General features: G+C 38.0%; 4 protein-coding genes and 1 pseudogene across 6 annotated transcripts in view; 2 read left to right on the top strand and 3 right to left on the bottom strand.

Moving 5' to 3' along the window:
- LOC149814257 (large ribosomal subunit protein uL5-like) overlaps positions 1 to 1872 on the top strand; it is a 5306-nt gene extending 3434 nt beyond the window's left edge. The window contains exon 5 of the mRNA XM_089989008.1: positions 1452 to 1872. Coding sequence (XP_089845134.1) covers positions 1452 to 1650 — 199 coding nt within the window. The 3' untranslated portion in view covers positions 1651 to 1872. The remainder of the gene's footprint in view (positions 1 to 1451) is intronic.
- A 17101-nt stretch (positions 1873 to 18973) lies between these two features.
- LOC149814258 (aspartate aminotransferase, mitochondrial-like) lies at positions 18974 to 37342 on the top strand. Its single transcript, XM_089989009.1, has 10 exons — positions 18974 to 19241; positions 19514 to 19599; positions 34041 to 34247; positions 34608 to 34713; positions 34865 to 34969; positions 35061 to 35233; positions 35852 to 36011; positions 36094 to 36189; positions 36805 to 36899; positions 36999 to 37342. The coding sequence occupies exons 1-10, from the start codon at positions 19068 to 19070 to the stop codon at positions 37069 to 37071; spliced, it is 1275 nt and encodes a 424-aa protein (XP_089845135.1). The 5' UTR covers positions 18974 to 19067; the 3' UTR covers positions 37072 to 37342.
- A 264-nt stretch (positions 37343 to 37606) lies between these two features.
- On the bottom strand, positions 37607 to 39913 carry LOC149814259 (pentatricopeptide repeat-containing protein At5g16860 pseudogene; annotated as a pseudogene).
- Positions 39914 to 41224: 1311 nt separating this feature from the next.
- Positions 41225 to 49663, bottom strand: LOC149814260 (Leucine-rich repeat protein kinase family protein). Its single transcript, XM_089988553.1, has 11 exons — positions 49313 to 49663; positions 48271 to 48403; positions 47969 to 48040; positions 45632 to 45775; positions 45469 to 45540; positions 45330 to 45389; positions 44251 to 44324; positions 44015 to 44164; positions 43485 to 43823; positions 42670 to 43061; positions 41225 to 41918 (listed from the first exon to the last, which is right to left on the bottom strand). Exons 1-11 carry the CDS (start codon positions 49419 to 49421, stop codon positions 41604 to 41606), a joined length of 1860 nt encoding a protein of 619 aa, XP_089844679.1. The 5' UTR covers positions 49422 to 49663; the 3' UTR covers positions 41225 to 41603.
- A 16650-nt stretch (positions 49664 to 66313) lies between these two features.
- LOC149814261 (shaggy-related protein kinase eta) overlaps positions 66314 to 72089 on the bottom strand; it is a 6932-nt gene continuing 1156 nt past the window's right edge. The window contains exons 2-13 of one of the 3 annotated variants that reach the window (XR_016427913.1): positions 71441 to 71539; positions 70657 to 70716; positions 70306 to 70578; positions 70147 to 70221; positions 69992 to 70048; positions 68963 to 69103; positions 68816 to 68866; positions 68654 to 68749; positions 67855 to 67938; positions 67127 to 67228; positions 66774 to 66986; positions 66314 to 66665 (exon numbers count right to left, since the gene is read on the bottom strand). Coding sequence is in view for 2 of the 3 variants with exons in the window: in XM_089989010.1 (XP_089845136.1) it covers positions 66891 to 66986; positions 67127 to 67228; positions 67855 to 67938; positions 68654 to 68749; positions 68816 to 68866; positions 68963 to 69103; positions 69992 to 70048; positions 70147 to 70221; positions 70306 to 70578; positions 70657 to 70716; positions 71441 to 71539 (1134 nt within the window). In the remaining variant the exon portion in view is untranslated. Of the gene's footprint in view, positions 66987 to 67126; positions 67229 to 67854; positions 67939 to 68653; positions 68750 to 68815; positions 68867 to 68962; positions 69104 to 69991; positions 70049 to 70146; positions 70222 to 70305; positions 70579 to 70656; positions 70751 to 71440; positions 71540 to 72089 lie in introns of those variants that run through there. The other 2 variants (XM_089989010.1, XM_089989011.1) reach the window with 2 other exon arrangements.

A 72089-nucleotide genomic window follows, 5' to 3' on the forward strand; every position in this document is an offset into this window, starting at 1 on the left:
TGTATTATAATATAACCAGAGCATATCTTAAAACTATAATCCAACAGACTTAGGTCTGTCCTTTATATGAGGTGGAATTTTCTCTTCAGCATAGCAACTAAGGGGATTTCTGTTTTTCTGGCCCAAGTACGACTGCAAATCAGATGTGGTTTGGAGTCTTATGAATCAAAATCTCAGCTTCCCCTTGCAATTCTGATTCTCACCCAAATGAGAAAACAACGCTCATTTACTTTTGCAAATGAGTCATTTTCTCGAGACCCATTTTCTCATGTTTGTCTTGATGCGAGAGAATGAGGCCAATGAATATCATTCTCTCATTTGCATGAGAAATGAGGGTCTGATTCTCATGAGGCATAAACAAGCATCACCTAAGGGTACGCTTGGTTGCATCTCATGTGATTTGGAATTACATGAGATTTAGAAATTGAATCTCATTTGAACTGTACCCCAAAGCAACCAAACATGAAACTTTTTTGGCACATAACCCCAAAAGCAAGTTTTTAAAAAGTGAGTTGGCATGAAGCCCCAAAAGTTAGATTTAGAAAGTAAATCTCATTTGTGTGGGATTCACTTTCTCATGAGATTTTGAAAGCGAATCTCTTTTGGGCTATGTCACATGGGTGGGGGTGCGGCGAAATTTCAAAAATTTTGGACACGGGGACACGGCTATATATATATATATATATCCAGTGTGTGCATATATGTGGATATTGTCCTCTAAAGTTTGGCACCAACACGAGTGTTTTTACAAACTTTGCAAATTGTACTTTTGCCCTTGCAGAAAGGGCAGTCCGGGGGCTCCCCCCGGCGTGGGTCCAAAACGAGGACGGACTCGGCCTTGATTCGTTGACCGAGTCCGGGCCGTGTCCTAAGCCGCACCCGTGTCGGGGCGTGTCGACTCGGGTGCGGCGCCTCCCTAGCCGAGTCTGTGTGACTTAGCTTTTGAACAGTATTTTCACTTTTCAAAAACACAACCAAACATACCTTAGGAGTACCAAAGATTTATTTTTACAAAACCAAGTTGGGTGTGCCCTTGGTGGGCACCTGAATCTTAATCCTTCAGCCAATATGTTATGAATTCGCCATTCAGCCATTAATTTTGGTTCCCATCAAGAAACACCTACCGCAGATCAAAAAATGCCGGTCCAGCTTCTGAAACTAAAAAATTGTGAGCTTCACACATGCTTCAGGGCTGTTCAAGTCAAAGGCATAGTAACTAGAATTGGGAGCTCAAGTATGTTATTGGGGTAAACCTGGTAGCTTACATTGCAGTTAGCTTGTGTCCATGCTTAAGAAAAGAAAACGGTTTCTGTTTTGTTAATACATGGTTCTCCCTTCATTGTGAACTACTCTTAATTTGTACTACGGTGTTTCTTCTGCTCTTTTATCAATTTTTGGCATTTTACACTTTATCTGATGCTTGCCAATTGCCATTGTTTCTCCCTTGTAAGGTACGATCCCTCAACTGGGATTTACGGTATGGACTTCTATGTGGTTTTGGAACGTGCTGGATACCGTGTGAGCCGTCGCCGCCGATGCAAGTCACGACTTGGCATTCATCATAGGGTAACAAAAGAGGATGCCATGAAGTGGTTTCAAGTTAAATATGAGGGTGTCATCCTTAACAAGTCTCAAACTACTGCTTCCTAGTTTTCTTCTGTTTCTGTTCTAAGGATTTCAGATTCAATTATGCTTTTGTTGAGTTTCTGTCTACCGATAGGAATTAACACTTGTTGCTTTTTATGGAAAGAATAGTCCTAAGTTGTATTGGGAAAGACATTTTGTTCTTAGTTTGTCAGTATTTTTGGAAGGTGACACTTTCTTGTTATGCCCAGCGCAGTTTTTCAAGAGGTTGAGGTTTGTTCTCATTAACCTTTCAGATTTGTTCACCATTTAGTGGTTACCTCTAGGATAATATCCACTCATGATTTTTGATGCGCACTATGTCTAGGATCATATGCAGGTATGCAGTAATAATTTTGGATGCACACTATTATTTCTGGGTTACACACGCCTGTGTGCACGCATGCATGTAAATAGTGTACTGCATCTTGACAATGTAGAGCCATCATTTTGATCATTTGTGAATATATTGATCTCTGCAGTGTCTCAGTTTTTTCTTCATCTTCATCTTCATACTCAAACTTTTCATATGAACTTTAATGAAGCTGGTAGATGGAATGAGTTGGGAGTTTATAAATACTCTCCCGTCACCTTATGTCCCTTTCTACCCATCCTCTTGACTGAAGAAATTGTGGGAACTGATATTTCACAATTCCTTTATGCTGTGTTTGGGAGGAGGCATTTGGAAGAATATTCAAAGGGAGTTGAGGGAGATGCAAATACTGGAACCCAGTGGAAGTGTATTTGAATGAAAATATCAACTTCCATGATTGTTTGGAAATGCCAGTTACTCCCTCCAGTATTTGGCTTGCAAGTCCACCTGATTCCTTGATCTTGTTTGGATAACTTTGATTTAGAGTGTGACTTACAGGTATCCAAAATAAAGTGACAGATTTGGATAAGAAAGATTTTACCAAATAGATAAAATATAGACTATTGATTATGGGTCTGGTCTGAGTCCCATGTGTAACTGTTATTACCATTATGTTGTATTTGGTTTACTTAGAACTAGAACAGATATAAAATATTGGATTTGGTTTTGATTCGACGTGCAATTATTATGTTGGATTTAGTCTACCTAGAACTAGACTAAATATAAACTGTTAGTTTTTGTTTTGGAGTCCCATGCCTGACTCATGCTTATTTGTTTTGCCTAAATCCAAACCAAATATACACCAAGGGATGTTGCCTAGATCTGAGAGAGAGAGAGAGAGAGAGAGAGAGAGAGAGAGAGAGAGAGAGAGAGAGAGAGAGAGAGAGAGAGAGAGAGAGAGAGAGAGAGAGAGAGAGACTATCCACCTGAACAGCACCAGAATCCTTTCAGAATAAGGGGTTGCAAATACATCCCCAATCGTGAAGGAGTTGAAAGGGGGGAAAGCAGGGATTTGAAGCCTCCTTTATACCTGTTTGCCTTTACGATTCTCAGACCTATTAAATTTTCTTCACCGGGATTTTGTAACCACCTCAGATGCCCTCCTATTGTTCTGGCAACAACCTCCAAACACAGCCTTATTCTTTTCTAACTCGCATAGGCTCCTAATTGATTAAATGATGGCTACACTGAACTTTCACTAGGGTTGATTATGGACTTGGTTGGCCTGGTTTGAAGATCATAGGGCATCTTAGATTGGATCAGTGTAAATTCTTGCCCCAGCGTATACATCCAAATTCACATGATTGGTACACCAAGCTTTTTTCACAAGGAGCAGGGATGACTCTTGCAATCATTCATGTTCACGATTTCCAAACAAATGTCTTACACAATAAAGGCAGGAATGGTCCTTACCTACCTTGGATCCAGACATGACTAAGCCTAGACCTATCAGCCTTGGATCCAGACTCAGATGAGTCAAGCCAAGACCTACCCTTTAATGGGCATCATTCCTAAGCCATGCTGCAGCTGTCTTACACAGTGTAACAAGTTATCAGGGTGAACCATCATTCTCCAGGGATTTATATTATCTGGGGCCTAGCATCATGGGTCGTGTTCAGCCCATTTAGGGAAATGTCCCGGTGCAGGCATATGCCCCTCTGCTAACAGCCTGTTTATGCCCATCTTTATTTGTTCTGTGGGAAATCGGTCTGGGTGCAGCATCGCAGGGCTTAGGGTCAGGCCTAGGAGCCTGTTTCAGCGTGCCCTGGTCTGAAGGGCCATGTATACTTAACCTAGCTTAGGCCCAAGTTCCATGATAACTAGCTTTGAACCACGATTGTGTCCCAAGTGTTTTCTATATATTTGAATTAACAATGGAGAATTCAGTATTTACGGAAAATGCCATATGCCATGGAGCATAGTCAATAATTTTTATTAAAGCGTGCTTATCGTTTGCACTTAATATGGTGAATTTGCCGTCTTAAATAGCTTTCATGATCATTAAGCAGAGCTCCGAAAAATTATAGAATGATATGTAAGGATATATATTTTCTACAATCGATTGTACCTAGAGTTGGGATCTCGTGATGGAAGTTGTTTTGTTTCATTCTTACCTCATAGATTTATTATTCTTCATGCTTGATTTAGTAGGAATCAATCCTTGGATCATTTTTTTTGACAAAAAACTATGTTTTCATAAATCAATGGATTCATAGCTGTTGATATTTAGATCACCGGAAAAACCTGTATACAGGTTGGATTTCGGTAACACAAATGCTTGTTCCAATAATAAAAACATGTAGATCGCATTTATAGTGTTAGATGTGAGGTGAAAAAACAAGGGCTGTTTGTAATGGCTAAACCTGATTATGAGAGGCTTGTGGAGCTTATACGGTGCGAGTAACAATGCCCTTATCCCATGAACTTGCATGAATGTCGTTAAGACTTATCCTTAAAGAGAGTTTTTTTTTTCATTTTTTTTTTGTTTATTACATGGGGAAACTGATGCTGGACCGGCAGACTACAGATTAACCTAACGGTAGCCGGCAGTCTATGTGACTTTTTATTTCCAAGTTAGAAAATCAATATGGAAACAGAGGCCACATGTTAGATTTAACCTCAGATGTGTTTACAAAATTTTATTAATTATCTTAATAAGTTCAATCATTGCAAATATATCATAAGATTTAATTTTGAATATAATAAAAGTCAATTTCTCTCAAATGATGAACAAAAGGGTGGTTTAAAAATGACCTGACATTATGTTTGAGCCAACTTATCACAAACACAAAAAAGTAAAACATAAAATGCCAAATATGATTTAAAGGCTTGCTTTTTGGAGATTAGATTATGTAAATTAAGGGAGTACAACCGCAAGGCATCAAGGGACTCGCTATTTGTTGAAATTGTTTAGTTTTCAAAGCAGTGTCAATGGCATCATATGAGCTTGCTGCCATCTATAGAAACAGACTTTCCCATGTACCAGAACAAGGGAATACAGAAATTTGCAAGGTCAATGGAAAGGATGATTGAACAAGTTTCCCATGAAAAACTGTTCTACATTATCTATTTTAATGTGAAGGTCGACTTTCTCAATGGAAGTCATGTCTTCAAGTATATGTTGGTAGGGTGGTGCCTAGGCGGCCAGATGGGTGGTCCAGGTTTGATTGGTGCGAGCGCCACTACCTCGTGCAAGCCAAAGTCCAGCTAGGACCTGGGGGTCAGGGTCCTAGCCTCAGAGACAAGGACAGACTTGTTCTTGTCCAGGACACTCTGTCCCAATGGACATGGACAAGAACAATTTTTTTTAAACCGTGTCGGAACGAAAAATCCACATCCTGCATGCAGAACAGCGCATCTGTGCATTTCACCGTGCATGCATCCCAAGCGATGTGCGGGACGCGCATTCAAACGCCCCCTAAGAACCATGCTTTTTATTCCTTCATTGGGTGGGTGCATATCAGTTCCAGTTTTAATGTGATATTTCTAAGAATCGATACAGATTTCAATTGGACAACATAATTTAACTTCAGCCTAATGCAAGTGTTAACCTTATCATCTCAGGTTCAACTCCCATCAGGTATATGGGTGCCTTTAACTGGTGAGTTCCGTAAGGGCTTGAGTGTCGGTGACCCCACCCGGGGTTTACTTTTCAAAGGGGGCGGGCCCATTAAGTAACCCGGTTCTCGGCGATGGTTCCTCGTTATAAGAAAAAAAAAACACTTCAAGCTAATGCAAATTGGCCTTCAATTCCATATAATTCTTGGTTTAAGTACGCAGTATAAGAAATTAATTGGTTTTGTTAATGGATTACGTTAAAAATTGGTTTTTGAGTGCAATATGGGCTTTGGGCTAACTTGAGGTGTTAAATTAACCAACCAAAGCCGGCTCAATTTTCAGCCGGAACTGTGTTCAACTTAAACAGTATGAAAGATTTATAAAAGATAAGATTTAAATATATTTTGGGTCGAGTATGCTGAGAGAGAGAGAGAGAGAGAGAGAGAGAGAGAGAGAGAGAGAGAGAGAGAGAGAGAGAGAGAGAGGTTATAACTGGGTCAGGTATATCAGACCTGAACCAATTAGACTGGATCCAACATGAATTTGATAGAGCCATGTGTTTGGACCCAGTCTAAAATCTAGACCCATGCAAGAGAAATATAAACCTAAACCTGCTTTACCCAACTCGTTTTTGTGTTCAATCCAAAATATTTTGTGTAATTTGTGGCCCAACAGATCCGATGAACCAGATTTGTACGCAAACCTACTTCTGTATTTGATGCTCAGCCCAAACCCGAACCTAGTTTGCTCCCAACCTGACTAGTTTATTTTTTGGACCGTTTCATATAACAGGTTATAAACCCCAATGCAAACTCGAGCAAACCCACCCAGTACAACCTTATTCGACATTAGGGATGTAAACGGTCCGGGTTTGGGTGGAATACCAAATATCGAAATTAGGGTTCAGATTTGGATGAGGAAAAACTAATACCGAATCCGAAAAAAATACATGTGAACGGATTTGAAAATCTGTAGGAATCAGATATCTGTTGGATTCAGCCATGAAATCCTTAGATGTAATCTTAATTCAGTTACTAATCAGATTCATTTTTTTTAACTGAATCTGACTAATCAGATTTGGAATCGGATTGGATACATCTGATCCGCTGATAACCCTACTTGGCATATGAGAGAGAGAGAGAGAAAGATCATTCCACCAACTCGAAACGGTGCCCTAAAGTGAGAAAATAAGCGCATGCTTTTGGTTAACAATGTTTTTGTTTGTATGCAACAGCATACTTCTTCCTGTTGTGATCTGAAACTTAATCCTACCGTACATGTTTTGAATTATTTGCTGTTCAAAGCAAATTCAAACATGCCCCAAAGGGGTTGTGGCGTAGTGGGATGAGGCCTAGGCATCTAGGCAGGCCGTTTAGTTTCAAATCTCACAGGAGTTAGCTGAAGCGTAGGGCCTCTTGGGGGTCAAGAGGTAAGCTTAAGCTCACCGGGTTTTACTCTGCCAGGACAGTGATCATAAGTGTGGCAGGCAGAGCCAGTGCGGCTAGGTCTGTTGATGCCGAGGGCAGTTTCTCCCTGTAAATAAAATAAAAAAAAATAGTAAATTCAAACCCTTTGCTTTTCTTACACAGATATTAATATATCAGTCAAAAGCCAAAATCGTCATCTCGATTGCCCACAAATACTAGATGACTGACTATTAAAACTGATAAATGCTTCCATTTAATGTGGTTAACTGCTCACTGTCGGTCGGTCAAAGCATGGAGCCTATTTTCATCCTGGATCCATTGATCAGACCCAGGCCTCTGGTAAGCTTCAGGAAGGCGGCCTTCTGGATCTAGGCGTAGAAGTTCCCATCCTAATTGCTTCCGGTGAGGTCCTCTAACATCTCATCGAAATCCGCCACTCTGAGGTGGACGATCCCGACGTTTGCGGCCTCTTGAGCGATAAATTGCTGCACCCTAAGCACAACGTCACGAACGGGAGCACCGTCATGTAGTCAGCGAACGGGAGCACCGTCATGTAGTCAGCGAACGGGAGGCCGTGGTCGAGTTCGCTCATGTAGAGGAATCTACGATCTCTTTATTTGATCCTGGTACCGATCCAATGTAGTTATTGGATCAAGGTTAAATTCTAGTAGTGGATCTGAAATATGAATTTAGGTATTAGACTTAATGATCCAGAACAGTGAGACATGAATCCAATAACTTATTTACCTAATGAGTCATTGAATTAGAACCAGGAGGATAAGTATCCTAACCCCTGCCTCTGCAACAATATAGAAACCTCAATTATTCTATCAAGAAATCCCTCCCCCCGAAGCAGGCTGTTGATCTCAACTCTATTTTCTTCTCCTCTATCACCTGTATCTCGCCTTCATTGCTCAAACCACGATCCAAATAATAGCTCGAATTCGTTGATCAGGGCAACCCTATGAAAAAGTTGCAGACATTGATGCCGACATCGGGGCAAATGGTAGTCGGGCTTTAGCGATATCTGTTGTCAATGATAGAGGAGAAGGAAAATACCCATTGCAGCAGTGTTGCTACCAGAGTTGAGATCGGCCTGGACAACTAAAAAAAAAATTTTGTGACCAGCCACCCACGGACGGGTAGAGATCAGGGCTCATTTTCAGAGGCCGAAGTGAGGAGCCGGTTAATCCTAGCGGAGCAACCAGAGTATGGGGATACAAAAAAAGTGAGCTACAAAGAGTAGCAGAGCTGTCAGAGGGAACAACCTGTGAAAAAAAAAAGGATATGATCCAGCATGATCCTCTCATGTTAGATGTCAACGGAGGAGTGGAAGGCGGTGGTCTCGTGATGCTGCGCCACTCCGATGCGGTTTATGATAGTAGAGGCAGTTGCAACAGAGTGGATCTTGGACGACGCAAGATTGGTGGTGGAAGGTAGGCGTCTTCTACGGGTTCTTCTGGCAACTCTGAGACGAGGGGCTCATGAGGAACGAGTTGGGTTGCCTCTGTATCGGTGCTCGAGTCGAGCAAGAGGTCCAGGCGTTGTGGGAGATCAGGGTAAACAACTTAGTGGGGATCGACCTCGCGTCATTCCCGCTGCTGGTGGTGAGTGGTGAATTCCACGACCACCCCTTCAGGAACGAGACGTTGGACTTTGAGATCTCGAATGTCTTCAACCATGCCCTATACCCAAATCGGTTCGTCGGGGAGATCAAGTTGTGAATAGATGGGAGAATTGGGCAATCTTTTGGTGTAGCCATGACACTTCATCTCTGACGACCAATTGGGGATAGACAACTACTGTTGAACGTCCTTGGGATGTCGACAAGGACGAAACCGATGGATCTATTGGAGGTAGAGGAGAGACTATGACAGAGAGGGCTTTCATAGGTAGGATGGTCAAGAAAGATCGTGGTTGCCGACGTCAAGGGCGAAGCAGACTCGCCACACAATGGTGGTGCTCTGATCAGAGGGTGGAGGTGTTGTCAGAGGACGGTCGAACAACAGAGCATCGACGAGGAGCTCCACCTACTGGTGTTCTACACGAGGGGGTGGATTTAGGCGGGGAGAGATCAGTCAAAGATTCGCTAGATTCTGACGAAGCAAGAGAGTGAGAGCAAGACAATGGTGGTGCTCGTGCTCAACCGAGGAGGCGATGGAGATACATTCATCGAATGAGCGACCCCTGCGGCCCACCTAACGATGGTGCTGAAACCGTTGGTGGCAGATGCTGAGAAAACTATAGAAGGAGAAGAGAAAAAAAAAAAAAAAGATGAAAAAGCGGAGGTTTTCATTTCCCAAAAGTTATACACTTATTCTCTTCCATGTGGGAACTTTTTTTTTAAAGGCAAAAGTGCAAAGTTATGAAACAAGGTCAGATATCCAACAAACAAGGTGCTCCCGAATCTGCCCAAGTAACATGTAGTTTGGTTCTGGTTATATCCGAGCCAGTATTTTTATCTCTGAAAACTTGGTTTCAGGTTAGATACCCGGGAGAGATCTGACCCATTGAAAACCCTAGCCCTTGAATAGGGATGCAAGACCGGATCCAATATAAACATTTTATGATTTTTAGCTGTTCCAACCCGATCCAGATCCCACTTTTTTATGTATTTAGCTGGTCCAGATCCAATCCGTTTGCATCCCTGCCCTTGAAAACACTTGTCAAAAGTTTCTGCCCTAACTGAATGCAAATGACCATGGTATCTTTGGACCATCTATAATGTGAGTGCAAAGGACCACAATGTCTTTGGACCATCTACTTAAAGACAAACTTGGGGGAGCTTCTAATATTCTTCACGTTTCATCCATAGTTTAATGCAATTTGTTTTTATTGCATCAATATCGAGATAAAAACGGGATATTTTTAAAATGGGTGATATTTTGAAAGTATTTCATTTTTTTGGAGAATGCGTCACCTTTTGTAAAAAATTAATAAGACCAATAATATTTTCAAAATATCACCGATATTTGTGACATTGGTTGCATGTGTTAAACCGAATAAACAAATATGATGAAGGCTCCACATGGTTCAGAGCCATGCTTCAATTTCAGAAAATTAACTGACATGTTACAGAACTATTTTAAGAGGTAAGGAGTCTTAAAAAGGTGTAACTGAGTCGGGTATAAGTGACCTGACCCGATTTTAGTGGATCCATATGTTCAGGTTTAGTCCAAAATACAGACCCATAATGAGAACGGGTCAGATATTGAGTATTGCAAATAAAGACCCAAACCCGTTTGGACCTGATCCGCTTGTCATTCCCAACCCAAATGGTTCCCATTGTAAAAGTGAACCAACCCAATTATGTACCTGAACCTATTTTATTCTTGAATTGACCCAAACCCAATTTGTACCCGAACTGACCCTAACCCTAACTAATTATATACCCAATCCCGTTTTATAATTGGTAGTACTAGGAAATAACTAAAATAATTGGTAAATATTATTTTATATAATCAATTAAGTATTTAAAGATGCTGATAAACTTAGAATTGATATGTATTACCTTATAGTGATCAAAACTTTAAATACCTTTTTTGTTGACACTTTCTATATTTACCCTTCTGGCGTGGAAATTATCGGGCTGAAATGAATCCCTATTCTAAAGAACAATACTACAAACTCATTGAAATTGATAAATTTTGAATATGACATCATTGATGTCTTTTTATTTCAATTTGAAATGATCTGGCATGAAAATATTTTTTTATATTTAATTTTTGTTATTAATTAAAATAGTTAATAAGCTTCTCATTTAATAGCATATAATCTTCTTAATGCATAGTTAATTATATTTGCTTAGATAGTTTTTAATGCCTTTAACTGTTAGGCTTTGTAGGGGCTTGGGTGTCGGTGACCCCACTCGGGGTTTACCTGGCAGGGGGGACAGACTCATTAACTGGCATGGTTCTTAGCGAGAACTCCTCTGCTTTAGAAAACAAAAAACTAGAATGTCAATCATATCAAGATCCGAGCTAAAACCCGAACCTATTAAGACCCAAACTGATCATATATACTAAAACCCGTTAACCCATATGGGTATACTTTTTTCAGGCATTACCCAAACTTGAACCTGACCCGAATCAAAATGAGTTTATTAAAGACCTGACCCAATTACACTGACTCAATATGTACCCAAATCTGTTAACCCACATGAGTCCACAATTTGTAGTTGTACCCAAACCCAAATTAAATTGGGTCAGGGTTTAGTCTTAATTTTAGACTCGATACAGAATCAGTATGATAAGACCAAAATCAAACTCAACCTGATTACACTACTAGTCTCAAGCGTGCCTGTAATATCTAACATTTTTTTATTTTATAATTTCTAAAAAAATAGAAGTATATATAGATTTTTTGTGCAATTGACATGCCTATTTACGTTCTTACATCTTTTTGATAAGAACGATTTTTATTTCATCAAAATCAGAGTTGTAATGAGTTCAAAGTAAGGGCATTCTGATTAATTCTAAGTTATTATGTGGGCATTTTCGCCTTGAAAGATATAGTTGTTCAACCCATAGTTAATCAGGTCAGTCAACTGCACGAGGAGACGTATCCAGAATTGTTGGATTTATTTCAATCGCATTCTTGTAGTTTTATTTTAAAAAAAAAAACTAGATTTGGGTTAAATAGGTTTATTTGGCTAAAAATTGCTTTTAGAGGGCATTATAGTCTTTTTGGTTGAGGCAGTAGCTGCAACTCAGCCAACCCTAGCAGGTCAAACCTGCCAGGGTCAGTTGTGAACCCTTGCCGTGTGGTAGGCCCTTGGTTTGACTATCTTTTCTCTTGGGTATGGCCAATTAGGTTGGGACCAAGTTAACCCAACTAGTGGGCTAACTGAAACCCATGCCTCTAGCCGATTTCAATATGGTTGAAACCTAATCAGATCCGGATCTTTTTGGCCTAGACCTAAACCCGTTTAGGGTCAGATTCAAACTCATTTGGTGGGATTCTATTTGAGCTTTTTAGAATCCACGCTACTTACTTTCTCCTTGTGCTCTCTACCATCTTCTCTCTCTCACACATACTCTCTCCTTCTCCCTTCCTTGGTGAACAACCCACTTGTTCCACCACTGTCTCGTGGTGAGCTACACCCTTGTTGGAGGTTTGCCACAACTGGAATATCGTGTAGAGGTATCTCAGTCTGTCAGGGCTTCATCTTGGTGTAGGTGACTCCCTAACCTCGAGTATTGCGGTTGGCACAACACGAGTTTGTATCGTGTGTGGGAGCTTTGTATAGAACGTTGACAGTTTATGTTGTGTGTTGTGTTGCCCTATTTCAGTTTGATATATCTATTCAAGGTAGGTGCTTGATTCCTCATTTTGTAGGTAGTGAGCATGTTAGGACTACATGTAGTTTATATGTGGTTTTTGTGAAAAAAACATGATTAGAATGTTTTGATATGTTGAAAAGAGTCATTTTTTAGTGATGTTTTAATTGAAAGTTGTGTTTAATGAATTTGGAACACCCCTAAATGTGTTGGGGTTGGGTTTCATTTGAGTTGGAGGCTTCGAACTCTGAGATTTCAGAGTTTCCATAGTGTGAAACCAAACCAAAATGCCTCAAGGGTTGACTCTTGCAAAACAAGGGTCAACTCCTATGCATTTTTCATATTTTGGTTGACCAATCAAGGGTCAACTTCTCCTTGTGCTCTATCTAGTGTTGTTTAGGGATAAAGAGTTGAGTTATGTAACAGTCAACTCCTTTTGTAAGAGTTGATTCTTGCACCTTGAGAGTCGACTCATTTTGGCTATGAGTTTTCTTTGGTGAGAGAGTTAACTCCTGAAACTAGAGAGTTGACTCCTACATGCTTTATGAGTGTTGTTTAGGCCAAGGGTCGACTCTTGTGACAGAAAAGTCAACTTTTGCTTACTGCTTATGCTTTGTTTAGCTCAAGATTAACTCCTCTACTCAAAAGAGTTGACTCCTGTACTAAAAAAAGTCAACTCCTAAGTGGATTAAGTGATGAATGATGGTGGATGTGTGGTTTTTAGAATGCTATGCTTGGGATTTGGTGGAACTCTCAAAACAATTGTGCATAAGTTAGTTGGATGAGTGCTTGTTCTTTTGATCTGCACTCATGTTTTTCATGAACTTTTCAAGTGAACCATGTATTTTTGCTTTTGTCGTTACTTAATTTAAGCTTTAAGAAAAAAATATGTTTTTGTTGCTATTGTAAATTGTATATGCAAATATGTAATTGTTTTTCTATTGCAAAAATGTTTATATTTTTTACTTTTGTAACTGTCAAACAAATTGAAATTTTGTAGTTCTTTGCTATTACAAAAGTGCATTAAAGATCTTATTTTTGTACCTGATTATGTAAACTAAAATCCCTTCATTCATTTATATTTCTAATATATTAAAATCTGATCTTTTGCACCGGTTAAAGGAGTTGACATTCCTTTAGTTCTTCCTTGTTAGGAAAGGATTTAAAAATCTGATTTTTATACATGATATATGAACTAAAATTCTGTTTTGGCAAGTTGACTATTTTTAAATGTGTTTCTTTGAATTATGGGCTGTTAGTTTTTTTAGAAAATTCATGTTTTAATGACAAATATTTTTAGAAACTGTATGTACAACAGATTCCATGTGAAGAGTGGATGAGTTAGCTTGTTGCTTGGATTTATATGCTTTAAAATGTGTTGATGTTTTGACTTTTTTGGTAAAAACTATGCTGAAAATGATATGTATTGTTTTGAGAATAAAATTCTGTGTTTAAGACTTGTTAGAAATAAATCTTGGGTTGAAATATGCACATGTGCTAACTTGAGTAGCCTGAGTTTATATTCATGATATGATTGCTTAAATTTGTTTTAAGCTTAAAATTTTTATGAACCATGAATATTGTGTTTGTTCGTTTTGACCCCTAACATGTTGGAATTGTGTTTGATGGGGTAGAACCACTATTTGGTGGAGTTTCAGAGCTCATATTAGTGTTTTGGTGGAGCTATCCAAATTTTGCAAAGCATAGAAATCGACCCCTATTGAACAAAAGTTGACCCCTGCTACTTTGAAAAGGTTGGGAAGACCTGTGGGTTGACCCCTGCTTCCTAAGGGTCAACTCCTCTCTCTAAACAATGTCAACCCTTGTTTTTAAAAAGAGGCGGTTCTTATTTTTAAGTGTCGACTCTTGTTAAGAAGAGTTGACTCTATTTAGAAGAGTTGACTTCTGCTCCTTGCAGAGTCGACCCTTGCAAACTAAGAGTCAACTTCTACATCAAGAGAGTCAACTCTTTTTTTAGAGTGTTGACCTCTGTACTCTATGAGTCAACTCCTAGAAGTTGTTGGAGAGTTGTTTGACCTGAGAGTTGACTCATGTGTATGGTTTAAGCCCTATTTGGCCTAAGGGTTGACTCTTGTGTTTCAAATTTCAATGTTTTGAGCTCAGATAAAGGTTGTTAAGCTTGGGATTCAAGTGAATCACCCTTGGAACAAGTTTGGTGACCTATGTGTGTGTTGTATTTATGAGATTGATGCACTGATATGTGTTTGGTGGTTTAAGGAGGACTGTTGAGATGCACAAATTTGCAAATATGCTTGCATGGGATGATGCATATGAATGTGATTCATGCTCTTTTCCTTTCAACATATTTGATGAAAGGTTTATGCTATGTCAATGCAAGTATAACATTGCATGGTTTAAGCATGCATGATCTTGTTTGACTCATATTTGCAAATATGACAATACGAGATTGTAGTGTTGTTGGCACAATTTTAGTTATGTATCATGGATGGGCAATACGAAGATGAACACATAACATAATGCCAATTGGGGTATAATTGCGACCTCATATGCAATCAAGGTTTTGCACCAATAGAACATATTGCTTAAATAATAAATTTTTGTAGCTTGTTGGGCAAAGGCATAAAGCATTCTTGTGGGTACCTAGATAAATTACATTAATGCACATAAATTAAAAATAAAGTGAAGCAAGTTACATGGAGATATACAGTTACGTCATGAAAGATGGGGTAACCTGTCACCTTGAGTGACTTTATATTCGCCTAGTGGGCAAATTGCACCAACCCCGTGGGATGCTGAGTTGATGACATATACTTTCTCAGTGACAATGACATGTTGTTATTGTGGGTTATGTCTTGGTCACTGAGGATGAACCAATCTCCAATTATAGTGGCTTACGGGATAGGACTCTTGAGAGTGGGAGGCTCATGCTACGTATGCTAGCGGTAGTGTATGACTTTGTCCGAAGAAAGGAACGCCTTGACAAAAGGTTAAATGTGTTTTTTGGGGGTTAATAAAAAACATAAAATACTAATGTTTGAAAATGCATCCTCATGTAGATCGGTTTGCCTATAGCAGCTTGAGGCGGTGGTGCCCTCATAAAAACAAAAATTAATATCGAAACAAAGTTAATTGCATTTACATCATTTAGAAACAAAAAGATAAACTTAAATACTAAAAGTAAATAAGATATGGGCATGTATCTTAGATTGATAATGTCTTGGTTTGTTTGACCTATTATTGGTGTTTCCTCTTGAGTGGAGGATATGTTGGGTCAAATCCTACATAAAGATGAGAGTGTGACTTGTATTTGTATTATGGACCTTTGGTGGGTCAGTTTGCTTGTAGTCATTGCCGTGTTCGATATCGTGAGATATGAGGTCAAATTTCTTACTGAGGCATTACTGCTCTCACCCTTGCTTACTTTTCCTTTTTTAGGTACCCAAGGGTAGGCATGCTGTGGTGGTGATGGATGCGTTGATCTAGTATCTTTGGAGTTGGATCATGGATCCTTCTAGTCTTGAAACTTGTGTGTTTTGAAACTTTCACGTATTATGAATTCTGATATTTTGTAACTGAACTATGTATGAATTAACTCTCATTTAAATGAAATGAAGAGATTAGTTAGTTTTGAATCTTGGGTTCAGTTTAGTGTTGTTAGTGTTTTCTCTTAAATCGGTTTTCATAAATCATGCTTATTTCGTTGTTTTCAATCATAAAAAAAAAAAATGCAAAAAAATTGAAGTGTTGTAGTGCTTGTGTACATGTGTGACTAGGAGAGCCAACCCGTGATATGAAGAGAAAAATAAATTCATTAAAGGTCAATTACCAAGCTCCCAAAAATGGAAAATCCTGGTTTCATGATATCAATAATTTTTTTTGCAAAATCAGACTTTTCTCGAAAATACATATCTTAGAGATGAAAAAGTAATTAGAAAATTAGCCCGGAGATATTATCTTTTTGGTGGTGTCTATATAAAAAAGGTTACAATAGTAAGCTCCTTAGGCGCCTAGACGAAGAGGAAGTAAAAAAAGTTTTAGAACCTTCATCTGCATTGCATTTTGTGGAATTCTCGTGAACATTTTCTTTGTGGGCAATTGATGTCATAGTCACCATTCATCTGTGTGCATCTAATGGTCACCGTTACATCCTGACAGCCACCGAGTACTTCACCAAGTCAAAGTCATATCCCTATCTAAAGTATAAGGTTAACATGCAGCATTATTCATTTACGAAAACTGTTTTGGTGTTTTCAAAGATCTGGTGAGCGGCAATGGTTCACGTTATACCTAATATGTCCAAAACCACTAAAACGAGAAGGAAGATCAAGTTGGCAATAGGGCTGCACCAAGAGTCATGACTCCCAATATGGCTGCTCCAAGAATAAATAACAAAACCAATACAAACATATCCAGATCGGACTTGGATCATATCTAGGATTCATATATATATATATATATATATATATATATATATATATATATATATATATATATATATAGAGAGAGAGAGAGAGAGAGAGAGAGAGAGAGAGAGAGAGAGAATTCACTCGCTAATAGATGGCACCTTTCATAGTTTTCCCGGTCGTTGGATGGCCGAAAACAGCCATTTTCTTTTTTTTCTTTTTTTATTTTAGCCGTCTTGCAATCGTTTTTTTCACCGGCCAACAGAAAATAAATCCTTAAAGATGCTATTTGTAATGAATGCAAGGATTCTCCACACACCTCAAACAAAAGACAAATATGAGCCCACAAGGGATGAAAACACAATAGTCACAAACAAAACACAAATAGTGAAATCATTTCCACAAAGTGGATCTGTGTAATTGTTACCATAGTGTCACTGGAACAGGACAGGACAGGACAATTTGGGGACAAGAATCTTTATAGCGGCAGGCAGCAAAACGATTTGTCTAACTTAAGCCATAGTCATATGGCCGATTGGTTGATTTTATACTGAAAAATTTGTGATATTTTTTAAATATCACATTTTTTTTCCTGTTTTTAGATAATCCAAGAAAGAAGCCCCCTATCACAGATCGCACATTGGTTGACCTCGAATTGTAGCCCCACCAGATGAGCAGAACCCTTGTGGGGTCAAATATCACATTTCTTTCATGATACCAACTTTATGAAAATACTTCTTTTAGAGATTTTTACATTTTATATTTTATATGTACCAATGACTCCCCGACATTTTCTTGAGAAAATCTAAAATTTTCGAAATATTACATGATTTTTTCTTGCAGATATTTTTAACCTTTTATTTTAACGTTAGCGGCGTTCAATTGACACTCTTAGAAGCAATATTATATTTACAAATAAATATAACTTTTTAGGGCCAAAAGAATCAGTTTTACTTTTTACATTCAAATTATAAGAAACGTTTTGTTAATTTTTGGAAAACATATTCCGCTTTTTTTTTTTCTTCAAAATAAAAGATTCTTTATGCATAAAAAAGCTTTTATGTATATAAAAAATGACATTATTGTATTCACTAGTAGCTTGGACATCTCAATTAGTTGAATGTTGCTGACTAACATATTTAAAATTAGATCACTGTATATTAACATTTTTTTTTAATTTATAATGTACAATTTTAGGAGTAGATTAGGTTTTCTATTGATGTTTTCAAGGTCTAAACCAAGTCTGACATATTTATGCATATTACAACTAAGATATATGTTCTTTTTAACGAATACAGTAGTCAAAATTTTGATCTAGATTAGATATTCTGAATTCAAATTGTTTCGTATTCAATCTCAAAACTTGGCTCAGATTCTAATCAATCATAGTCTAAAGCTCTAATACTGCAAAGCTAAATATATAATTTTTCTTTCATGGGAAAGATCAGTAATAAGCTATTCTAAGAAATTCTTGGAAAACCTTTAAGGATAAAAACATATAAAAATATGTGATTTTTTAAAATTGAAAATATTTAAAGGAAGCTCTAATATTGCAAATCTTATATTGAGATTTTCTTGCAAAGAAAACTCGTGATAAACTAGATAGATGTTTTCCAAGACATTTTTGTAAAAAAAAAAATCAGTAGCTGTACAAAGTTAGAAATATAAAAAATACAAAAAAAATATAGAAAAATTAAAAGCTCTGCAGGGGGCGTCCTCCTTACTAGGGGATCGATCAAATGTGGAAGTGGTGCGTACCAATGTTGAATCGGCCTGAATCAGCCGATTCGTATTGTATCGGCAGAAAATCCATACGAAACTGACCTGATTAGGCTAATTTTGAAAAATAGTCAAAATAGTTTTTTAATATTTTTAAATAATTTTTATGACATGTGTCATCTTGTGGTTAAAAGTTCGTCGATTCAGCCCTGAATCGGAATCGCCCGATTCTTTGAATCGATTTGAAGGGTCCGAGAAGATTCTTACAGTATTGTCCACGTTTGAAACCGGCCGAAGGCGATTCTTGTGCATAAGCCTAAGCAAGAACAGCCCTAAGGGGCAGGGGTTCCAACCACAGTGCATAGTGACAAAAATGTTTCTTTTTCAGTCAATATTGGCAGCCAAAATCTTGTGATATTTTGATTTTTTTTTTTTTATAAATTTAAATGTTTTGCAAAAAGATTAAATAAAAAATTTCATTGCAATACACGTTTTTTTTTAAAATATCGCAAATATTCAAGGTTATTGTCAGATTGTTAAGAACATAATTCCGAAAAAAATCTATATATATATATGTTAAAACCACAAGACCGCCACCCTCTTGTACCCTTTCCTTTTCGGAGTTGTTTTGGCTTCCTTTATAACAGTAACAAAGCTCCCCTGCCCACAGAGAGGGAGAAGAAGAAGAAGAGGAAGCTCCGATATGGCTACGAGAATGGCGATCTTGAGGGGGAGTCTCATCGGGAGGTCCCAATCTCGAGTCCGGTTCATGTCGTCTTGGTGGCAGCACGTCGAGCCAGCGGCCAAGGACCCCATTCTCGGTGTCACAGAGGCCTTCCTCGCCGACCCCGATCCCGGAAAAGTGAATGTCGGAGTCGTGAGTTATCCTCCCTTCCCCTATGCTCCACCGTGGACGAATTGGATTTTCCTTGTTTCTCTCCCTTTTTAACATTGTTGGGTTTTGGTTTTTCTTCTGTTTTCTGGGGGTTTTCTGTTGCTTGGGAGGATGTTCCTGTTGTTTGTGTCATTTTTTCGTAGTCGGGTTTTGGTTTTCTTTGATAGGTGTTTCTGTTTTGTGGGTTTTTTTAAGTTTTATTTAATGTGATTTGTGAGGAATTTCTTTGATGGTGTAACGGGGTTGTTGATTAGGGAGCTTATCGTGATGATAACGGAAAGCCCGTGGTTCTCGAATGCGTTCGCGAAGCGGAGAGGAGGATCGCGGGGAAGCAGAATATGTATGTGGATTCTCTTTTTCTTCTTTTGTGTTTTTTTCTCTTTTGTGGTTTTGATCCGTTTGGGCTTCATTATTTGATTGCGATTTTTTCGGTAGATATCGTTTCTGTGAAGGTTTGATCTTGTTGTCTTTCTTTTCATGTTTTTTTGGGCGGTGTCTATGTGGATGCTTGTTTGATCATGCAGATGAATGGGTTCAAGATTTGGAGTTTGTGTTCTTTTTCTTCTGGATGCAGTGATGCGATTTTTTGTTTTATGTGATTGTGGTTAGCAAAGAATTTTGTTGGAGAAGTCTTGGTGGGGTTTGTAGGGAAATAATCATCATTACTGAATTTGTGTTGATCACATGCTTGTGGATATGATCTGACGCACATATTTGGTCAATCTGGTGTCCTGTTAGGGCTGTCTCTGTCTGTGCATGTAGTTTTTCTCCTTTTCTTCTTGGTGGTTTTCTTTCTCATGATTTTGGTTACTATTCAAGAGTAGTGTGGCGGGTTTTGTAGTGACACGTACGATGCGCATATGGGGGTGTTCGTGTACATTTATTTGGTCGATTCATAATTTATTTGTGTACTTCACGATTTGTTCCAGTCTTGATTTATTGTCTCTCAGACATTGATTTGTGGGCTAAGAATCACACAAACATTCATATGGAGAAACAAAGAAGGCCAATTAGATTTTTTTTGTTTTCATTTTTCTTTAGTTCATGTGAAGTTGATCATCTATGGTTTTATGTAATTGCAAACTTACATGTCATATGTTTGGAACTCGATATGAGTTTGTGTAATGAACATTTTGTGTGCATGTGAAATCTGTGCACAAATATCATTGGCTCAATAATGTTGCGGGCCCAAGTTTCAGTCCTTGTAGAGTCCTAGCTTGACCAACATGATAGTCGTCTGTGATAGCTTGCAACCCAAGTTGCCTAGCTGCGTTAATGCTCAAGATAGTTTTGCATTCAAGTCAGTTCTGGTCTAGCAGACTGTGAAATTGCTGCTAGAAGCTGCACCAAGCGAAGTTCAAGCCTATCTCGAGCCTCAAGTCTGTCCCAAGGAATCAGCCAAAGACCTTGGATGTTTGTTACCAAGAGCTGGGCATACTTGCTGGACATGATTGCCTTGAGTTTTCTTGACCAAGCAGATCTTAGTGGTAGATACCAGGATGCTCGTTAACAGAGAGAGAGAGAGAGAGAGAGAGAGAGAGAGAGAGAGAGAGAGAGAGAGAGAGAGAGAGAGAGAGAGAGAGAGAGAGAGATATGCACCACACACACACACACATTCACTTTGAGGGGAGGACTCCTGAACATGTGAAATCTCCAGCCACAATAAAATTCACATCCCTAGATCCAGTGTATCACTACAAAGCAATTTATTGACCTCAAACCCTAATTAGAAATTCTTAATCCTAATTTTCATAATGGAATGACTTTCATCTAAATCTAAAACCATTAGGTAAATCTTTAACCCTAATTACCATAATGGACTCTTATCTAGACCCAAAACCAAAATCCAAATGGATCAATGAGACTTAACATCCAAATCAACTAATATCAAAACATAAAGTAGGATTCACAAACCCAACTTGACATTATACTGACTCTTCACTGGACATGTGCTAACACTTCATCATGCTTCTGCACATGGCTTGTCCTCAAGGTGTGACTAGCCATAATCAATTAATTCTTCTGCATCCATATCAACCGCAATGTCCATGATATACAAGTGTAGTAACTTGCATTGATACCCAAGTATTCACTTCTCTTCACAGTTGTGAATTTGTGATATAGCCCCTTCTTTTTGTATTCATCCATCTATATGGGGGTAAGTTTCCTGATCACTATGTTGAAAGAAGGCGTTGAAGAATTGGTTGACCCTTTGTTTTTGAAGTGGGCTGTAATTTCTTGATCGCCTAATACCTATGTTACCGTGACATGGCACTTAGGGTGCCGTACCCATATCGACATGTGTCGACATAGGTACTGATCCTATATTGTATTATATTTTAGATATATAATATATATTTTTCAGTATATATTTACCCGTGTCTCCGTACCCAGGTGACATAGCCTAATACAGTTGGCACCCAAAATTGGTAGGTTTTATCCACCAGTCTTCATCATATTCAATGGCTTGACCAAGTTTGCCGGACTTGGAAGCAGAAGTGGGAAACGATACGGGAAGCGAGAAGCGATGCATTTTAAAATATATAGAAATAAAAATATATACATAAGAATTGAATTGGAATCAAAATGAAACACAATTACAAACTAAAATAAAAGTGACATTAAATTTCATGTTTTTTTATTGTAAGAATTAAATTTTTAACAAAATCTAAAAATGATGATTACCAATTTAGGGAAAGCACATGAACATGAGTGATAAAGAGTGAGAGAAAACACATAAAAACAAGAAAAGTTGAGTAAGAGAACATATAAGAAGAATAGATGAAGCGTGTGTAAAGCATATGAGAAATGTGGGGGAATCGAGGTTCTCATCAAGTTTCGAAAGCGAGGAGTATCACGCTTTCGAAGCGAGTTTATGGGAAGCGAGCTTCCTACCTATCTAAGAAGCTTCCGGTAACTCTGGGCTTGACCCATCATGCTCTGCTTCTCTTCAATAACCAGAGCTGAGTTGAAGCACTCAAAAAGGCTTTGAGGTCATGTAGCCTTAATTTGGATGTCATCCTATATTCTACCAATGGTGGAACCTATCTGGGCTTCTTATGGACATTTGACCATGTTACTATGATTCTCAAACTCAATTGGTATTCTTGACTATTTCAGTCAGTTGGATTTTGGAGAGAGAGAGGCATTCAAGTTTAGATATGGGGAGAGGCCAAACCTGATTGTCAAAGCCTTGGCAAATTAGATCCAGATAGGAATTCCTAGTTGTCTCATACCAATAATACCAATGCATGACATTGTTTTATAGGTGAAAAGAAGCCAAATAGCTTTCTAGTTATGTGGAGTACCTTGAAATTTAAAGAACTGCCCAGCCTTAAAGATCCAATATAAGGGATAATATCTACCGAAACATGGAAAGTCCAGCTGCATAGTTCGTGTCTAGATCACTGCTCCACTTGTTGATAATCCTTCACCTTTTCGATTCGAACTAACATTTGACCGGCCATGTAAAGTCTGCAAATTTTCTGGGTTTATCTCTAGTATTTTATGAAAAATTCATCAACCATGAATAAATCGATGAACTTTTGGATGTTAAAAAGATATAGAGCTTAATCAAACTCATTATGGATCTGGATCTTGATAGAGATCCACACGGATCGGCATCCATGAAACCTGGTTCTTTCGATACATTTGACACTTGTGAGATTCACTGAATCTCTTAGTTTATTATAGAGCCGTATAACAAGGACTCAGATCCATTTAGTGGACCCGGTCCGGGTTCAGAGTATTTTAGAAAAAAATGAAACTCTGTAGAAATTCAGATCACTCTAAACCATTATGACACATAAGTTTGGATCCAATTAGATGGATCCAGAACATGATAATGCACAGGAGTCGACCCCAAAAACGTAGGAGTCTACCCCAAAAACGTAGGAGTCGACCCCTAAGTCATTTTAGTTCGGTTCTACACTTCCGCAACTCTGAAAACTCAGGGTTTGAAGCGCCCAACTCGCTTGAAACTCAACCCCAACACATCTAGGGGTGTTTCAAAACACTAAACACATCAACAACCAATTTTCCAACAATTTAAAAGCATTCTAAGCATGATCCTAAGAATGCTATTTCACAAAAACACATTCAAACATTCAAAGCATGATTTTCCACAAAACTACTTGCAGTCCTAGCATGTTCACTACCTACGAAACGGGAAATCGAGCACCTACCTTGAATCGCTATATTCGACAAGTATAGGTCCACTAAACGCACTGTGCGCAACTTGCATACACCAACACGGACTCCCGACTACCACACATATGAAAAGAGTTGTCCACATCGAAACACAACCCTAGACACAAACTGAGGTACCTCCAAACTTCGCTCTAGTTGCTGCAACTCTAATAATGGTGCAACTCAACCACGAGGTGGTGGGTCGCCCACCAAAGGAGGGAGAATGTGTGTGTGTGTGTGTGAGAGAGAGAGAGAGAGAGAGAGAGCTTAAATAGGCTCCTATGAAAACCAGGTATGGGTATGGGCAAAGCTGGGTCCAAGTGGTCCAGATCTAGTTGGGTTCCAACCAGATTCCAACCACAAAGGTGTGTGGGCTCCTAGTTGGGTTAACTAGGTCCCCCACCTAGTTGACCTAACGAAAAGGTAATCAACCCAAAAAGCAAAACAGCCAAGTGACAAGGTTCAACTGACCCTTTTTGGTCTGACCTGCTGGACGACAACTGCATAAACATTTGGAGTCAGGGATCGATTCTCAAAACATGCGATGTCCTAATTATATATATATATATATATTAAAACTAATACATAGATACGTGTTTGGATCCAAAATCCAAATGAGACAAACATGGGTCTCACGTAAAATATTTGGGGTTTGAGTCCATTCGGACCCAAACCGATTAAAAACACAAGCACCAATACATGAGTCAAAATTGTAATCCAATCTAGACCTGATCCAACTAAAAACCTTTTCTTAAAGTTATCATTTTAAGGTTTGTTTTTTATTTGGATCTTTGTAAGATCCAAATCCGAACACAACCCTTACTTATTTGTGGGTATACATATACATATATATGTATATATTAGAATATAGGATTGAGTTTGGTCTAACTGGACCCAACCCAATATGAAACAACCCAAACCTTTTGGGGTTGGATCCAATCGGATCCAACCAAGGATTGTCAACACCCCTAGTCGACATCCCCCAAACCAACCCCCCCTTCTTCCCTATTTAAACCCCTAGGGGGTTTCCTTTTTTTTTCAAACTATCTGATTTTTCTCTCTCCTCGTTCTCACTCTCCCTCTTGCTTGGCTCAGTCGAGCTGAGCTTGGCTAAGGCCAAACTCAGCTCGGTCCCTTTTTGTGGCATCAAGCCCGGCTCGGTCAAATCGAGCCCGGCTTGGCTCCTTTGAGAACCAAGTCGACTCATTTTATGCCACGTCAGCCCAGCTCAGCCTCAATGGCTCGAACTAGGTTCGGGTTCAACCCCTGCGATGCGATCGTCGCCTCTTCCTCAAAAATGATAATTTAACCTCATTCTTTATGCAGTACAATAAAAACTTTTTGTGTGCACTACATCAGTGCAATGGACGAGACGTCATACCTTTGACTCGCATACCAATGCATGAACAAGTTAAAAACCTACGCTCAAGATTGTCAAAGTTTCAGACCATCTCTGAGGTAGGGGAAAGTTGCATATGATGACGACGATTGAACATTTCTAATATATATGTATTTATATTTACGTCAAATATATGTACGCATTTAACTCAAGGATGCAGTTTTGCGTATTTTATCCTATTTAAAATTATGATTTATTTCAAGTACGCGGTTTCGTGTACTTTCATTTTATTTATGATGGCCTTTTGACGGACGCTGTTTTAATATATAGGTATTATATATATGTATATAACTATTTAGAATACGTAGTTTTGTGTATTATTGTCATATTTAAATTATGATTTATTTCAAGTACATTGTTTTGCATACTTTTGCTTTATGTACGATAACCCTTTGGCGAACACTATTTTATTATATATGTATTATATATACATATATAATTATTTAGAGTATGTAGTTTTGCGTACTTTTGCTCTGTTTTGATTACCTGTACATTTATGTAGAGTACGCAGTTTTGTGTACTCCTGCTTACTTTAAATTACACGAGTATTTATTTAAAGTCTTAAATTTGTTTACCCTTGCTTTAATTCAATTTCAAGAGTTTCATGCGAGATTTCAAGGTTGCATGCACGTTCATGATATTCGGTGTACACGTGCCGCTTATCCTACAAACAAAATAAAGGTCTCATGCTCGCTTGCATCAAAGTTACGTCTTTTTTAATCAAACAATTCCCAAGCGTTGGAGTGTTCTTCGAAACACCATTCCAACCTGATTCAAACTTTAACATAAGTTGAGATTGACACAACTCAGGCTTTCACAACTGAGTCTTCTCTTCGAACCAATAAAATGCAAAGACTTCGACTACGTAGACTTCGATCATACTTGCATCAGATCCTTCCTTTTTGCATTCGAAATGACCTAGATATGCCCCCGACTTAAGGTGCGAAAATTCATGATTTTTCGGAGTTGTGATTGGTATTCTTTTTGACAAACTAATATTGTTCTCATCGTTGATGTACTATCAAACATGCACGATGTGCTCGTATGTTGATGACTGGTTTTGAGGTTTATGACAAACCTCATTGTGCAATAATGCACTGTATTATGGAAAAATCAAATAAACATACATGATTGCCTTCGCGGGCAAGTTGCTTGATTTGATGTAAAAGACCTGAGCATATTGAATGGGTTGTTGGATAAAAGAAGACCTGACACACTTATTTATCCTTTAGTTCTTTCAAGAGAGAGGATAATGTTGTTAATAAATACCAAACTCGGAAGGACAATGTTAACAGCTACGTTCCTCGAGTAACACTGGCTCGGCGTTCTCGGTCATTGGAGTTAGGGGACATAACTACCAAATATTATCCTAGGTGATAGATCCCATAAACTTTTGCAGAAGTTCGGATGCATCTCCCGTTTATTCTTGCCTTTGGGTAATTCTCTCTCAGTCTCTAAAATCGTTCCCATTGGAGTAGACTCAGCTAGTCGTTCAGGTTATAAATTTACATAAAATTATAAACCCCTGAACCGTTTGAGATATTTCTACGTTTTGTCCTGTGAGTACCCACAGGTCGATAATTATCGAAACAAGAATATAATGCACTCTGCTTCTTCAAAACTGAATGTTGTGAAATATGATAATGGATATGTTAGTTTGGTTCTCTTGTCTGATGACGTTGCACCTATCCGGCTTTCATGACTCTGACCTGTTTTATGGGGTTCATGTGACGTGATGACATCAAGAATCCACTCTGTTGTTCGCTCTTGAGCACGTTTTGTAATTTTGTATAAAGACTTTTGTTAACGTTATTTTGATCTAAAACCTTGTTTTGAATCTTCATGGTTTTAAATGGATTTATGGAAATGCGAACCCAAATTTGAGACATTTGGAGACCCAATTTGTTGGTTGAAAATTTTGCTTGTAATCCGCCCAAGGTTTGCCAACTTGTTTTTTTCAAATATTGTTTCCGTTGAACTATCGTTTTTAACTCTGAAAAATGATTGGTTATTAAAATTTCAATTTTTTTCTAAAATTTACAAGTTAGGGATTTTGGGGCATTACAAGCCAAGTTCTGTAAAGTTTATTGTGTTTGGAGCATGGTGGAGTGCATCACATCTTGTTGGGTCTTCTCGCATTGCTTCTCTTTCATTGTGCTTTTGCTCACATACTATTTGTTGCAAGCCCAAGTTTTTGTAAAGTTCAACCTTGATTTACAAAGTTTACTGAAATATAAAAATATTTTGTCCAAAACTTGACAATAATTTTTTAATGATTTTGTTTAATTGTGGTTATATGGTGCTTTGATACCACTTGTAGGCCCAAGTGTCAGACCTTAGAGTTCAAGCTTGATCAAAACTTAACTTAATTTATGAAATATGTGAAAATTTGTTGTAATGTAAAAATATATTTTGTAAAAAATTTGACAGTTATATCTTATCAATACAACTACGGATACGAGGATGCAACCATTTTTATGAAGTTTTCAATATCAAGCTTGTAAGTATCGTATTGTTACCCGTATCGGTGGAGCCCAAAATAAGATACATATCATATCGTTAAAAATTGTATTTTTTTAATAAAATATTCTAAAAAATTCTCAAAAAAATTAACAAAAATTCTAAAAAAATCATAACACACGAAACAAACCATGCAATTGATGAATGGCAATGTAAATAAAAGACAACTATATAATTTAAATACAATTAAATCCTTAACAATATTAATTTCACATCCAAGTCATATTAAATTGTCATAAGTCATAATTATACTATTGAGGGTTCAAGATAACTAAAAAGTAAAAACATCACATGTAACCAATGTCTTATCTTATAATCTTCATCTTTAAAGTCTAAACTATAAAGATCTTATTTTTTTATAGACCAAGAATTAGGACAAAAAATCCTTATTGTTGCATCCAACTGCCATGCCACCACCTCTTCATAATTCACACTTTTTTTTTGGCAAGTGCATCATTGTCATCATCTTCAAAATCTGGGGAAGTCCTTTGCATTTTTTGCAACCTTCTTCTTTCAATTGCTTCTAGTTCAACAATAACATTAACATGAAAAGTGGCAGGAATAGATGAAGAATCACATGATCGTACTTTTTGATGAAGACCTACAATATATTGCTTAAATATATGCATCCCACCTCTAATAATATCACCACAAAACAAATATCTCAATGATGACCCTGGTCGTGGTACATCATCATGCTTCTGTAGTATCGCCATGCAAGTTCATTTCTCTGACATGAACTTGAAGACGACATTGAAAGATTTAACACTTCATTTTTAAATACTCTAGACAGAAAGATCATAGCCATTGACTCTGAAATCTTATGATTTTGATCAATTAATAGCTTAAAATGCAAAGCAATTATATGATCCTGTAATGGTTACCATGAATAAGACTCCATTCTGGTTCTCACTGAAGCTTGCACGAGGGTTGCTGATGTCATCACTGTCTGTACGATCTTGCTGCTTTGGTGCATATGAAGTATTGGGTTGGTAGTTGTTGTTAGATGTTCATAGAATCAAGAATCACCATCATCGTCCTTGATTTGAATTTTTGGGAGATTTTACAAGTATTTTTTATGAGTTTCAGTTTCTTGGTGACTGTTTTGGATTTCTAAGCATATCAGTTACATCGGTGGGTTTTAAATCTTGTGGTTGGGCTCCTTTATATCATTTTTGTGTTGGAAATCTCCTAGAAGTGGTCTGATGCAAGTATTCTTTATATTGGGTGAGATTTATTGATCCTTTTGGAAGTCTCTCTTTGGTGGTAACTAGTTTTTCATACACTAGTTCCATCGTTCTCAGTTCTATGCATCGATCTTGCTGCAGACTTATGTATGCAAGAAATATTTGCTGTGTTGGTTGTGTGTTTGATTGAATTATCTTGCATTCTTGGTGATTTGGGGCTGTTATTATAGTATATTTTGGAGGTACTGCTGCTTATTGTTGACCATAACACATCACCTGGCTGGTGTTGTGCTATTTTGGAGTGTTCGACACTTGCTTTTTTTGTGTGTGTGTAGGGACATTAAGTATTGTAGTTTGGGGATGGGCTTGAAATGGAGAAAAGTAACACTGTCCAGGTGACTTCAGTTAAGTTGGATTAAACCAACTACTCCTTTTGGTATAATTTTATGGTAGTCATCATTGATGGCAAAGGACTAGGAGGCTTTCTTGATGGAGTTTCAACGAAGCCCAAACTTGGAGATGTGAACTATGATAATCCTGTCAAAGAATGGAAGATGAACCAATGTGAAGGTCAAGGCATGAATTCTTGGCTCTTTAGAACCAAGAATTCCCATGAACATCTCTAAGTTTGTGATGTGATTCGAGCTACGGAGATCGAAAAACCTGTTTTGACTTACCTTTCTTTCGAGCAAAGGACGATCAAAGCTTGCAAACGGCATCTCCATATTAAAAAAAAGGATTTTGCGTAATTTGGGTATGTCATATATTTCCTAACCTCAAAAGTTTTATCAACAATTTTTGGCGATCACGGTGGAACACTGTATTTTTTTCGATTTTCATAGTTAGAAGTGCATTGTTGTTAGGATTTGGGTTCTAACGAACCCAAAACCTTTAAAATTTAAGTTTTTTTTGGTTCAAATGGCAAAAAAAATCCTTTTGCCGTATAGGACCAAAACGGCAAAACAGTTTGGCCGTCCAATGGCTAAAACGGTAAAAGCCTTTTACCGTTTGGTCCCTGTGTTTTGTTCTGAAAAACCTATCTTCCAAAGTCCGTATCTCAGCGGTCAAGTATCAAAATCGAGCGATTTTTCTTGTGTTGGAAAGATAAGATTCACAACTTTATTTCATATTTTGGGTGTTTTTCGTGAAACTACATATTTCTATCCCACAAGTTCTCGAAAATGTTCTATTCCTGTTTTGAGATAGAATTTTTTGGACAGTTTATATTCCGTGAAGGTTATATCCACTCTTCGGTGTCGAAATCATGTGATTTTTGTTTCGTTTGAAAGATAACTCATTTTTCTAAATTTTATCTTCTGTGAGTTTTTCCTGAAAACACGAATTTCTGGGTCTAAATAACCCAAGAAGTTTCTATTTCCCGTTTGATAATCGGTGAGGCGGCAAAACAGTTTTTATTTTGGGAGGTGTTTCTCTCTGCTCGGGTGTTAAATCTGAACAAAATCAGTTTCTTTTGAAAGCTGACATCCCAAGCTTTCTTTGATCTTTTGAGAGAAAAATCTATAAAGACGATTTTTTTGGTTAAAAATCCTCGAAAAAATTCTGTTATGTCATTTTAGGGCAAAAAAGCTGATTGGTGTCTTGGCATTTTGAATAGCGTATGTTCGCGCTTCGAAATCCAAATCTTATGACTTATTTTTCTTTCGGAGATAATATTATCTTCTTTAAGGTTGCTTCTTAGTGTCTTGCCTATTGGCTCTTTTTTGAATATCGAATATAGGATTTGCATTAGGTCCATACATATATCAGGTTTAGGTTTTATTACATTTTAATTTTAGAAACACTTGATGGAGAAAATACATGTCATATAAAAAATAGAAAAATACAACCTCCAACAAGTTAGGATATGTTTAAGACATTGCTTAATCTCATTATGTGCTTATTTTTTTATCTTCCTCTCTCTTAGGAAAAGTATCATTGTATTATGAAATTTTTCAAAAATCTCGTCCTATCATTTGGATCTTTGGATTCTTAAACTAGTTCCCTTAAGTTATTAACTTGTGTATATCGGTGGTGGTACCATTGGAGCCAGATATTCCACACTAGTATTCTTAAATTGTTAGCTTAAGTATATCGGTGTGGACCTGGAAGTGAACCCTAAAACCTTAGAACCCGAAGCAACCTCACGAATCAGTGGATATAGCTTTTCTAGGTTACTCATTATTTTGAAAATCTCTCGTTACTTGTTGTGGGCTTGTGTGGACCAATTGTTTGGGGGTATAATGCATACCCGATTCAAAGCTTGCAAACTCCAAAACCAATTCATCCCAGAAGAACCACCTCTGGAGAATCTCACTTATGGGATGTGCCATCCCATATGATGCAAAACATCATATTCGATGAGGATCATAAATAAAGAAGCCACACAAATATTCCTGATGAGTCTATGGACGACCAAAAAAGGAGAAATGCCCCAATGTTTCCTGAGTCCAACTCACGACTGCACCTTCATCAGGTAAAGTCCCCTAAGCGAGTTATGAGACGGGTAGTTCTAGCACAAATGAGTCTACCAAAAGACGAATCTCCAGGACCTCACATAAGCTTGGTGTGAAGAATGACACCTTCATCACTCTCGTAAAGTCCCTCATGCGGGTTACGAGACACATGTGAGTCCACCAGGAGACGAACTCCTAGAGCCTCATATTTCAAAGCTCGGTCCAAAGGAAGAGATGCAATTGCACAAGCAAGACAAAATATGGAGAGGATTTAAGAGAAAATGAGAGATCCAAGAAAGGTTGGGAAAAAAACATACACGATCTGAAAGAAGAGCCAGAAGAGCCCAAAACTCAAAACATTAAAAAGCACGATCTTGGCTCTGCCCCTAGTGACATCATATAATTCTTTCATATTTTATGTATATTAATTAATCAAAATCATAAGATTTCAAAATCGATGGCTATGATATGTTTGTCTATGAGTGTTTAGAGATCGATGCTTAAGATACAACTCCTAAGATGGTACGCAATATAAATGCCCTATCCGTTCTTTTTAAGTTCCAGTGAAAAAAGGTATGTAAAGATATGAAAAAAGGAAGTACCCTAAATGTTTTGAAACTTCTTCCTCCTTATCCATGTAGGATTTACCACAAACCTTAAGTGAATGTTAAAAGTCATGTAGAATTGAATTGTGGTTGAGTTACTTGATTGGCTTCATGTACCCTAATTCTTTTTCCTTATTCTTGTATATTGGTTTCACCACAAATCACATGCAAGATCTAGAAAAAGTCAAATATGATACTGAAAAGCTAAATCAGAACTCATAGCCTTAGGTTAATAGACACAACGTAACACTGTCACCAATATTGGCAATATTTTGAAAATATCGCAAGAAATACTGATATTTTAAGGTAGCCGGTATTAAAGGGAATATCTCGTGATATTTTCAAAATATCGCCAGAAGACAAAATATCATGATAATATCACAATATTTTTGAGAAAAACTCTTTTTATATTTTAAGTTTTCATTTCCTATTTTTTTGTTTTTGTATATTTTTAAAACCTTTAAAACTTGTTTCTTTATATTTTTGGAAGAAAAATAATGCAAAATTTATAATTTTCTTCTTTTTTATTATTATTTATATTTTTTCAATTTTTTAAACTCCTGAGTTTTTTCAACTTTTGAAAATCTCTCTGAGAAAATACCTTTGCTGAGGTAATACCTTGAACAATATAGGTGACTTATGATTAGAAGCAGGAACTTGTTGCTCAAACATCGGATCAAGGTAAAATTTGTAAAATCTTCCAACTTCATTTTGTCTTTTGAGTAAATCCTAAATCTTAATATTTCATGTCCAAAATAGTTCGAGAAAGTTACTGTCAGTTTTATGCCATAACTTTACTATATGTTTTGTGTATAGTTATCTTTTAGAGGTTGGACCTTGTTGTTTGAATATTCAACTCACATGATTCCGATCCATTAGATTTGTGGAATTATTTACTTTATTTTTTTTATAATAAAACTTAAATGTAAATATTTACAAACCAAAATCGTTAAAGCAAATTACTATCAGATTATTCCAGAATATTTTTGTATTTCAACAAATTTTCACATATTTCATAAATTGTTATTTAATAAATTTTCCTTTATATATATATATTTTTTATAATTTATGTCATGATGTTGGAAAAAAATTAATGTCTACCTTCATTGATGTTGTCAATAAAATTTTTTATATTAATTTCTAAATTATGAAAGTTGTGCTTTCCTACCTATGTCACATGGATATGGCTGCTGATACAGGGATACATTCATTTTATAAAATTTTCAATATGACTAGCATGTAACGGTATAAGTCGACAGGGTACAGGTACTGGACACCCCATTTTGCGTGTCCTACATTATATTATATATTATATTTTCAATCTATAATATATATTTTAGATATATAATATATATTTTCAGTATATATTTTAGATATATAATATATATTTTCAATAAATATTTTAGATATATAATATATATTTTTCAATATATATTTAGCCATCCCCGTACCCACATTTTTTGAATTGCTGTGTCGCACCCGCACCTGCACCTGCATCCGTACCCAGGTGACATAGAATGAGAGTCAAAGTGGAGTACGTGTGTGACATTGTTTCCTGCTCAAAAAGCACAGCTAACTATTTGATTACTTCAAAAATTTTAGCAGTTTCCTCATTGGATTTTTTACCTTTTGTTATTGCTTGTTTCATAGGTTAAGGTAACTAAGGAAATCGTTGAATCAGAAACTTGTTTTAAAAGCTTGAAAACTGAATTATAATAATATTGATTAATATAGACACTTGGTTCGAATTCCAAAATTTTGGACCTCCATCTAGAACATCCTTTTATGAAAAATTAAGATAACTTAATTTACTAAACAAATAAAAATTGAATTAGAATGGTAAAACATATCAAGATCATGATTGGCTTCTGTTTTCTATATTCAAATCATGAATAAAGTTTAAATGGAGTAAAAGTGTGAACATTTGTTATTCTGAACCATTTCTTCTGTCTGGAATGGAAGATGAAGTGCAACTTGTCCAAGAAGTCTCATTGATAATCTCTGTCACAAAGATACAAGTACGTGCATGTTAGTGACACTGATTCAGTGAAATTTTAAAAAATATGACACGGTGACATGTTGCATATATATAATGTTTTGTATTTTATGTTATGCTTTTATAAAAACATATTATATTAATATGATACAATTGATGTAAAAAGTTTTATATTGCTCACGTATGAGGGCATTTTTGTAATATTTGTAAGTGAAATGAGAGGGTTTCTCTCTCCAATCGGCCCCCAACCCCCTCTTTCTTAAATGAGATGGTGAACTCTTGAATTAGATGGTGAAAACATAAAAAAAGATAAGATATCATTTCATGTCAAAAAAGCTGTCATGAAATAAATGCCATGTCGTTTCTGTTTTTGTTAAGGTGTTTGCCTGCTTTCATTCCTCTTCAATACACTTTTTCTCTTGTTTGTCGCTAGGGAGTATCTTCCCATGGGGGGAAGTGTGAAGATGATTGAGGAAACATTGATGCTGGCATATGGAGAAAATTCAGAGTTCATCAAAGACAAAAGGATTGCTGCAGTACAAGCACTCTCTGGGACTGGTGCATGCAGGCTCTTTGCAGATTTTCAGAAACGTTTCAAGCCAGATTCCCAGATTTACATACCTGTTCCAACCTGGGCAAAGTAAGCATTTTGGGTATTTTATTTTTCTGTCCACAAGATTACATGAATCCTTCTAATGTGAAGTGTGAACCCGTAGCTCAATTTTTTATTCAAAATTGTAGCTATCTGTGTTTTGGGTACTGAAAAAAAATACATGATTATTTACTAGTTGTATCCTCGATGTTTATATGATGGTGCTCGATTTCTTATTGGTTTTGAGAGGAACAACCTAATTTGCTTTCTTTTATCATCAAATTAGACGTATAGGAATGACTTCTACGTCATGGTTAAGAGAGCCACTTTCATATTAGCACTGCATATGTTTTCCTTTTTCTTTTGAATTTCTTCGTTTTTCAATTTGCTAATCTGTTGGTTAATTAGCCATCATAACATCTGGAGAGATGCCCAAGTTCCGCAGAGAACTTTTCATTACTACCATCCAGAGACAAGGGGCTTAGACTTTGCAGCACTAATGGATGATGTGAAGGTACACAGAACACGTTCAAATTGATTTTGATCTGTGTGTATATTCAAACACAATGGTCAATCATTTTAATGGTATTGGATTCACCATTCTCCTACTGAATGGCAGTGTGCTAAATATTAATTTTCCACTATTGTTTTGAATTTGTGGTTAGAATGCTCCCAATGGATCTTTCTTCCTACTTCATGCTTGTGCTCATAATCCGACTGGTGTAGATCCTACTGAGGAGCAGTGGAAAGAGATCTCATATCAATTCAAGGTTCGCTCCATCTTTTGAGCATGTTTTTAAATATCAAAAGAAATAACTGAATATTTGGTCCTGGTATATAATCTGCTTTTTCTGCTTTTAGGCAAAGAATCATTTTGCCTTCTTTGACATGGCTTACCAAGGATTTGCAAGTGGTGATCCTGAAAGAGATGCAAGAGCAATTCGAATATTTTTGGAGGATGGTCATCTAATTGGGTGTGCCCAGTCATATGCTAAAAACATGGGGCTTTATGGACAACGGGTTGGGTGTCTCAGGTATTTGAAGTTTAAAACCCTCTGTCTCCAAACTAATTCATTTGTTGGATTGTTTCAATAGATTATGGTGTTCCTATGTTTAGTTTCTTTTATTTAATTTGAAAAAATCCACTTCTTTCTATTTACGATCCCTGTTCACATGCCCTTTTTGCTACATCAGATAGCATATCTATTACGGACATGGGTATTTGGTGTCAACATTGGATAGTTGATAAATGAGTCAAGCCCCAGCTTGCTCAGTTAATTAAGAAATGCTTATTTTGGTAAGCTTAAAAAGAATCGACGCTTGATCTTTTGTTTGGAAACTACATACAATAACCAGCTCTTCTTTTTTCTTTTTCATATAAAATATTATTTGTTTTAATAAATTTATATTTCTTTAAATTTGCAGCTTACCTACGGGTAGTTGGTTTTCTGAAATTCAAGTAGAATTCATATACAATTCTGCTAGTTAAAAACCTGATATGCTGTTTATTGAACTACTACTTATAATAACAGATAATATGAACAAATTGGAATGGATGTATAAAAAAGTGGAAATTCATAAGATCCAAAAGTAAGAACTTGATGACTAGCCAGTATGTCATGCCTAATCAGAAGTTTCTTTGCTTGATGCAGTGTTCTTTGTGAAGATGAAAAGCAAGCAGTAGCTGTAAAGAGTCAGTTACAACAAATTGCGAGGCCTATGTACAGTAATCCACCAGTTCATGGTGCACTTCTGGTTTCTACCATACTTGGTGACCCAGACTTAAAAAACCTTTGGTTGAAGGAAGTGAAGGTAAAAGAATAAGAGTTAGCTGTGTTATAAGGTTACTTTTCTGCTGTCAAATGTTGAGTGTTTTCTGTTTCTCATGTTTTAGGGTATGGCTGATCGGATCATTGGAATGCGAACTGCCCTTCGTGATAATCTTGAGAAACTTGGTTCTCCTCTGTCATGGGAGCACATCACCAATCAGGTTCTCCATGTGCTTTGTTAATATATGGTCTATGAATATCCTCATGTTTAAACATGCACTCGTATGCACTCTCTTTACCTTTCTTCGTGTGGTTAATGCACTGCATCTTGCATGTATTCATACATTGTGGCTTGTGGGATGAATGATGCCCCAGCATGCAGAACAGAAAGCTGCATGTGCTTGTGGAGTATCACATATCTCCCTGAAGTGTGAAGATTCTTATCATCCTTATATAAGGTGCTCCTTTTAAATAATGAAAACAGTATGCAAAAAAAAAAAAAAAACGAAAGGCAAGCAGGATGCATCTCAAGCACACCTCAGTCATTCATAAAAACACATGTGCATGCCTACTTAGGCACTCTGTGTCTACATACAGATAGCACAGAATAGTAGCTCAGTTAAAAATTAAAAGTTTATCTCCTTGCATGGCTTGAAAAGGACAATAATACTTGTTTGCATATAAATAATGTTAAAGTACAACAAAAACTCAGGAAATAAGCTGCAGGATAAAAATATGCTTATGCACATCTGAACTAGAAACACCCTTGACTCTGTCATAAGCTTCTTAGAATGTTGACTTATAAAGGTTTTGTGATCTATCTTGTCTCAAAACAGATTGGTATGTTCTGCTACAGTGGAATGACACCAGAACAGGTTGATCGTTTGACAAACGAGTTCCATATTTATATGACCCGTAATGGTCGCATAAGGTGAACTTTTCCATCTTGTCTTTTACATTTGACTTAAATTAGTGCTCTTTGTTTTCTATTTGCTTCCACCTGACTCTGAAATTCCTTTGGCTTTTACAGTATGGCAGGTGTCACCACTGGAAATGTCAGCTACCTAGCAAATGCAATACATGAAGTTACAAAGTCTGCTTAGAAGAAAATCCCGCCTACTTTGTCTTTATGATAAAAAATAAAACCCACGAGGGTTCGGATATTTCTTTTAAGTTGAGTTCCTGAATAAGCGGATCTGATAATTGTGTTGTTTCCTGCCTCTGTGTTCCTCTGAGGATCAGGACATGATGTCGAGAGAAACTACTATTCTACCTGTTGTATTCTTGAAGAGCAATTTTGTTACGATTCCCCTCTTTTTTGTAAAGACACTGTATCTGAACGGCTCCTGAGAATACAAAGTTCGATTGGCAAAAGAGTTTTTTTGTATCACTGGATATAATCATGTATGCAATGGTACTTTTCTGCTTTTCTCAAAATTGGGTTACTGCGAGGAGATCCCTTTAAAAATGAAATCATCTGCACTGCTACCAAAATCAGCCCCTGCCACATTTTTTAACTTGATTTTCATTACAAGTGATGAACCACATGCACACTTAAACCTCTGAAGGAAAAGTACTCCTGGGATTGTCATTTGTTACCTGCCCATTTTCTGCAAAAGGTGAAGTATGGTGAAGCCTTTACCATGGGTAAAACGACAACGTGATATCCCTAATCTGGTTGTTCAGATCCCTCATCATCTGATAGACATGCTCCCACTGAGGGTGTGCCTTGTCTCTTGCAGCAAAGGTGTGCACTCGGCTGTTCACTTCTATCCAGCTACAGCCAACTTTCTTTTTCACTCCTTTCTCCTTCATTGATTTCCGTAAGGTTTCCACATCTTCCCATCTCTCAAAATCTGCAAAAATATTTGATAACAAGACATGGAGCCCTGGATTGTTGCATCCTGATTCAAGCATCTGCGCTCCTGAGTAAATTCCAAGCTCTAAATTATGGTAGATTCTGCATGCCCCAAGCAGAGCCGCCCAAACATTAACATCAGCTTCCACCGGCATATCCTTGATCAAAACTAATGCTTGATCCAGATGGCCGGCACGCCCGAGTATATCCACCATACATGCATAGTGGTCTTGTCTGGGTCTTACTTTTAAGATCTGCATTCTATTAAAAATCTGAATGCCTTCTTTTACAAGTCCTCCATGGCTGCAAGCAGACAGTGCAGCAAGAAAGGTGATTTCATCAGGATGCTCAACCATCTTGAACAGTTTTAGAGCATTATCGCCTTGCCCATGAACCGCGTATCCAGCAATCATAACATTCCATGACACCAGATTTTTTTCAGGCATTGCATTGAACACCATTCGTGAATCTACGATTCTTCCACATTTTGCATACATGTCGATGAGAGCGCTTCCCATGAAGGTGTGATCATGAAACCCGAGTTTCAGCATCCATGAATGCACTTCTTTTCCATGTAGCAGGCTAGCGACTCCTGCGCATGCAGATAGGATACTTGTAATTGTAATTGGATTTGGTCTTATATCACTATGGCACATCTTTCTGAAAACTCTAATGGCTTCACTGAAGCAGCCATTCTGTGAATATCCCACAATCATAGAACTCCAAGAGATCACATCTTTATTTATTATTTTGGCAAAAACATTTTCTGCACTCTTTATTGATCCACACTGGCTGTAAACAGAGACTAGAGCATTCCTAACTCTCGTATCTAATTCTAGCCCGTTTCTGTAAGAATACCCATGAATTTCTTTGCAGCAGTCTAGACTCTGCATATCTGATAAAGCTGGAAGTATGCTGGCAATAGCTACAGCATCAGGCTTGAGACCTGTACTGAGCATCTGAAAGAAGATTGTCAAAGCATCTTGAGGCTGATCGTTCTGAGAAAAGGCAGAGATAATTCCACTATATGTGATTTCGTCTACACACATTCCTGCAATCTCCATATCATGAAGAATTCTGAGGCCTTCTTCATAGAAGCCATTTCGAGCGTAACTAGCAATCAAGGCATTCCAGGTAACATCATCAGGTTGGATCAAATTATCGAATACACGTCGTGCTTCATCAATTTTTTCACACTTCCCATACATAGAAATCAGAGAATTGGCAATAACTACAGTGGATCCAAAACCATTGGTAACAACGTAACTGTGTAACTGTCTACCAGCAGCATAAGAGCAGACAGGCAGAATGCTGATAACGGTCACCTGATCCGGCCTGAAACCATCCTCCAACATTTCCTCCAGAGCTTCCATTGCTTCTTCATCTAAATCATTCTGTACATAGCACGCAATTATTGAGTTCCAAGAAACCAGATCTCTTTGTGGCATTTTACCAAATACTTGGACTGCTTCTGATAAGCATCGAAATTTTGAATACATAGAAATAAGTGCATTACAGACATATAAATCAGCATCAATCCCACTCTCTTTAGCTAGCTGATGTATGTTCTTCCCATGTTCATGGTCTGGCAATGAAGCACAGGACTTGAGAATGCATGAATAAGTGTAAGAATCTGGCTCAAATCCTGCTTCTCTTCTCTGGTGAAAGAAATCCAAGGCTTCCTGATTCAGACCATTAATCACATACCCTCTTATCATGGAATTGCATGAGAAAACTGTTGGTTTGAGAAGCCTATCAAAAACCAACCTTGCCACTGTGGTGTTCCCACAAACAGAGTAAACAAAAATGAGCTTGGATGAAAGAAATGAATCACGCACAAAGTTGTGGATCACAATGTGAGCATGGATTAGCTTGGCTTGAGCTAAATTTTTGCGGGTGATACATGACTCAAGCAATTGGCTGTACTCCTCTATGGTAGGTTCATGAAAAGAAGTGCTGTAACTGCTGAATTTGGATGGAACTGCACTCTTCAGGGATGCATAAAATCTCGAGATAACAGAGAATGATGCAATGTGCAACGATGATGGCTTAGAGCTTGGATTGAGAATTGTGGTGATGGGTATCATTATCTCTTATAGATGAAGCACAGTTTGGACATGATGTGCTGCTGTTTGGCTGCCATGGTTGCTTCAAGGAGTTTCTCAATTAGGCTTCTATAGTCTTTCTGGTCCAAACATTTGAAAGCGGAAAATTGGAAAGGTTGGAGCTTGGGCGTGGGACGGGTTGCCTCCTGAGAAGTCTATGTTGCACCCCTTTTTGTGTCGCAAGCTACCTCCATTCTTTATTATCTAAAAAAAAATGAAAGGGTTGGGGTTTAAAAAGTATCCGTTGGGAGGGCAAAATCCATTTAGCACAAACCCTTATACCTTATACAGCACACTTTAGTGAGCCGCTGCACCTGATCTGCCATCCATCTTCTGTTGGGCCCCACAGCTGACAGGCTGTACCCCAGAGATGGAGGGCAGTTAGGTGCAGCGTGCAATGTGATCGCACCTGATCTGCCCTCCCTGCTAGGTGGGTCGGCTTAAGTCAATCAAGCTGAAGGATGTTGAAAGTTTGATACCTGGTTGCATGCTCCTTCCCACGAAGCCAACACAGCAGGGAGCAGGCTCCTTCATTTGGTGGGGGGGTTTACGCCACTGTCCGGGTGTGGCGACCATAACTGGCAAGACGTACCATTGGGCATGGCGTTATTGTCACACAAAGATGGTCATGTAGGATAAGCGCCACACATATCAAGGCAAGAGAACACACAAGAATGCCCTACTCCATGTTACTTGACAGAAGCAAACATGAAATGGAACACAAAATGAGGACAAGACTTGGTAAAGTTCTTCACAAAAAGTTTGAGATGACATTAAGACAATAAGAGTGGAAAGCTCTCTTAAGGTAGGACGCACAGCTGATTGATAGCTTATGTGGCTAATTGATTGAGCAAATAGGCAAGCCAGTAGGTGTGGAACCCATGGACTCGAGCCAATAAATGTAAATTGCGAAGCAATCAATAATCATAATCAGAGTTTGCAAACCAACATACAGATCTGGTGTATCGTGCCGTAACAAGTGTGTGTGACTCACAAGGTCAGTCATGCTTGGGTCTCCAAGACTATGCTTTCAGTTTTCGAGGCACAATCCAATCCAGAGACCAAAATGTGAACAGCAGAGGCAGCCTTTGCACTATAGAAACCCGTGCAGGCAACCACAAAAATAAACAGCAAAGAGCATCACAAAACACAAGGTTTCTGTCATGTTTATATATACATGGTGACAAAATCTCATCAAAACTAACTTAAAATTTTAGCAGATATAAAAAGTAAAAAAATATATATGTGAATAAAAAATAAATTCTTAACATTCATCCAAAACCATATATGTTGCTATAAAATCGCAATATTTTCACTAAATAAAATCATGACATTCTGAAAGCATCATGATTTTAACAGCATTTTCAACTTTTACAGAATTATCTCATCTTCCCTAATACAATAGACTATTTTGTTCCCAGGCAGTATTCCCGAAATATTCCACAAGACAGCATACCAGTTTAAATCTACACAGTTACAAGTTCGAACTATGGGATTAGAATCATTGCTTTCCTCTTCCACTTGAAACACATCTATCATAGACATTTGAATTAAAGGGATAAACAAAGGATACAAAAGCTTCAACAAAGCTTTTGCTTGAAACTTGTGTATGAAGTATCAAAAAACATAGAAGCTCTGCAAGAGCTCTATTTACATGAAACAAGCATTGATATCATCGAGGACCAGAGAGCTCCATTGCTTCAATCACAAACGAAGATGCTTCACAACCATCTATGGAGTTTGTAGGAATGCTGTAAGTACTCTGACAAGGGGCCTGTGACTGTGATTCCTCCGGACGTTCTGCTGTTGACGACGCATCTCCCAGCATCTTTACAACTTCAGACATTGTTGGCCTCGACCCAGGATGAGATTGGGTGCATGATATAGCAACTGTGGCCACTCTCTCGAGTTCTAATGCATCAAATGAACCATTAAGATCTTTGTCCACCAGGAGTTCCAGTCTGTTCTCTTCATGGATGGACTTGACCTATTACGTTACAAAGGATCCGTCACTAGTTTCAAACTTTTCTCAACATAGCAATCATGTAATGGCAAAGGAAGCAAATTGTCCAAACAGAAGTCTGAAGCATAATATGAGAAAAAGCAGAACACTTAAGATATGGCATGCTACAAAAAAGTTTGATACATCACAACAATGACAGACTGACTTCACACGAACTGCCTAATATCAGGGAACAGAATGCAGCAGTAGAACACATCAAAGGATCCAAAAACCGAGTTGAAGTTCAAGCAACATAAACTGAATCCAAGTTCATACCACAGGGACCTTGGCAAACAAAAGGCGCCGTAAAAGAAAAAAAATTCAATTGATTTTGGCACTGACGAAGTGAATTGCCACCACTTGCATATATTAACACTCACTGGTTTTAGATCCTAGACAGTACCTGACTGGGGTCGATAATTTAAACCTCCAGGCAAATATTGGGCAAAGGCCTAAATGGCAAACTTGGGCAATTCATTAAATAAACATTTCCAATAATATTAGTAAAAGTAACAAAATTGATTTTCTTGAAGGAATTCTAAAGGAAAAAGAAAATGAGAAGCGTATCAATAGGAAATCAAAATGCCCAATTGTTTAAGGAATTCTAAGGCAAAAGAAAAGGAGAAGCATATCGTTATGAAATCAAAATGCCAAACTTGGAAAACCTAAGAGTGCATGGTATAGAGAAAAGCAAACCTCTGTTACATGATGTGAAAAGCAAATAATCTTAGCTTACCCAATCAAGAAACATCCCTTTCTGGTACAGAGCATTCCCAGCACCCAATGCTCCCTGCCCAGTTATAAGTTCCAAAAGCAGCATGCCAAAACCAAAGACATCTGTTTTTTCTGACGACTGCCCTGTGGATAGGTACTCTGGTGCAATATGACCAACTGTGCCCCGGACAGCAGTTGTGACATGTGAGTCCCTCCTGTCTAAAAGCTTTGCCAGACCAAAATCACCAACCACAGCTTCAAAACTTTCATCAAGCAAGATGTTTGCTGCTTTCACATCTCTGTGAATGATCTTTGGGTTGCATTGCTCATGTAAGTACAATAGCCCTCTAGAAGCTCCAAGAGCTATACTCATTCTTTTACTCCAATCTAGGGTTGGCTTCCCTCGGAACTTATCTGCAAAAGGGTAGTAACTTCAGAAGAATACAAATCAAGTGAAAACACGATCAAAATTCCCTTTTACCATACTGTCTCCAGAATAACTGAGAGAGGGGGCGGAGACTTGGGCCGATTTAGGCACTAATATGCAAATAGAAAACTTCCTTTTCTGTTTCATGAGAATGTGGAACTTGTTATTCTCTTAGAATCTGGTACAGTAAATTGATAACCACAGGAGCTACATTTCGGTCAGCAGATTGTAACTTTGAGAGTTTTATTCATCTTGTATCATGTTCACCTTGACACAGATAAGACTTGTTTCCATGAATGACAACTGTGGCAAGTCAAACCACCAAGCCACACAAATTTTGTGTCAATTTGGCTTGAGCTTGCTTATTTGAGTAGGAAAAACAAAAGCAAAAGGATAGGAGGGAACCTGACCTCTTAAGCGATCAGCGACACTCCCATTTGGCATGTATGGATACAATAGCAGCCTCTCATGCGCAGTCATACAAAATCCATATAAACGCAAGAGATTCCTGTGCAGAGCCAAACCGATCATCTCTACTTCCGTCTGAAATTGAACTTGTCCAGTAAAATTGGGATCTTTTAATCTCTTGACAGCAACCACTGTTCCATCCCTAAGGAATCCTTTGTATACTATGCCAAAACCTCCTTGGCCTAAGATGTTCTTAGTATTAAAGTTATCAGTAGCAAACTGGAGCTCACGGAATGAGAACCTTTTCAAATGTCCCATATCAACTTCACAAAGGTGCCGCTCTGAAGAAATAAATAAAGATTCCATATGTAACAGTTACAAAAACTTTCATGAAAAGCATCTTTTTGGTAGCAGTAAGATTCAAACTTCAAAAGAATCAAAATTAGGGAATAGCAAGAATGCAAGTTAGTGTAAGTTGGGCTGCCAGTTCTACAATCATTCATGCCATAAATTAAATCTGCTCAATCCATACCTTCATAAGAAACAAATTCACATGCTTGGCATCCCCGCAACCAGCATAGAGCCAATACAGCTAGAATGACAAGAAAAGATAGGCTGGCAAGGCTTGCAGCAATGGCAGCAACCACCCTATGATTATGGGATTGTGAAGATGAAATTGTTTCTGCAAGCCAGCCAAGACAGAAGGATTATCTGCTTGATTCATGCCAAGAATAGAATGAAGAATTTAGTATTGTACATTGCAAGTACCATTTACTTGGTTGCGTGTATTATTACAACCTCGCAAAAACGAGTAGGTACAGAGAAACCTGTTGCCTGCAAGACTGAAAGACGGATATTTCACAAAACTAAGAGAAATATTAGGCCTCTACATGTGAGTGGTACAGCACTGAAGGAAATTGCAGGGTATATTAGGGCTCTACATGTGAGTGGCACAGCACTGAGGAAAATACCATGCAATGAGATGATCACTGACCACATTGCACATATTCTTGTGAACTACAGGGTTCCCTTCACTCTGAAAGTACAGTTATAGACTACTAAACACTGGTCCATTTCATTCATGAATGGTCCTTGGGCACTGTGTGTGTATGTGTGTGTGCATGAATGAGAGAGAGAGACCATGCATGCATATATGCCTGTGGAGCTCTGCAAGTTCTCAAGTGTTTAGAACTAGTTTACTAGGGAGTGGAGATCCATAACCATGACATTAACGATCCGAGAAACACAATATGTTACAGTTGGCTCAGGCAATGCACCCAAGTGCAGCACTGTGTCCCATGCACATTGACAAGGCAATATCTTACATTCTTGCAAGGAGCAAGCTTTCATACCAATGAAGATCTTCCGTCAACACCAAGCCACAAAGTGAAAAACATTGATGATTTCTTTACAAAAGAACTATATACATGACATGACCTTTCAGCAAAAGTCATTAGATGAGGCAGCGACTTGAGCCTCTATGAACTGCAAAATTCCATTTAACATGAAAGGAATCTTTATGTACTTCAGCTATAGCTATTTTGAAGACTCTTAACCTGAAATCTTAATTCTCGATGAGACAAAATCAAAAGTCATGATTGGGTTCGGCCCACATCAAGTCCATGGGCAGATTGATAAGCATTCAGGCTCACATTCAGTCATACCGGGGAAGAGCTTCATCTCAACCTTCATTTTCTTTTCCTTTTAAACAAATGGACTTGGCCTGCAGCTCAGGCCATCTAAATTCATTCCAAGCCACACAGCCCCCACAGTTCCCAATGGCACTGTGCAATTCAAAGGTACCAAAGAAAGCAGAAGAAAAGAAAATGTGTCTCCAATAATATTACCTGAAGTCCTTGGCAAGAATTTTAGGGACAGGACCACTCAGATTATTGAAGGATAAATCCCTGTTTCATAGCCATTTTTAGATAGAGCAATGACACAAAAAGATAAAATAATAAAACTGAACTAAGTGGGAACACATACAAGAAAGTAAGACCTGTGAGATTTGCAACAGCCAGGGGGATTTGACCAGATAATCTGTTTCTGTTAAGCCGCCTAGAAAAATCAAGCAGGGTGAAGTTCAATAATGAAATCAAAAGCTTAGAGTAACATAGAACTTGGCCACAAGTCTGCATAGATTACTTACAGGTAATTAAGACATGTTAGAAAGCCCAAGGAGCCTGGAACTTCCCCAACTAATTGATTGCCTGAGAGGTCAAGCGTTCTAAGTTTCGAGAGTTTCCCAATTTCAACAGGAATAGGACCAGTTATGTCATTATTTTGCAATAACCTATTCAAAGTGAATTTCATAAATAGGTTAGACATGAAGAGATCTCCTTATGATTATCTAATCAGTTCAATTTCTATTAAGAATACAGTAATAGCATAGAAAAATTAGTGCATGTAAACAAAATCTTTTGCTGATTTTATATTAAGATCACGTTGTGTTATAAGCATAGTCACCTGTATCTAGGGATGGCAGTGGGGCGGGGCGGGGCGGGGGACAAGGTTTCCACCCCCGCCCCGCCTCAAAATTTTATCCTCCACCCCCGCCCCGCCTCCGCGGCGGGGATGGATTTTATCCTCCACCCCCGCCTTCATCCCTGTTTCATGTCCTCCACCCCCGCCCCGTCCCCGTCCCCGTCCCCGCCCCGTCCCCGTCCCCGCCCCGCCCCCGCCCCGTCCCCGTCCCGACCCCGCCCCCGTCCCCGACCCCGCGGGATGAGCGTGCTCGTCACCGGCGCCGCTGGCTTTGTCGGCACCCACGTCTCGCTCGCCCTCCGGAAGCGCGGTGACGGTGTCGTCGGCCTCGACAACTTCAACGACTACTACGACCCCTCGCTCAAGAAGGCCCGCCGTCGAATCCTCGGCGACCACGGCGTCTTCGTCATCGCCGGCGACATCAACGACGCCCGGCTCCTGGCCAAGCTCTTCGACCTCGTCGCCTTCACCCACGTGATGCACCTCGCCGCCCAGGCCGGAGTCCGGTACGCTATCGAGAACCCGGCGTCCTACGTGCACAGTAACGTCGCCCGGCTCCAGGGTTAGGAAATTAGGGAAGGGAGTTAGGGTTAGTAAACAGTTCATCTGAGTTGGGGGCGGGGATGGGGCGGGGCCGGGACGGGGATGGGCCGGGGGCGGGGCGGGGATGGGGCGGGGCGGGGATGGGGCGGGGCGGGGCGGGGCGGGGGAACGTGCCAGTCCATCCCCGCCTCCACCCCCGGACGGGGATGGATTTTAACCTTCATCCCCGCCTCCATCCCCGTTTCATACCCTTCATCCCCGGTCCAAACGGGGCGAGGCGGGGCGGGGCCCCGCTTTCCCCCGGTCCACTGCCATCCCTACCTGTATCGTTCAAGGTAATTCCTTGGCAAGGGGTTTTCTGGGAGATATTTTCCAAAAAGTGATTATTCTCAGGAAAATCTTGAAAGCTTTTGAAATTGAAAAAAGACAAATGATAATAAGAAAGATAGGAAATAATAGGTTTTCTATTATTTTTCTTGCAAAAATAAAGTTTTTAAAATACAAAAGAAATCAAAAAATAGAAAAACTGAACTGAAAATATATAAAAAAAAGTTTTTTTATAAAAAACACAAAATATTGTGATAATATCACAATATTTTCATTTTGGCGATATTTTGAAAATATCATGATATTTTGCCGATATTATCGGCCTAGCTGAAAATGTCGATAATATCACCATATTTTCAAAATATCAGCCATATTGGTGTCTATGGCAAAAAGACAATACTGGAAAACTGTAATAATGACCAAATATGAATTAAAAAAAAATGATAATAATGACAACGACATCATTAGAATGAGTACCCAAAATTCCTCAAAGGTGCAAGACAACATCATATATGTCATAGAAGGCATTTTTCCAGAATGAGATATTAATTAAAAAATAATAATATCATCAGTGAGAAAAAAAAAAGAAACCTAAAAGTACAACATAGAAAGCAACACAGTAGGGAATTTTTTTATAGGCTGCATTCTTAGAAAAAAGAAAGAGATACAGTCAAATAGATGAGCTTCAAAACGTCTCATTTATATTGATATGCTTCATTTGATGCCCTGAAATAATAGCAGCAGCATCATAATCGCCATTATTACTTGTATCACTTCTGTTTTTATGTTTGTTTTATGATCAATGTTATTTCATTTTTTATGTTTGTTTTATGGAAAATGTTGAAATAATGACAATTATGATGATGATAGAAAACAACAAGTACAATGAAATAACATCAGCATAAACTTGTCGTATTTATGGCACCTAGCTTTGGGCCTGTTTAGCTATATCACTATTTATGGGACCTAGTGTTCAGTCATTCATATTGCCCACATTGGCAGACTTCACAATTACTCAATAGCCTAAATCCTATATAAAGAGCATGTCCTAGAAAATTAGGTCAAGACTCAAGACCATGTGCAACATCAAATGGAAGTTATTATTCAACGGAAAGATCATTTAGGAACTCACATTGTCTGCAGATGACTCAAATTCCCAATGCTACCAGAGAGAACTCCAGACAAACCCTGGCTAGGCATTTCTCTGTCAACAACATAAAAAACTCATGTAAACAAGCTTTACTCTCTTGATGATCACATCTAGCAAAGGATATATCACACACCCACCATGCACAACAAAATTTACACGCACCAAGCATCATTAATAATGCACCCAAAAAATACAAAATAATCAGAAGGCCGAAAAGGTATCCTCAAGTTGCAGAAGACAAGATCAAAAGAAAAAAAAATAGTCAGAGAACAACATAAGCCTACAATGCAATCACAAAGCCGGTTGAGTCACATCCAATCAAACTCCAAGTGCAAGGGTCAACTGAATTAATATCCCATCCATCCAACACATGCAATTTATCAACCAGGTCCTTCTTCATAGCCATCAAAGCAGCCACTGCAAATCATAAAACAACACCACATTCCTTCAGCAGTGTCACCATAATGATACGTGAATCAGTATGCTGCAAAGAGAACGAATATCAAAAGAGAACCATTTTTCCCACAAGTTTACCACCACAACCAATAATAGTAGTAGTCTGCTGCAAAGAGAACGAATATCAAAAGAGAACCATTTTTCCCACAAGTTTACCACCACAACCAATAATAGTAGTAGTCTGCTGCTGCTGCTACTACTACACTACTACTACTACCACTAATAATAATAATAATTTATCAAATAAAAATTTATGAGCCTCCAATTACCCAGTTTTCCTGAAAGGCGGGATAAACTGGGAAATTATCATTAATAAAAATTTATCAAATAACAAATTACCAACCTCCCATTAATCCATAGAGGAGTAAATGAGTGAACCCACTTTTACACAAAGGTGGTATAAATCGGGAAATCAATCTTTGTGCTCCACAATGCAATTTCTCAGCTTATCCCAAAACTTCAACGATGTTCTTCCGCTTAACAACAACAATAATTTACTAACCTCCCATTAATCCATAAAAGGGAGTACATGGGCGAACCCACTTTTCCAGAAAGGTGGAATAAATCAGGAAACCATCTTTGTGCCACACAATAAGTGGGCTCAACCTAAGCTTAAAAAGACGATCTTCCACAACACCAAATTGTCCAGACAAATGGAATAAACCACAATACCAAACAAAATAGTTTTGTTGGTATTTCTCCTCATCGATCGATGGCTAAATTCCACAACCCACATCCCACCAATTCCCAAAACATTGTTATCAAGAACAGAAAATTCAATGCCATCAATTCTGATGCAAAATCCAGAATGAGCAACCAAAAAATTTCCATTTTTTGAGAAAACAAAAACTTGGGTTTCGATTTGGGTACCTTCATAATTCACCCCCTTGGGCGACAACAAGCTATCCGACGCCGAACCGATCGCCGGAACCAAAACGGACACCAGAATTCTCAGAATCAATGAAATCACATCCCCCATCGATCCGACGATCGGAAGAATCGATTCTAGGGTTTTCTCTGATTGGATTTAACACAGGAGGGAAGAAACCAACGATTCCGATTGGATGGTGGCGGGAAAGCAGGTCTTCGCCGTATCTGTCCGGCATTAAAACGCTTCGTTTTCGTTTTTTTCTCTTTTTTTAATCGAACCCTTGGTCGGAACCACGACAAATTCGTCGGAAACATTGAATTGAAAACGAGAAAAAAATGGGAGAAATTCATAGGGATGATCGAAACCCTAATTAAGAAAACCTCCTCATCGATTTCGAGATCGGGGATGACAGGAGATTGTCGCCCACGAGTGGAGTTAGGGCTGTCAATGGGTCGGGTCAGGGTCGATCAGGACCCGCTCATACAACTGTTAACCGGGTTCGGGTTTGTCGAATTATGAAAATAGAATCTCAAGCTTGTACCAACATAATTTTAGAATATATATAGGAAAATGAGAATCTACCCGTCTCCATCCATGCCTGACCCGCACCAGGTGGTTTTTTTTTCGAAAATTTCAGTGTTTTTTCGAAATTCTAACTTTACAGTTGTGTTCAACCTGTTTGTTCATTTGAACAGTACTAGTGGATTGGTTTTCATCAGGTTTCAAAATCAACGGCCTAAAAATTTTTGAGGCTCTAAAAACCATTTTTTTCATCCAAAATGCATGATCCAAGAGTCGATTTCTAGTGAATCGATCATGCAGAACACATTCGTAAGGTCGGATTTAAAAAAAAAAATCCCATCTGGTACAGGTTGGACAGGGATGGCATTGGGTATATTACCAATATGAGTAATGTGCTAGTTCTGCTCACTTTTTTCCCTCTTAAAAATCACATTTTTTTGGTTTTTTTTTTTACATCTAACACCATAGATGTGATTTATACGTTTTGTTTAGTGAAAACCAGCTTTTTTTGGTGATTCGAAATTAATGGCTATCAAGGTATTAGTTTTTGCGGACTCATAAAAATATATTTTTTTATTGAAAAAACATGATCCAAGAGTCCATTTCTACTAAATCAAGCATGCTAAAACACATCTAATGGTTCAGATTTATCATATAAAACACTTCAAAACTATGGGGCACAACGAGAAATGAGGTCTAATATGTTCATATCTCTCTCTCTAATATATATATATATATATATATATATATATATATATATATATATATATATATATATATATATATATGGGTAACTAAAATATGTAAATCAGTCAAATACGAGAAACTGGTATGCACCAAGATTTTCATGGTTTTTTTTTTCTGTTTTCTAAAATTTCACAATACTCATGCCATCTAGATGCATGACTTTATAAAAACAAACTAGATCTTTTAAAGCTTGAAAATCAACCGCTCAAATTTTTCAAAAGCATAAAAAATCACTTGTCATGAACCGACTATGATGATCCAATAGTCTATTCCAAGCAAATAGACCACACCGAATGCCACTGCCGGGTTAGATTTGCAAAAACACTTATGAAAATATCTGTTCATTCCAGTTTTACATATTTTATTAGTTTACATATTCCAGTTTTCCTTTTTATATATATATATGTCCAAGTCGAGGTTGGGTACCCAACAGAAAAAATGGATCAGGTCAGATACCTGACAAAAATTATGACCCAAACCCAATCCACATATTGCTAGGGTTGGGTTCGGGTTGACCCAAATATTTTTGAGATGGGTGCTTGCCATGCCCATACCCAAAAATTGGGTTCTAATCGGGTACCTGATACAAACTGAACCTGTTGACAGCCCTAAGTGGAGTAGGGGAGAAAACAGACTTTTGATCCGAATACAGATTCCAAAAGTAAAATCGGAATAACCAGATTATTTTTAGGATTCAGATTGGATTAGGATCTATATTCTTTGTCGGATCTGTCTTCGGATCAGCCCTATTCCAAGGATCTTCACGTACATCTTGGGCTTGAACTTAACCCTATTAATGCATTGTATCTCATTTAGATCTGCATGTGGATACGATGCTATTGGTTTTGAATTCAAATCAATCTAGATTCACTTCATGTAGGGATGATGCAAACGGGTCAGATACCAGAACAACCAAAAAATGCATGCTCCGAAACTGTTTGCACCCGTAAACGAGAAATAGAAGATGTACATATCTGTGATTAGCATCTAATCATGTCGACCTGACCATCCAAATGAACTCTAAATCATAGGTGCAGGTCATGTCCACCAATCTAACCTTATGGATGGATTTATCATTGTCTAAATGCTAGACACCAGCTCTTGCATCATATTTTTTACAAAAAAATAATTTTATGAGCCAAAAAAATATTACACATTGCATGCCATTGATTTTTCAAAGACTCATAAAATTGTGTCCAAGAGCCGATTCCTACCAACAAAACCATGTACATCATATTTTGTAAGGTCAGTTTCTTAAAAAAACCAATAAAAAAAAACAAAAAAAAAACTTTGGAACGTTATGATGACCTGACCATATATTAACCTGTATGTGTCTGTGTTAGGGATGCAAACGGTTCAATATCGGATCATATCAGATCAAATCCAGAACAGAACAGCCAAAATTTGGGAAAGTGATCCCTTCCTAAATCCGACCTGTTTGCAACCCTAGTCCGTGTCCACACTACAAAGCTTTGTATAGAGCGTCCAGAGAATCATTTAAATTGTTGGATTATACATAGAGTAATTTATATTTAATTTGAAAATGCTAAACTTCATAATGATTATATGATCATTAAATTGTTGGCGATTTCTGTAAAACAAACACCGAAAGGGTACATGTATTCGCCATAGAGCGCGTGCAGGGTATTCGACGTTCTCCTCAGCCGGTCGACGCCCACAATGAGCCCAAGCCTTAGGTCGACGATGAGCAGGACCCTTAACCTACGGTGCTAAATGTAGGCTAGGCTGAGGCTGAATGACAATGTTTCTCATCATACGTTGCCCAACCTCCTCTTTATATAGTGGAGCAGTGAGAGGGAATACAGTGAATGTGGACATCCACATTCACATAACCTCCTCTCTAATGACATTAACTGCCCTCCACTATCATGCTCATTAGCCCGCTACCTTCTTTTAATGTCAAACTGGGTCACCCAATGGGTTGGACCTGATCCATATGTCCAACATTCTTCCACTTGACCCACTAACACTAAAAGTGCACTAAATCGAGTTTTATACTGTTATCTTGATTTAATTCTTCATGTGGGTTCACATGCTACCCTTTATCACAATGATGAATCAAATGAGTCATGAAGATGAACTCTTTTATAAAATGTCATATTCTCATGTACTACACTATAATTCGCCTTCAGTGCTTAAGCATGTTGAAATTGTCTTTATGAATAGGTTGGTCTCTTACATATCCTATTGGTCCTTTAATATTGTTATTCTGCTATTCTCTCTAACCCATATGAGAGATCCTTTATGCAAAATCAACAATATACAAAGCTATAGAGAATCAAATTCATATATACAAATGTGATCACTTAATGTGTTGTCATACATCAGAAGAAATAAAAAAGACTCATCCCTTTTACATGTTGAGAATACAATCTCGGTACTAGCCCTTTAGTAAGGGATCCACAGTCATTTTCTTCGTCCCAATTGTATCAATACATAACATATGATTCTCAGTCTTTTCTTTAACAACAAAATATTTGAACTCCATGTGTCGACATGATATTGAGCTCTTGTTGTTATTTGAAAAAGACACGACTGCTTCATTATCACAAACGATCTTTAGTGGTCTCTCAATAGAGTCCACAATACCAAGACCTATAATGAAGTTTCTTATCCAAATGGCCTGTGATGAAGACTCGTATAGAGCAATAAATTCTGCCTCCATGATATGAGCAGCAGTGGTAGACTGCTTTCCATTTCTCCATGAGATAACACCACCCGCTAGTAGAAAAATGTATCCAGTAGTAGATTTTCTACTGTCAATACACTCACTTAAGTCTGCATCAGAGTATCCAACGACCTCTAGGTGGTCAGCTTTCCTGTAGGTCAACATATAGTCTTTTGTTCATTGTAAATATCGCATCACCTTATTTGCTGTCTTCCAGTGCATAATGTCTGGATTTGACTGATATCTACCAAGCATTCCCACAGCAAATGTTATATCAGGTCGAGTGTAGGTTTGCGCGTACTGCAAACTTCCAACTACTGAAGCATTTGGAAAAACATCCATCTGAGCCTTCGCAATATCATCTTGAGGATAATCATTTAAGCTCAATTTATCCCCTTTCACTATAGGTGCCGAACCAGGAGAACAATTCTCCATCCCATATCTTTTAAGAACCTTAATGATATAGGATTTCTGAGAGAGGCCAAGGACACCCTTAGTTTTGTTATGACGGATCTTGATTCCAAGGACATAAGTGGCCTCACCCATGTACTTCATATCGAAATGAGAGGAAATAAAATCTTTTGTTTCATGTAATAGACTCAAATCATTAGTTGCAAGAAGAATATCGTCAACATATAAAACCAAAATTATGAACTTACTTCCACTAGTCTTAATGTAAATACACTGATCAACAATGTTTTTAGTGAATCCAAAGTTCAGAATTACCTGATTGAACTTCTTATACCACTAGCGAGAGGCTTGTTTAAGTCAATAAATTGACTTATTCAATTTGCAAACTAAGTTATTCGAGTCATCTATACTGAAACCAAGAGGTTGTTGCATGTATACCTCCTCATCCAGATCCCCATTAAGGAAGGCAGTTTTCACATCCATCTGATGTAGCTCTAAATCAAAATGAGCTACGAGGGTTATGATTATCATCAATGATTCCTTAGTTGAGACAAGAGAAAAAATCTCATTATAATCAATGCTCTCTGTCTGTGTGAAACCTTTTGCAATAATCCTAACCTTATACCTCTCTACATGACCTTTAGAGTCTGTTTTGGTCTTATAAACTCATTTACAACCAATAGGTCTAACTCCATCAGGTCGAGGTATAAGATCTCACACTTGGTTCTTTGCCATAGAGTCAAGCTCTTCTTTCATGACATTGATTCAATATGTTGATCTTTCACTTTCAATGGCTTTTGCAAATATAAAGGGATCTTCATCAATGTCTATGAAATCATTTCTCTTATAAATACACCACATAGTCTGGATGGATAGTAGATTTTCTGATTCTGTTGGACCTCCATATAGGTACTACTGGTGATTCAAAATGAGCTTCTATATTCTGTTCTTGTATATCCTCATCAATAACCAGATATAGTTGAGATTGATGTTCATTGATCAGACTTTCTCTTACATTACCTGAAGGGACAATGATAGAAAAAAATGGGTCTTTAGCCTTAGCAGGTGTGAAACCTGAATCCTGCATTTTCTCAAAATCAATATTTTGAGACGCATCTATCCCAACAAAATCATTTTCAAGAAATCTTGCTTTATCTTTTTCCACTATCTGTGGTGTATGAGATGGACAATAAAACCTAAAGCCTTTTGACCTTTCTGGACAACCAATGAAAAAACCACTAGTTGTCCTAGGATCAAAAACTTTTATATGTGGGTTATACAATTTAGCTTCTGTTGGACATTTCTATATGCGCATATATGACAAAGAAGGTTTCTTACCTGTCCATAACTCGTAAGGAGTCTTTTGAACAACCTTCGTAGGAACCTTATTCAAAATATGCATTGTTGTCCTAAGCGCTTCACCCCCACAAAGTCAAAGAAATGTTTGAGTGATTCAACATCACTCAAGCCATTTCTTTAAGCGTACAGTTTCTTCTTTCAGCTACACCATTCTGGTAAGCACTACTAGGCATGGTATACTGACGTACAATGCCTTTCTCTTTTAGAAACAACGCTAATGAACCTTCCTTTTGTCTCATCTCAGTGAAACGACCATAATATTCGCCACCTCTATCAGACCTGACAACTTTAATAACTTCATCAGTTTGCTTCTCTACTTCTTTTTTGAAGTTCTTAAAAATGAAAGGCTTCTGATTTTTCAAATAATAAGTAGAGATACATATATTGTGAGTAATTGTCTATAAATGTGACAAAATACTTTTCACCCGTATAACATGGTGAAAAAGGGTCGCACACATCCGTATGCATTATTTCTAACTTTCTATTATTGTGTTTGGCATCTTTCTTGTACATGTTAGACTGCTTAGCCTTTATGCAGTCAACACATGACTCTATATTCGTAAAATCAAGGGATCCAAGGATTCCATCTTTCACGAGTCTTTAGACTCTCTCTTTCGTGATATGTCCTAACCTCTAATGTCAAAGCATATATGATTGATCATCCTTTAGGCCACGTTTATTGTCAATCCTTGTGTTCTCAATGGAGTGAGATTCTCGAATTTGGAATTTGGTTCTTAATCGATATAAATCATCACACATATATGCAAAACCTATATTCATTGAATTTTTCATAATAATAAGTTTGGAATTTTCAAATTTAAATACAAAGCCAAACTTAACAAGTTTTGAAATTGAAATCAGGTTTCGACTATAGGATGAAACATAGAATATATCGACCAAATCCAATATGAATCCTAACTCCAACACAATTCTGCAGGTCCCAACATTCTTGACATGTGAATGCATCCTATTTCCAAAAAAGATGTTTCTCTCATGCTTTGTTGGTTCCCTCTTATTTAGAAATGCCTACAAAGAGTTGGCAATGTGTACCGTGGCACCAGAATCAATCCACTAACTATGCAATGAAACATGAATTAAATTACACTCATGAGAAACAAATGACTCATTACCTTTATTTTCGAGTCACTTCTTATGCTTCAAAAGTCTACTTTTTTATGTCCCTTCTTCTTGTAGAAGAAACACTTTATAGAAGAGCCTCTTGACTGGGATTTAGCTTTCTCGTGAGAGTTTGAACCCTCCCCAGTGGTTTTCTTCTGATTCTTCTTCGTGAAGGAGCTTTTCTTTGGCCTCGACCTCTGTTTATTCTTATGAGAGGTCATATGTGTACTTGGTACCCTCTCACCCTTCAATCTCTCATCTTCTTCAACACACTTGGCCAATAGATCATTAAAAGACCACTCATCATTATGTGTGTCGTAGGAGATTTTGAAAGGTCCATACTCAGTAGATAATGAGGTTAAGATCAGATGGACCAAGAAGGAGTCAGAGATGGCGAATTTCATATCATTCAACTCAGTCACAATATTCTTCATTTCCAAAATGTGTTGTCGGATATGACTGTCACCAGCATATTTTATAGACACCAATTTGGACATGAGCATACTAGCTCTTGCCTTATTAGAAGTGACGAATTGAGCCTCAATGGCTCTTAAAAATTCTTTCACTATCCTTTAGTGAGGAATGACACCTCAAATATTCTTAGCCACCTGAGATTGGAAAAACAATAGGCTAAGTCTGTTTGAGCGCTCCCACTTCTCAAAGGCAGCCTTCTGATCAGTTGTACTCTGCTCTGTAAGAGCGGGAGGTGCGTCAATTCTAAGGGTCAGATCTAAATCCATATAGCTCAAAGTAAATAACACAATTTCTTTCCAATCCAAAAAAATAGATCCGTCTAAAAGGGGGATATTACTAAAACCATCGATAAGGAAAGAACCTGATACAATAAGGAACAAAAATGAAAAGACATTACTATTATTGCTTAAACGAGACTCGTGTTGAAAAGGTAAAAGTGAGACCCTTTATTTTTACCTTTTCTGAGATAAGCATAGTTGAGCCATTATCATTCCACTTTGATGAAAACGACAGTACTCATAGTTGCTTCGTCTCTTCAACTCTCAAGGAATTAACTTCAGTTGGTGAAACTAGCAGATCATGTATCTAGAGGTAATTCAACATTGTACCTTTGGGTACGAACATGCTTCATGGGCTGGAATACACATCTTCTATCACACCCTGTGTAAATTTGGAACACAACGACTCACCTTTGGGTAGAATCGATGTTTCATAAATTCATATACAATCATAATAACGAATCTTAATACGGTCCAAAGAGTTCTTAATCAACACGACTTAGATTACTTTGGTGATTATATGAATCAGTCAATCAAGATCTTTTACCGAAAACTTATTCGTATTATGGAGCACGCTCATACACACATTTTAATGCATATATATTCATGACATAATACAAGTTAATGCTTTAACTAATATACATAAACTAACTGTCATGAATTTAGTCATAATTCATGCTTCAAACCATCATACACAACTTAACTAACACAAAACACATGAATTAACATGCATAAGTCATGCATTATTTAGAATAAATACTTTATAAAGCATAAAAAATAACAAAATCATGCTCATATGGGTAAAACCCAGGGTCCTCAAGTAGGAGTCAGTCTGAAACGACCCTGAACAGGTCATTTAAGGGTCCGAACTAGTTTTGAACCTTATGAATCGGTACCAAATATGAACAAAAGTTCATAAAACCCTATAATTGTTTGCTGAAATCCCTGTATTTTTATATATTTATGAAAACAAGGTCTTAGCAACTCAGAACCGGTGAAAACTGGAAGGAACCAATCAAAAATGGATTTGAACTGGTCCCAGAAAAAACCGTATCGGTGTTCGATCCAGTTTGATTTCAAATAATGCCTGGTCTCTACTCAACATGGATCTGACCCGGTTTTGAATGTGATCCGGGTCTGATCCGGCCCGTACTAGACACGGGTCAGACCCGGTCTGAACTATACCCGGGTTGGACCCGGGTCTGACACGGTCATAACTGGACCGGGTTTGCTTCGATCCGAAATGGACCCAGGTCTGACCCGGTCCAAAATTGGACCCGGGTCTGACCCGGTCTAAACTTTACCTGGATTGGACCCAGTTCTAGCATGGATCAAACCCAGACCCAGAACCATTATGGGTCCGGGTCCGATCCAATAAAAAATGACAGACCTGATCCACCCTAAATGGGTTTGGATCGGGCATGTTACCGGGTCATATAGTTGGACCCGATCCGATTCCACTGTTAAAACGAAACAGAAACCTAAGGGTTTCTGTTTGCGTTTTTTTGAGAAATCGAAAGAGTATCGCCGTACGATGACCCACGGTGTTGTACGGTGACCGATGTCGGTGCCCAGTCGGCGACGGTCACCTTCCCCAGCGACGCACCTCCGACAATGTATTTTCGGCAACAACACTTCTGCCGACGACCCATGGCGTAACCACCATCGCCCCGATTGGCTGAAGAAGCAGAGCAGAGAAAGAGGGTTTTCAAACCCCGGATGCCATGCATCGCCAAACGAATGTCGGCAACCCCCCCCTTTAGTGACGTCTGTAAGTGACAACCCCGGCGACACCCGAAAAACAAGGATTTTTTTTTTAATAACTGTCGTCAGAATTGTCGGTAAATCGACGATGTCGTCAGGCAGCCAGCAGCGTCGACAAGGCTGCCACTGGCCCTTCACCTCCCCGATGAAACACCACCGACCAAAATTCTGAGCCTGACGGCTGAAGGGTTTTGGTGAAAAGGGGGGTTTTCAACCCTGCTTTTTTCGACGACCAGCGCAATAGGTAAGGAGTTCGCTGCACTTCATCGGCAATCCAGCGGTCCGGCAAAACCCCCTCCTTCGACGACATCATGCAGTGATCCCTGCGCCGACAGACTTCCCTGCTACCCAACGGCGCAGGTTAAACCCTCGACCCTCTGCATATTTTTTGTATAGCGGGTCGTCTGAGCCAACTGCTATCGGGAATGGTTGTCGCCCCACGGCGATAGTTGCCGTCATCTGGCAACCAACATTGCCCCATGGCGACGGGCTGTCACCAACTAGAATGGCTTTGTCACCGGTGAAGGTTGTCGTCCCACAGCGACAGTCTGTTGGAAACTTTGTCGCCTCATGGCGACAGTTTGTCAAGAATAATTAACAGTCGCCTCATGGTGACTATCACCATCAACCTGTGAGTTAAGTCGCCCCAGGGCGACAATGGCAGCAAAACGCCGGAAGGCCCTATGCGCTCGCACGCGCAGCAGGATTCGTGGGATGTGGGCCCATAACCCAATGTTGGCAATTTGTGTAAAACAAACATAGAAAGTATACTTGTATTCGCCATAGAGCACGTGCAGGGTATTCGGCATTCTCCTCAACCGGTCGACGCCCACGATGAGCCCAGGCCTTAGGTCATCGGTGAGCAGGACCCTTAACATACGGTGATAAATGTAGGCTAGGTTGAGGCTGAATGACAATGTCTCTCATCATACATTGCTCAACCTTCTCTTTATATAGTGAAGCAAGGAGAGGGGATACAGTGAATGTGGACATCCACATTCGCGTAACTTCCTCTCTAATGGCATTAACTGCCCTCCACTATCATGTCCATTAGCCCACTACCTTTTTTTAATGTCAAACTGGGTTACCCAATGGGTTGGACCTGATCCATATGTTCAACATAAATATCATTTATTAACTATCTCTGATATGAAAACTCGTTCATAAACTATCTCTTGTATGAAAACTCGTTTATAAACAATAATTTATCAAATATCTTCTGCGTGGATTTCAGTTTTAAAATTAAATCTGCACCATTGTATCAAATTTAATCTAAAGTATTGTTTACTATTCTTTAAATAATTCAGGACATCCAATTATGACGAGTAAGCAAGACTTTTAAAAGATAAAAAAACCAGTGATCTACAATGCACCAACATTTTATGATTGAAAAAATTATAATCCTGGAGAAAACTTGACCTAATGTAGAATCTCTAATAAGTTTGATCTCAAATCTCTGGCTTTTTCTTTTCTCGTATCCCAATTAGGAGTGGCAATTTCTGACACGACCCGCCAACCCGCCTCTTAGGCGGGTTCGGGTTGGGCTTAAGCCAACCCGTTTAATAAACGGGTCGACCCGCTTAACCCGTTTATTAAACAGGTCGGGTTCGGGTTGGGGGTATGCCAACCCGTCAACCCGTCAACCCGACCCGCCAACCTGCCTACTTGCCAACCCGATCCGTCAACCCGCCAACCCGACCCGCGAACCTGAAAACCCGTTTACCCGACCCAACCCATTTATTAAATGGGTTGGCGGGTCGTGTCGTGTTACCCGTTTATTAAACGGGTCGGGTTTGTGTTTGACACAGCTGACCCGTTTAATAAACGGGTCGGGGTCGGGTTGAGGTATGCTGACACGCCAACCCGCCAACCCGACCCGATTGCCACCCCTAATCCCAATTAGGGCTGGTAAACAAGTAGAATAAACCGAGCAGATGGCGTTCAAGCTTGGCTCATTTTCTGTGTTGAGTCGAGCGGACCTTGAGCTCACGAAAAGATCGAGGTAAACGAGCAAAGCATGAGTAAGCTCATTTACAAAAAAAAAAATAATTGAAAACAATAGAATTTGAACCCTAAACCTTCTAAATTGAGCTCAAACAAGTTCATTTACAAAATAAATATTTATTTCAAGCTTGTAGGCAATAGGATTTTAACTCTGAACTTATTGTTGGTAGGCCAAAACACTTCAACGATCTTTATTTTATAATTATTATTAATAAATGAGCTTATACGAGCCGAGCTGAGATAAACATTGGTTGTTAATACTCTAGCTTGTCAAGCTTATTTAATGAGTTTGAACCGGCTTTTTACCAACAGAACATGAGCTGAGCCATGAGCGACTCACCTAGTTTTGCAGCCCTAATCCCAACTCAAAAATGAGGCCTACAACTGAGTTCTGGGACTCACTCAACAAATAAGGATAGACATGATCACACATCTGCAGTGACCTGGTTGCGCTGGCTCAGCCTGTTATACCTCCGGTCTGTTGGCCTAAAAAGGCAACGGAGGTGGCCATGTCGCCTCTCATGCATGGGATCCATGCTTCATTATCGCATGGATTGCATGTTTCATGAGCATATCCAAAACGGATTGATCAAATTTAGTTTCAGAATCAAAATATATTTTGTTTTTAATCTCTAAATACAGAACACATGAAATTAAATATACAAATAAAAGCCGGAGGAAACGGCTACCTAAGGGGAGGTCAATTTAATCCCAGCACCTGCGCACTGCTAGGATTGTTGCCCTTAGGGCTTATGTTGGGCATCAGTTTGTGCAGAGGAGAGATGCTCATGAGAATCGAACTTTGACTGCCCGTCCCACACCCACTTACACCAACCCCCCTTAGGGCTAACAAGTAATTGGAAGCTATCCCAGTGGGTGGGAGTGGGGATGTCAATGGACTGGGTTTTACCCGAAATCTGACCGAATCTGACTCCATTCTATAAGATTTGGTAAGTCAAAACAATATTCGATTATAATCAAATGCAGTTTGGTTTTCTGCCATCGAAACCGACAAATATTCAGATTTGATGGATATCTGAATCTGATGACATGTAAAAAACCAAATATGGTATGAGGCTCTCACTATCTAAATCGGATTTGGAATTAGTTTAGCCAACATCCGAATTAGTCGGATGTGATACTAACTACCTCCGATCTGAATCCAAACCGTTTACATCCCTAAATGTTAGTGGTGGGGGAGTATTGTAAAGGTTTACATTGCGGCCAACCGGCTCAGGTCCACAATACATTTCTTGGCATGTATTAAAAAGGAAAAAAAAGAGTGTCACTATTGTAGGCTAACCTTTCAATTGAAAAGCACCACTACACAGCCCAACGTAATAAATGCACCCATTATATTATTTCCTACCTCCATTGGTCATAAATGATGTTATATCCTTTTGTTAGGCAAGCTAGTGAGCTAGGGTTTGGCAGGAAACATGGCACCAATTTCCACTGCTTATACAAAGCTAAGCAAAAAAGATTCTTCAAAAAGAAAATTCATCTGAACAACCAAGTATTATGACAAGGACAAAAAAGAATTGCATGGAGTTTTAAATTTGACAGACTTCACTTTTGACCTATTTTCAGTCTGCAAATCTGTTCACTGCACCATCTTTAATTGAAGGACCACTTCAAGTTGGCACACTGCAAATGGTTCTATTCCTGTTGTCTGAACCATAGAGAACTACCCCACCCCACCACACCATCACCACCAACTGCATGTATTTCTTTAGGACACATAAATGGTGTAGGGTCAGTTTGGGACAACCAACACCCAAATCTATTTATCTGGATATGGTACACCCCCTACCACATCAGATTATGTGATGGGTATGACTCGATTTGGATTTGTCAGATACTGATACGAAAAAACCGAACAAAGATTCTGTCCTGATTCCACCATTCTCACAAGTACACGAAGAATGGGTAAAAGTCAGTAAGTGTAAGGAGATAAATGGATTTGGATCTGGTAATGGGTCACTCAATCTTATGGAGAACCAAGCTACGGCTGTAAAATTTCTTTCAGTGATGGTGGTTAAGATAGGTTGAATAAAGATACCAGGACAGTTAGAGTCCCACTATCATACCCAAGGAATCCAATCCCATTCGAGCAAATGCGTAGCCTAAGAATAAAGGTGATGGCTTTGAACAGGGATGTAAACGGGTTGAGTTGGGTTTGGATGTAACCTTGTCATCTATGTGTTGACATTTTTTTTTTGAAAGATGACCCTACTTTACCACAAATATGGCGTGTTTTCCCAAATATCCTAAAATTTCTAAAGCCTGTTGTTCAAAACCGCAAATAGACAATTTTTTAAGACCTTTTTACCCCTCACACAAGCAAACGTCACAAAGGTCACACAATATAACGTTCCCTAAGGCAAAACCCCACTTAAATATATATTCACACATATTTTTGTGATTTTCAAGAAGCATGCAAAAAGTTGTGTTATTTATGTGGTTTTCTCTTTTAATCGTAAAATCCTATATTTTATAGTAAATTCGCACGAACCTTGTGAACCTTCTTTCTCTTTTTTTTAACCATCACTTAAATGTATATTCACTCGGTATTTTTTTGCAGTATTCATGAAGTATTCATGAAGCGTAAAAAACAACTTTTGGTGAACCCTTTCATAATCGTAACTTCACAAATATCTTAGTAAATTGCATATTTTATACCAAAGTCACTAGAGACCATGCAAACCACCTTTCTTTTTTTTTAACTCTCACTTCAATGTAAATTCATACATTTTCTTTGCGTTCCTCATGAAGTGCACTAATATAACTTATGCAAACTTCCTTTAATTATAAATTCACAAATAATATAATAAAATCATATATTTTATAAGAATATTGCATATCTAATTGTGCTGGAAGACGCAATAAATGAATTCAGTTCCAAATCCAAGAAGTGGGTTGATTAGTTTGGATCTCCTTTAAAATCCAAACTGAAATTAAATTCTACTTTGGATTTGATCCAAATCCAAGTCATATCAATTTAGATTCACCTCCAAGATGCAAACCAGTAGGTCAAAAATTGAATAGTTTTGAGATCTAATGAATTCTGTGTTTTGTTTGAATATTTCTAAACTTAAATCTACTTGAGTGTCCTTTTGGATCCTCTATCGAGATCCAAACCCAAATATAATTTTTAAAGTTCATAAATTTAATAATTCAATTTTGAACAAGTAAATCCCTCAATAATATGTTGAAATATTCACAAAAAATCTTGAATATTACATGTTTCTTCTCTAGCTGTCTAGTTTTTCATTTATCTGATTTTACATGTTGAATTTTTATCATTCACTTAATGATCAACATGTTTTGGATTATGAATTTTCAATGTTTGGATGCATTTTTTAAAATGCTAAAAATCAACAGCCCACAATATGTTGTATTGTAAAGTTTTAATTGCATTGTGAACAGTTGATTTTTCATGTTTTAAAAAGTATTTATATATGTTCATATTAAATAAATTATAAAAAACAAATACATACGGTCAAATGGATGAGATGCTCAAGCATTGAAAAAGAAGAGCCGTTTGATCATCATATTGGTTGTAAATTTTGAACTTTTTCATTGAATGACACCCCTATATATATATATATATATATATATATATATATATATATATATATATATATATATATATATATATATATATATATATAACATAGAAAATTTTGGCCATTAAGGATGGTAAGAAACTCATGAATAAAAATCACTCATTTTTTCAAAAAAAACAAATTTTTTATGCAGTTATTCAAAAATAAATTTTGCTCATACATATATTTATTTTAAAAATAAACATTTTATAAACATTCACATAGCTAACATTAGAGAGTTTGATCTTTGACTTCTTAATGTCAATCGTATTATTGTTTTTGCCAATATACTGCATTCAAGTGTCTTGAGAGTATATACTTGCCCCTCCAATGACTCATTTGCAATCAAACCAATCAGATTATTGTTTTTATCCACTCTTTGAAACCACTTCCTCTTTACACTCCACAATGAAGACCTCTTTTTACTAAGAACCATCAACATCATTCATATCTTCTTCACATGCATGGCATCTTCCTTTGTTGTTCCAAAATCTTCTTTTTCATCGCTTTTTAAAGGCAAAAATAAACCCTTAAATGCAAATCATCATTTTTTTTATATCAAAGCATTGTTTTAAATATTGAAGTGTATTCACATGCCAAAAATTTTGGCATTTGCAGATCTCCTTAGAAAAATTGCATATTTGTGAAGATCTTGACATATTTGTGAATATATGTGTGAACTTAATCTAACAATATTCATTCCCCACATGGTTTCCGATGCATAGTTTTTATCAAACCAGCTTTGTGCAGAAAGGGCATGTTTGTTTTGATCGCTGTAGCTGTAGAAGTTTTGTCGCCTGTGATAGTGATCTATGTGATTCAAGCATTAACTTTCTCATGTTTGGTTTGGGTTGTGAGTTTGACCCGTGTGAAAATCCATCATTAATGCTTGCCAAAGTTTTATACATCGTCAGACTTTTGTAAAACTTTCACAAGTTTTGAGGCTTCAATATTCACACAGATGCTAATCACATTGATCAAACATGGCCGCAATTATTTTCTTCCATGACCATTAGCCGAATGACTTGTACATTCCAAGTCACCGAATTTGTGGCACATCAATTATTGGATCTAGGTGAATGATGTGATGTAATGCTTATCAAACGGGAAGTGAATGTGTCAGAGTCAGCGTCATGCCAACGGAGAAAAAAAAAATAGGATACAACACCAATCCACTGCTTCATGTAGCAATCGTCACCAGAAGAATTAAGAAAACGGAGAAAAGAAAATGACTGAAAATAAACAAATCCAGACCCACAAAGTGGGGGAGAAAAAGGAAACCAGTGGTGGGCTAGCCACACCACAAAAAAACAAGACATCCGCCCATCTTTGCTACATACATTTCACATGGGAGGGGGTCCATCCCTTATGTCCGAAAGAGACCTAAATTGGTCACATGTGGGTGTCTCGGTCGACTCAGATCTGCTACCGCGGACCTAAGTGAGTTTTTTGAACCAGGGGAAGCCTTGCTGTCTTTGGGTGAACAAATATTAAATCCAAGAAACCAACCCAAATAGGTGAACAAGTATTAGAACCAGGCAAGCTCAATCAAATCCAGGGCACCATCTGATCTAAACGGGGTGAACCAGTATTAGGCATAGAAGGCCTTGCAGGATTTAGGGGGATCATGACAAATTTCATGGTCAGAATAACTAAACAGGTTCAGTCAGCAAAGGCAGCCACACAACTCATGGTAGGGACGCATATGCCGGTGGGCGGATCAAGGACAAGGTTGGATACAAGTTGGCATAGAAGTCGTTAGAGGATTTAGGGGGATCATAACAAATTTCATGGTCAGAATGATGAACTAAACAGGTTCAGTCTGCAAAGGCAGCCACACAACTCATGGTAGGCATGCATATGCCGGTGGGCGGATCAAGGACAAGGTTTAAAGTTGGATACAAGATGGCAAAACAAGGATTCCTTTTGGTATGTAGCTAGGGTGGGTCCGACTATGTTCCTCTACAAAGCATTCCCCATCAGAAAAGCAGAAAAATGGAAAAAATAGTTAAGTAAATGCATCTTATCAGACCAGTAACTGAAAATAAAAATAGAATAACCTTCCATATTAGTTTCCAGCAAACAATTCTTAAGTAGATTTAAGGGACTACAGAACTGGAAATTAACCAGGCAAAACCTGTTCTCCGTTTCTTCAGCATAAAAAATCACGATCAAAAAACATTTACACAAATCGATCAAGTTTCAAAACCACACTGAGACTGCTACTCTATAATTTAAACTTGAAAGGACATAATTGAGAACAGCACCAACCTTGATTTCGGAGTTCACAGTGTTGCGGCCTCGCAATCAGAACCAGATCCTTTTTAACTTCAAAGCTGTGATTTTTCTCCATCCGCACCGTTACATGCAGCTTTTTCTAATCAGAAAATCTCTTCTGATCAGAGAAATATACAAAAGCCACATATGTTGACAATCACAAGCTTCAGAAGAGTGGACCATGTTCCGACCAGAGGAAAATGCCAACCTTTAAACTTCGTCATATACGGGAAGCTGGTGCTTGCCAAAAGCAAAAACGTGCAATAGCCATGAGGAATTCTTCCAGCCTCAGTGAATGTTAGAACGGCAGAGTCGAGTCTCCTCTCTACGTGCCAGTGGGGTGTAAGAAATTCAAACCAGATAGTCTCCTCACATGCTCGGGAAGAAGCTTTTCAATGAGCTCTTGAGAAGCACCATTCAACTGACGCAGACAACTTTGTGGGTCAGTTACAAAGCTTAAAAGGAGACCTACAGGCTACAGTTGCAACGAAAGTCCCAAGCAAACCAGCAAGAGTTGAATATCCAAGAGAGATAACAGCACCAGAACCAAGGAAAATATACCTCCTGCTTGAAGTTAAAGATAGGTGGTAGAGGGCGTCCATTTGGTAAACGAGCATTGGGCTCTCGAAGCTCATCAAAGAAAGGATGTGAACATGCTTCTAGCTGCAACATCAAGGGACATATGTATATAAAGAAGTTGTTTTATAAACAAATACAAAAAGGTAGAAAAAAAAATCATTTCACTAAAGCTATTCACCCCATCAGTCTTAGCAATACTAAGGTAATTTCTCAAGATATTATAATATTTTCCATAAATCTAAGGAAATTCCCATTATTAAAAAAAAATAAAAAGTTAATGTCGTTTGATAAGAAAGAATTGATTTTGCTAGTATATTTGATCTAGAAGTGTAAAGAAAAGGTACAGGAGTTTTTGAAACATAGAAACATGAGAAATAATAGATACAAATTCAGCTTGTAGAAAACCTAAGATTAAAAAAATATCATGATAACATTATAATATTTTTAAAGTTTGATTTGCATTTAAATCATGTTTCATTTATACAGTAACAGAGATATATTCAAAGTGGGATTAAACTACACAGGTTGCTAACTCATCTAGTTGTAGGGAGCCAATTCTGCTTTGGAACTAACAAAGTGAACTCCAAGACTGCTTAGACAAATGGGCAAAAATAAAAGTTTTTTCATAACAGACTGTGACTCCACAATTTATCTGAGAGATCTATATCTATCTTTGTCAAAGTAATAAAGCCAAAAATAGCTGAACTCACAGCAGTGCAGCGGAGATTGGGAGAATACTGAAGTAGGCGAGAAGCCAGATCAATCGCCTCTGGTGGCATCCGTTTGTGGAAAACCTAATCCAAGAACATAGAAGAAAAAGCTCAGCAATACTGAAAATCCGACAGAACATACAGGATCAACGTATTAAAATTGCACAAAGATAGCCATGATCCCGGCGAACTATGAGATATTAGTAATATTGGCAAATACACAGAGTCACTCCCCATGCAACTCCAGTTTGTGTTCCTTATCAACTGTATGTACAAACATAATGCAGTTGTCAAGCTTGATACCAAAGAGAGCAAGCTGAGCAGAGTCAAATTGCAGCACAGGCTCAGGTCAAGCTTGAGATAGACGGAACATGCACATATAAATTAAAATATTTCAACATAAGAGTGAGCAACAGGTAGGGCATTGTTCCGCCCAAAAACACCAGGCAATCAAGATGTTTGCCCCCCTTTCCCCACCTCTCATAACCAGTGCACCATACCAAAAAAGGGCACCACGAGCTCAATATGAAATTCAGCCAACCTGAGCAGAAGTGAAGACCAATTAAAAACCAAAGATCAATGACCTGAAGCCAAACAGCCCAATACTCAGCTCAGTTCAGCCCAGAGCACCAGGACAGGTGAATCAGCTCATCTCATACCCCCCATGCGTTTACCATTTCCATATCATTCTCTTCTCTCAAGTAACAGAAAAACTATTTGACCATTATCCCTCGTTTGATGCAGATTGGACATTTCCACTATTTCACTGAAAAGCAAGGCCATACAAATGTAGTCATACCTTGTGCCAAGGGTGTGCTTTTATCTGTGGAAATCTGAATTCTGTATAATTAGGATTCATGCACCGAATTTCCTCACGGGTAGGTGTGCCAAGTACCTGAACAAGTGTTCAATGACTGAGATAGACTAAACAGAATATCAGAAAAGAATAGCAGTTAGTTACCTTGATGATCTCAACAAGCTGGTCCACTGCACTCTCTCCAGGGAACAGTGGCTAAACAGATAAAAAGATCAAATAAATAAAGCTGTTAAGTGCAAAAACACAAAAATGGGTCGACAGGAACCAAAAATAAACAAGATGTAGCCTAACCTGACCAAGAAGCAACTCAGCCAAAACGCATCCTGCTGACCATATATCAATTGAAGTGGTATATTCTGTAGCTCCAAATATAAGTTCTGGAGCTCGGTAGTAACGGGAACAGATGTATGAGATGTTAGCTTCACCTCTGATCTGAAATGCAGATCAATTTCATCAAGAATGTGAAGCAGGGAATAGAAGTTTGACATTAGGTCATCATTAACACATCATAATAATGACTCTTAGAAAAGAAGATAAATCCTTGAAATGGAAAAACCTTCTAAAAACATTACATATCTATTAATATTCAAAATGCAAGAAACTTCAGCACGGCCCTTCAAAAAGAAAAAAGAAAAACATAACTAAATTCTGCGACTACTAATATAAGTTAAAACCACTCATGACATGATACAAAATTGATCTGAACCTCGTTACTTCCATCAGTACTTATCCAGGTCTCCCAACTCCAATGGATGTAATCACGCAACTTGAGACAATTATGGGGCTTTGATGTTACAACGTAATAAAATGCATAGACAGTGGTGAACAAGACAAGTTCCACACATAGATTATAGAATGGATCGCAACAGCTAAACAAAGAACCTCTGGGAAACTATCCATACAGTACACATAGGTCTACAACAAAGTAGAGCATTGTGTGAAGGAACTGAAAATAACAGACAGCATGGTACTAAAAAAAATGTCACTGATAATACATTTTGGTTTGACATATGTATCAACACCCTTAGTTAGTCAGCCTTATGTAAAAGGCAGGGTATATACTCATAGCACTGCAAACATGCAAGATAATAAGAACCATGTGGTTGCACGTAGATCACACATCTATATGTGCCACAGCTATTGAAAAGAAAGACAAAACTAGGGAAACTACTGTATTAATCATGCCTTGTCCCATGGACAAGGGGCCAGATGTAGTGAATATATTATACATTACGATGAACACACTTTCTTTTATTCAACATGCCAGATGATTGAGTCGGAAAATACACAAGACAAAATAAAACAGAAGGCAGAAGTTACCAGAACTTTAGCACTCCCAAAGTCACAAAGCTTGAGCTGATGGGTAAGAGGATCAACCTGAAAATAATTCCAAGGAAGCAAGGAAAATAACGTCACTGCTTCTCACCAGATACAAATGAATTCAGAAGAGATAACATGAAAAAATGAATGAATACCAGAAGGTTTTGGGGTTTCACATCTCTGTGACAAACTCCAGCGGCATTGTGTATATAAGCCAGTGCCCTGAATATCTGGAATGAAGATACCAGTCAATAAACAAAACTAGAATCTGGTGACCACGTATCACAAGCACAACATTGACAAAGTTAGCATACTTGGTATGTGTACAGCTTGACATATATAAGTGGCATCCTTTGGTTCATGTTACTGTAATGCCGAAGAACTCGATAGACAGTTTCAGGGATGTATTCCATAACCAAATTGAGAAAGAGCTCGTTATTGTTTGTTGTAGAGAAGAAACAGTGCTTCAAAGAAACAACATTAGAATGATCCATTGAGCGCATCAGCTGCAACTCACGGTTCTTGTACCGTCTATCCTGCAAGACCTTCTTTATAGCCACCGTCTCTCCAGTCTCCAAGCATTTTGCCTGAGCATGAATCATATCAGACTCGAAAAAGATGTTCCATCTCACCCAAGAAAGAATAAACCAATCTATTTTTTATACCTGAAAGACAATCCCAAAAGATCCTGTTCCAACAACACGCTCTGCCATGTAGCTGATGGTCTGAAAGATGAGACAGCCAACAAAAATAATGTCCCTAAAATATGGAAGTACATGAACAATATTGTACATAAAGTAAGAAAAAAAATGTATGTGTTCATAATTCTAGTTCAAGCATTTAACTACATCTACCTAGATATAGAATGAAAAGGGCTACAACTATTACATTGATTAATAGATTCCGAACCATCAATTCAAGCACCATCAACTTTTAACCCACAAGCATACAAAAGACCAACTTCTCACAGCAAATAAAGACAGAAAAAGTAACCAGGACACTGGAATTGAAAAGCCTCAAATATGATCAATTAGTCCAACACATTTCAATCCTAGTTAAGAGTCTTAAGCCAAAAGATCCATTAATGGCCAAGAACAACTTTCATGAAATTTGACACCTATGAAGTACAAACCAAATACAAAAATTGTCCGAAAATACCATGAAAAACCAAATCCATCATAATGGGGAAAATGCATGCCAAAAGATTCAGCGAACAGCAGCCATCAAACATATTAAAACAAGAATTTACTCTTTAACAACTACACATGCCACTACAGAAATATAAACACCTGAATTGCAACCAAATATGATGAGAAAATTTGGGATCAATCAATTTTTTTTTATATTGGATGTGAACGATCAACAGCCACCAAGCTTACACCATGCAATGCAAAAGAAATAACTAAACAAAACCGAGCAGTTCCGAAGAGCACAACCACCAATACTAACCCGTTTCATTTCACCATTTTTTCCTCCGATAGTAGTTGAAATGATATGACCAGTGAGTGCATCATTCCCCTCAACAACAGACATGGAGGCGGACAAATCCTGCATTTCAAATGTAACATTACCAACAAAAAGGTTAATAGCAGAAGCCACTGAACAATGAAACCAAACGACTCATATATATATATATATATATATATATATATATATATATATATATATATATATATATATATATATATATATATATATATATATATATATATATATATATATATACAGAGTGCCAACCAAGCTTTGAAAAGATTGTTTCTATTTTTTCTAAAATCTGACCATACATGTGATCTACATGCTTGATTTTGTGGGAATCGATCTTTTGGATCGTCCGTATTCCAACACCAAGTTCAGTTTTTATAAGATTAAAAAATCAACGGTCTACAATTTCAAAAAATAATCAATGCTTAAAAATTATTATTTTTTTCTCAAAATCAGGATCCAAGTGTGATTTTCTAGTAAATCAATCATGCAGAACACATTTGTAGGGTCAGATTTTTTAAAAACAACCTGAAAACCCCTATCCAAGCTCGGTAGGCAGGCGTGAGACACAAAAAGGGTCAGGCACCTACCCTTTTTCATATATATATATATATAT

Source organism: Nuphar pumila, chromosome 15 (assembly GCF_984573655.1).
Source record: "Nuphar pumila chromosome 15, dmNupPumi1.hap1.1, whole genome shotgun sequence".
In the NCBI taxonomy this organism is placed as follows: domain Eukaryota; kingdom Viridiplantae; phylum Streptophyta; class Magnoliopsida; order Nymphaeales; family Nymphaeaceae; genus Nuphar; species Nuphar pumila.

Coding starts and splice junctions, on each gene's coding strand:
- LOC149814258 (XM_089989009.1), top strand. CDS start 19,068: ATGGCTACGAGAATGGCGATCTTGAGGGGGAGTCTCATCGGGAGGTCC. Junction 34,248..34,607: donor CCTGTTCCAACCTGGGCAAA/GTAAGCATTTTG, acceptor TTGGTTAATTAG/CCATCATAACATCTGGAGAG. Junction 36,190..36,804: donor GGGAGCACATCACCAATCAG/GTTCTCCATGTG, acceptor GTCTCAAAACAG/ATTGGTATGTTCTGCTACAG.
- LOC149814260 (XM_089988553.1), bottom strand. CDS start 49,421: ATGGGGGATGTGATTTCATTGATTCTGAGAATTCTGGTGTCCGTTTTG. Junction 48,041..48,270: donor ACCGGCTTTGTGATTGCATT/GTAGGCTTATGT, acceptor TGTTGTTGACAG/AGAAATGCCTAGCCAGGGTT. Junction 44,165..44,250: donor TACACGCAACCAAGTAAATG/GTACTTGCAATG, acceptor GCTGGCTTGCAG/AAACAATTTCATCTTCACAA.